This window comes from Perissodus microlepis, chromosome 6 (genome assembly GCF_051167445.1).
Source record: "Perissodus microlepis isolate ML-2025 ecotype Zambia chromosome 6, ASM5116744v1, whole genome shotgun sequence".
Taxonomy (NCBI): domain Eukaryota; kingdom Metazoa; phylum Chordata; class Actinopteri; order Cichliformes; family Cichlidae; genus Perissodus; species Perissodus microlepis.
Genome location: NC_140466.1, coordinates 1642064 through 1703011, shown reverse-complemented (window position 1 = coordinate 1703011; position 60948 = coordinate 1642064). Strand labels below are relative to the sequence as shown.

The following is a 60948-nucleotide window of genomic DNA, read 5'->3' as shown; positions in this document are numbered from 1 at the left end:
ACAGCCATTCACACTCACATTCATGGATAATTTAGAATCATCAATTAACCTAGCTCTAATAGCTGCATGACTTTTCACTGTGGCAGGAAACCAGAACACCCAGAGAGAAACCACTGCAAACTAGCCAGACTGTGGACTTGCACCCAGGACCTTCTCACTGTGGAGCAACAGCACTAACCAGCATGCCAACAATGTAGGAAATACAGGAAAGCTATGATTTCCTGTATTTGATGCAGAATTATTTTGTTCTTGCATAAGTTTGAAATCTTATGCGGTGTTGTGAATTCCGTGAGTTGAGCAGCTAACCACTCTTATTAGATTGTATCGTGTCATCTCAATGAGAACAAATTGAGTTGTTGAATTTCGTACAGATCTTTAAAGCCTGAGGCAATTGTGTTAACACACGCGAGATGCTTACGTAAATCCAAGGGCTGGCCCTTTTTTTTTTTTTTTTTTTTTTTTTTTTCAGTGTGTTCCTCCTTCAATTAAATCTCAATCACAAAAAATGTGGCGCTCTGAAATAAAACTCACACCGTTAATTCATCATTTTCACTCTGTACCACTGCTCCTTATCAGGCTGTGTGAAGCACAGTAAACAATTCAGTCAAGGCCTTGAGCCATAAACAGACATCACGCACAGACATTGTTTTCATAACCAAACTGCCTTAGACCCTGTCCCCTAAACCTACACAAACGCCCTCTCGGTGACATGAAATGCATTTAACCAATAAACAATCAATGGCTTCTTGTTGTTGTAACAGATTCTGAATTTGGATGTTTGTGTGCAGCATTTTGCGTGTCAGCATAAGCATTTGTTAGTAAAGCATTCTTCATTGCATCAGCGTGTGTGTGTGTGTATCACTCTTCATTGCACAAGCGTGTGCATGTGTGTGTGTGTGTGGATCACTTCTCACTCAATCAACGAGTGCATATGTGTTCATATGTGTGTTTCTCTTCATTCTGAGTCAGTGTATGTAGATGTGTGTGTGTTTGTGTGTGTTTGTGTGTGTTTGTGTTCATCACCTTCCTGTTCTGGTGTTCTGGGTAAACCACGGCCTGAGGCGTGTCCTGGGGTCCTGCCCTCCTCCATTTCAGTCTGTTTGCATCCATTGGTGCTGCTGCTCAAAGTTCTGTCCATACTGGTTCTGGCCCCAATTGAGGCAGTCCTTTTCTCCAGTGTCCTGCATCTTCTCCTTGTCCAGCTCCTCCTTAACTTGACCCTTTTGCTTCTGTAGCTCCTTCAGGGTTTGCTCCTGCTGTTGGAGCTTCTTGTCAGGTTTGGCGACCTCCTGCTCCAGCAAGCTCCGGCCTGATTTCAAGTCCTGTGTCTGGGACTCCAAGCCTGACTGATGGGTTCGATTATCAGCCAGCTCCTCCTGAGCCATGCTCAGTTTCTGCTCTGATGCCTTGAGCTCTTACTGAGGGCAGAAACCTCAGAGTCTTTTCCGTACACGTCAGATTGAAGTTTATTGATGTTTTCCTTGCTTTGCTCCACGGCCTTCTGCAGCTCTGCTGTCCGGCTCTTCTCAGAGGTCAGCTCCTGGCCGAGCCCCGACACCTGTGCCTTCAGCTTATTTTCTTCTTGTGCTTTTGTCCATTCTGAGGTGCCTCCTGACCTCAGTTACTCCTCCTGTCTCTGGCACGCCCTTTTTGCTGCCCGATCATCCGTGTTGGTCCGTCACTGTCCTGCACAGTTTTAATGCAGAGTTGTTAAGGTCAGCATTCTTTTGCTCGGCCTCACTTTTCCTCTGGGCTTAATGGGCGTCTCGTCACAGCTCTGTCAGCTGAAGCTGTCTGGAAATCTCCCCCATGTAGTGAAACGGGCCTTGGATTTAACGCTCTCCGTCTCCGCTGCATGAGATCGCTTTCCTGCAGCACTGTTGACATTTGCAGGTTGTTGTTGTGGGTCCAGCTGCTGTAGCATTTGGTCAGGGTCACATCAAAGATGGTAGAGGAGTGAGCAAAGATGGTAGAGGGGAGAGCAGGAGTCCAGGTCAGCCTCGGCAAAGCAGCCTGTAATCAAGCATAAAGAGAAAAAACAAAACAAAAACAAAACAAAAACAGACGAACAGGAAAATGATGTTGTGTTGGCTGTGTTATTCAGAGAGGGGAGAAACAACGGGGCCAGGCCCTGTGTCAGCCTTCTCTCCCCCTTTTTTTTGTTTTTTCTCACCATATAATCAACTCATAACCCACCAAGCTGACAGGACAACACAGGTACATGTTAAAATTCTTAAGATCATGTTTAAAAGCCCAAAAAAAGGAATTTTCCTTCATTCAGTAATCACTTGTATTAATCAATCAGCAGAAAACATGTCACAATTTGAATCTTCTAACCACTAAATTTGTCGTGTCATCACTGGTTGGTCAGACCAGTGTCTTTTTGTTAAATTGTTGTCCTGCAACCCAGAAAGTTTATTTGTTAGTAGTGGATAAACTTTATCATTCAACAACAGGTGTATGTTAAGTTTCGCTGCTTTAACCTTGCTGGAAAATCTTCACGTGTTCATGAATGTAATAATTATAATACTAATAGTAATGGATTGGATTTATATAGCGCTTTTCAAGGCACCCAAAGCTGTTTCTTCATTGCGTGTGTGTGCGTTTGTAGGTGGGTCATTTTAACTTTTTTCTCAAACGAGGCATTTCTCTAACACGTGCCTTTCTCATATATTTCTTTGGTTGTGTGTGTGTTTTTATTTTGTTTCCCAAGTTTTGATTTCCCACCTTAAATAACAGCATTCCATGTCTTCAGCCAGGAGTTAGAGCTTGCTTGTGAGATTTCAGGGACACATGGTGCCAATAACAATTCAGCCAAAAACTTGCCTGAAAATTTCCAGTGATGGTAACCGATAACTGGAGGAGAAGATGTCCTTTAAGCTTCTTTTCAGGGTGGGGACAAAGCTGGGGTCAAGCTGTAAACTTTTGAGCCAAAGCTTGGCCTGTCTGTCAGGTTGAGAGAAATCCACCTGTATTAACACACTAAAATATTCACTTAGTATTTCTTTTCTGAAAACATCCACTCGCTTCATCTGCCTAGATTTTACTCTCTCTCTCTCTGGGTGCATACTTCATACAGTCGGGCAGTTGCCTTCTATGGGCATGCAAAGTTCCTGTCACCCACACACAGCTGAAATTCGTGCTTGATCACACCCTATATTATGATCAAACCAACAGTAAATCAGATGTAACCGCTTATATTATTGAACTGAACCAAGAGTCACTTAAAAATCTTATAAATCCTGCTTCACACCACAAAACTGAAACAAATCACAGCTGTATTTATCACTCAATCTCACTCTGCCGACTGAAGTGCCGGTCTAAATCATGCACGATTTGTCTCTTCTATATCAAAACCCAGCCAAACATTAAACATTCACCCTAGTCATTCAAAACCTTATTTGTAATATTATAATCAGCAAAATCAGCGTTTCAATTACAGGCATGTATCATTGTTTGCAAATCCTAATTATAAAACTCAAAAACACGCTAAACAGGAAGCAAAAGTCCTCTGTGCGCTTCACAGCAGCCACCTCATTTGCATGTTCACACCGTCTAAAAATAGCTCGCAGCGCTGCAGCGCGCTGTCGTCACACACAGTCTCACTCACAGTCTCTCACACAGCTCTATTATTTTATATTACAAAGACGTCTTATATTTACAATCACTGTCAGGCCTGGCAAAATTTAGCGCCTACACAATTTTGACAAATTTAAGTTAACGGGTCCAACCGAAGAAAGTCCAACTTTTTTGTGATCAATTAACCAGTATCAGCCTCTAACTGTATCTGGCCTCATCTCTAAAGTCCCTAACTCAATTTAACAGTGTCCAAAAAAGTGCAGATACCGTTTAACACGGTAAGGAGCCTCTAACTCCTAGCTTATTCCAGGATGCCCTGTACCCCACAGTTAAGCCAAACTGAACTAACCCTGTTCGCCGACAGGTCAAGGTCGCGCGTCCACGGCCAGGAGGGAGCGTAACCTCCGGGCTATGCGCTTCTTAGCAGCCTCTAACTGCCGTCCTATAATAATTTATAACACTTTGAAACAACAGTCAGCACCCCAAAACAAGAGTCTGACTGAGGCAGGTGCAACCTAGTGGTCAATGGAGCCTCTAACTCACAACATGACCAACTCAGGTCCACCATATAACCAACGGAGCCTCTAACTCACTAAATGACCAATTCCCTATCAAACTACTTGGGCCTCTAACCCAATTTCTTAGCAGCCTCTAACTGCATTAATTTCTTAGCAGCCTCTAACTGCATTAGTTTCTTAGCAGCCTCTAACTGCATTAATTTCTTAGCAGCCTCTAACTGCTTAGCAGCCTCTAACTGCTTTAACTCATGAGATTTTTCATCAAAATCAAAACAAACATCTACCAGTAATTTCAGTGAGTAGACTTTAATTTAATCATGTCCAATTTGGCACACTTTGGAAATAATTCAACAGGTAGTGCCTTACCTTTGTTTAAGCCGGCTTATGCCCACTCACGTCAGACCACTGGCTTGTGCCTGTCCGTTCGACAACCTCGGACCGTCCAAACCTCCAAAATTCCACCCCAATACCACAGGATGAGCCCCCAAACTGTTACGGATTCAAATATTGGGAATGGATACAAGAGGAAAAACCACAATAACAACACTGGTCCGGCCGGGTTGAGTCAAACGATGATTTTAATGATCACACGCGTGGGAGATGGACACCGTACGCAGACAGCATCAGATCTCAAAATGGTGGAGCATTGATCAAACTCTTATAGCCTCTAGTGGCCCCACCTAATCATAAAAGCCTAAACATTCACATTCTTTCTCTCACACGGCGCCTAAGCTACGACCTTGGCTCCCTGTTTATCTGCTCCTGCTGAGATGGGACAGAAAACCTCTCCAGTATGTTCTGTTCTCCTCTAATCAGACAAATAAGGCGATGACTTTCTGCGAACAGTATTTCTTATAACTCAGCAGTATAATGCATCATAAAACAATATCATTCATTCACAATCAATCAGCAGTCTAATGCAAATCAGTTTAACAAATGCAATAGTTATCACCTTCATCTAATTAAGGAGAATAATGCAAACTAAAACTACATAATAATTCACCATCTTTAATTAAGGGTCTAACATGGCATAAAATAATATTATAATCTCACACATGTCCACAATCATCCATCCATGCCCATGGACATCATGCTGGGACATCATTCATTACATCCTGTTCTGCTCAATTTCTTGCTGTGACCGCATGCAGAAGCCTCGGCCACGCTGCCCTTGAACCTTCAACTATATGAAAATGTGAGCAGCTGTTCCGGGGGAAGAAGGTGGCGCTGTGCAGCACTTATTTTAACTATACTGGGAAGTTATTGTCTTTTCTACCCCTGCAGATGATTCCTCTTTTAAAGTCTGGGAAAATGTGGAGAGAAGTTGGCCCCGAGTTGTCTGATACTGATACCTGTGACGTCACCTGAAGACAATATTCTGCTTGAGCAGTTGTTCTTTTTTAACTGTTTTAGCGTCCAGGAAGATCGGTGGACGTGATCTTGTAGATTTAACAAGAATTTGTTTCTTCAGTGTCTGTTCTCGCTGACAGTCTGTCAGTTATTTGCTCATTTCAGTGAGGTGTAGATTTGCTTACGTATGCTGCACTAAATTACAATAGCAGTCACCTCAAGGCACTTTATACCATAAGGTAACGATCCCACAGAGAGAGAACCCCAACAATCAGATGACCCCTATGAGCAAGGACTTAGTGACAGTGGGGAGGAAAAACTCTCTTTAAAGGAGGAAATCTCCAGCAGAACCAGGCTCGGGGGGGGCAGCCATCTGGTCCAATAATGTTTTCCTTCCCTCCTGCCCAACCAGGTGTAAGGGAAGGGAGACAGGACAAAGGAAGAGATTGAAGAGAGCGAGAGATTAATAATAACTAATGATTAAAGGCAGAGCTGTGTATAAACGCAGGTGAGAGGAGACGAAAGTCGAGACGTTAAACTCTAGGGACCTTACATCATCCCCAGGTTTAGAGTGATATATGGTGTCGATGCACAACAGCACAAACACACACCTGCAAAGCAAACTGTCATGGTTCTCAGGTCTGGAGAGGTCGTGGTGTTTTTGTCTTCGTCTCGCCCACCAGGGCGGAGCTGGACCTCGATTCCCCGCCTCTGAACCCGCCCTAAACACACACCTGTGGCTCATTCACACTGATTCTGGCAGACTACTTAAGATGGCAAGAGAGGCTATGTATGTATATATATATCCTCTCTTGGTGCCACACTGTAAATAAACCCTCACGTTCTCTCTAAACTTCAGAGTCCCGCAAGTGAGTTTGTTGCTGCACTTCCTCCATAAACATGTTTTACACTTTGATCTTCACGTCTCAGAACAAGATTACAAATATGAAAAGAAATATTCAAGAACACAAACCTCTGCCTGCAGCTTGTAGGAGTTTAAACTTGTCTTGGACAGGATGCTTCCTCTTCCTGTGAGCTCCGGCTAACGTGCACATTAACACATATGTAGAACTTCCTTCTTGCATCTATGCGGTGAAGCTAAACTCAGAAACATCCTGTTTCATAGTGATGCTGATCATAAACTAGTGTCTGTGTAACCCTGACGTCTGTGTGTCCATGAAGATGCTGTTCCTCTGCTGTGTGTGAACGTCACTCACTGTGGGAGCTGACAGGTATTTATCAAAGTCCACCAAACCACCTCACATCCAATCATTGATGGTTCTACCTGGAACCAATCACAAGAACATGACTGAATATGATGGAGAACATCACGTGAAAGGTTCTACGTCCGTGTCTGCGTCCTCCACGAAGCACCGACACGATTCACTCAGTAACAGCTCTGCTCACGTTTACTCACTGAAACCACGCCCACACTGAACCTTTAATAATCTGAGAGCACAAAACATCACACACGTCCACAAATAGTTACCCATGAAGAAGACGAAGGTCCTCAGGTGGAGCTCCGTGCTTCTGTTTGACGGTCAGAGCTCAGAAAGCGTCAGGAAACCCGTTCACGAGGCCTCTGAGTGCAGCTTAAAGCTTCACATCATCTGCAGCTCCACACATCAGCAGCACACACTTTCTCTTGGACAACGTTGAAGCTTCTTCCCCACTTTCACCAAGTGCTGTTAAAAGGACATTTCTGATCCCTGCTGCTTAGTCAGGTCTTTACCTTATAATGAAAAAGTCACGTGTTGTCATATAAATCAAACTGAATTGTCATTTAATCTTCTTTTCCATGAAGTCGTCATGTTTGTGGTCACGTGACCAGTGAGAATAACATCCAATCAGAGCATCGTCTCAATCAGACAAACAGGTGATGAACCATCTATAAGTGATACATATTATCTTTACATGAGAGAAAGACGAGCGCCCACAAAGACAAACAGGAAGACAGAACGAGTAAATGAAGGAGTCTCCACAGAGCCGGCGACACACAGAAGGTTCACATCATGTCTGAGACAATATTTAACAATAAAATGTTTGATCCAGCTTCATGTAGTTTCATCTGATGGACAGCAGCTGTGCTCCAAACGTCACTAAGCAGCTCTGCAGTGTGTGAACCGTTAGCTCTTTGCTGTGGTCATTTTGATCCACGTGGAGCTGAGGATGTGTGTGGATGTTTCCTGTTTGTGGTTTGGAAGTCAAAGAGTAGGAAGAGAAACACTCACAAAGCTTCTGTTATTTATTTCATGTATTTGCAGCAACAGTCGGGAAGATGAGAATAAATGACATCAAATCTAATTTGTGAACAGCTTGTCAGTGACCACAAGGGGGCGCCCTGTGAGCTGACGGAGGCAGCGATGAGCTCTGTGAGCTGCTGGAGTTTGAACTGTGGACAAAAGTGTGAAATTAAAGGTGTGAATTAAAAGCAGAGAAATAAATCAGAGCTCAGTGAAGCTTTCAGTCCTCAGAGCAGCAGTAAGGCTCGTCCTGGAGATCTACATGCACTCACATCACAAATAAACCTTTGAAGGAATATTGATCAGAATCAAATGTGATTCAGTCTCTGCTCCTTTCTTCCAAGCCCAGCTGCTCCTCCTCACACACAGACCTGGTCCTACTAGTCCCAGACCTACTACGAGGCCTTCAGAGTCCATGAAGGTCAAACCATGAAGAGGAGACGTGAAGGTTCACCTCAGATCCTTCCAAAGTTTCCTTCCCTCACCTCCTCTCCCCTCGTCCTAGACCCTCCCTCTGAGGATGCAAACAGAGGAGGCGAGGAAGAGACGCGAGGAGAGAGGAGTCAAGGCAGCAGGTAGGTGACAGAGAGAGAAGTCTTTGCTTTGTTGCATCATTTGAATGATTTGACAGGTAAACATGATGTAGAGCTGCGTCCTCTGTCCATTGTCTGGATACAGTCTTTTATGACCAGTGTCAGAGGAGCAGGTCAGAGGTCATGATGACGTAGGTGGAAACTCTTCTGTGGCACATTCACACTGTAAAAATACACTTTATTCATAATCAATCCAAATCATCAATACCAAAGGAAAACTTCTTTCCAGAGTCCAGCTTTCCTCGGATGTTCCAGCCAGTCACACCTCTCATGTGACGAGCACCAGTTTATAAGACACTGCTGTCAGACTGGAGCCATCACTGGTTCCTGATACAGCCGCTAAAATCCCACCCTGGAGAAGGAAAAACACGGGAATAAGCAACGCAGTGAAACGTGGAAGTGGGAGACGGCTGCTTCTCCTGGTGGAGAGCAGCCAGAGGGAGAATGTGATCTGTGTGGAAGTTCATGTTCCAGCAGAAGAACTGTGACTCCAACACACTCCTGACTTTAGTGTTTCATGTGTTTGTTGTGTGTCTGCATGTAGTCAGCTTCCACTGAGCTGCATGAACATGAACTCTGAGCTGCCGGTGTGAGCAGGTACCCACCTGTCTGCTGTCACCTGTGTCAGTATAAAGGACCACTTCATCCACAGGAGCTGTGAAAACACAAAGTTCATGGAAGCTTCAGGTTAGACATGTGACACCTACTCTGTCCACGTCTTCATGATACTCTGCAGGTCAGGAGTAACTAGTTACTACTGTAATCAGTTACAGTTGGTGAATGTTGGAGCTGAGTAAATGTAGAAAACAGCTTTGTGTGTCTCTTGTTTCAGCTTGTTTAAAGACAGCCATCACAGCTGGATCAGCTGGAACACATGTGACAGGAAATGACCTCCAAGCAGCAGACAGGTGACTCTCACCTGGCAGCACTTTCACACTTTCAGCTTCAAAGGATTTTTGGCTCATTTGTTGCGTCTGTCAGAACCAGGTGGACCTGAGCTTCAAACCTGAAACTTGCCTCAGAGTCGGTCCAGTGAAAATACTCGGATTACTTCTTACATTTGTAGTAACTAATAATCTGTCATGTGTTGGTGGTCTGCTCACAGCTGTTTCTGTGCTGGAGGACCGCTTTGGTTTGGTGGTTTGGTCATGGGGGGGTTTGTTGCTGCACTTCCTCCATAAACATGTTTTACACTTTGATCTTCACGTCTCAGAACAAGATTACAAATATGAAAAGAAATATTCAAGAACACAAACCTCTGCCTGCAGCTTGTAGGAGTTTAAACTTGTCTTGGACAGGATGCTTCCTCTTCATGATGATGACGATGATGATGATGATGAGGGTAGCACTCAGGACACAGATTATAATGAGGATGTTATCTGTCAAACAGGAAATCAGATGTCAGCAAACACAGTGAACAACATGTTTAAAATCACAGTTGGAAATAATCTCACAGTTTCTTGGTTCAGTCGAGCTGTTGGTGTCGTTGTTGTTGGTGTCTCCACAGGTGGTTCTCACATGGACAGGAAGAGTTTTATCCTCTGCAGGGTTTGCAGCCACACATTTGTAAGAGGAGCTGAAGTCCTGTTTGTGCACAGTGAGAGGCAGAGAGAGCGCAGAGCTGCTCTGGTTCAGCATCTGCTGGTCTTTAAACCACAGCAGTGTGGTCTCTCTGTCCACCCAACACAGTAAGGAGCAGCTCTCAGAGCTCACACTCACTTTCTTCACTGCAGGAGTCGGTACAGAGTCTGGGGACGAAAGTTGATGGAGAACAAAAATTAACATCAGAAAAATGTTTTTAACTTTCTGCTTTTTGTTAGTGAACATCATCAGGACAGCAGAGCTCTGGTTATTGCTGCTTTAATGCAGTCAGTGAACATTAATATGAAACTGCTCATTTCAACTGTCTGAAAACAAACCACAGGACAGACAGCAGACTGCCAAACCACCATTATATCCATTTGAATCTCATTATAAAGGTTTCTGAGGGATTTCTCAGGTTTCCTGTCAAACTAGCATCACTATCAGCAGAAGGTGCTGAAGAGGACACAGAAGAAACAAACGCTCTGATTCAAATCCTCATGAAAGGAAGAAAAAGCCCATTAACAACAACAAAAAGCTTTAAACAGGTTAAACTCCTGAGGCTCCTGCTGTGCACCACAGCTCATCCATGATGCTTTGTCCACATTCGTCTAGTTTCACTTTGATTCTGATGTGAAAAGATGATAAAAATCCAAATTTCATGTGAAGAAGACACAGGACGGGGAACTTATTGAACTGGAGGAGCCATCAGAGCATCACCAAAGAAGTAGTAATTATTTATAATTTTATTATAAATCAGGATTTAAAATCCAGGCTATAAATGTTTAATTCAACCTTCACGTCTCTGCAAAGATATGAAGTCGTGCATTTTTCTCAGGAAGTGACTGAACTGCAAACAAACATGCAGCTACAGCTCAGCATGTTTGTTTGAGCTCATCTCAAAGTGATGGAGCTGCAAAGGTGAGTTTGATGTTTCTGACAAATCACTTTCATGAAGAAGTCTCAGCTGTACGATGAAGCTGAACGACACCATCAGTGATATGAAACTTCAGGAAGCTGCTGAGGACAAACAGCCTGAGTCAGACTTAAGGAGGTTGATAGTTTTCACAGGTTTATGAAACAGGATGTTGGGAGTTTGTGAGGATCTAAAGATGCCAGCGTGTGGTTTCCTTCACCTCAGGCAGGTCATTGAGCAGCAGCATCTTCAGCTTCAGTGCTGAGCTCCATCAGTCTGATCCATTTATTTGGACATTTTTAAGGTTTCCTGTTCCACAGACTCACAGCAGGAAACACAAAGACATTATTCTGTGTGTGGGTGCGTTCCCATAACTACATGACTGTCATTGGTTTTCTACGACACAGACAGCAGCTTTGTAGTCAGACACAAACATTACAGCACAATGTGTTGCTTCATGAGTGGAAACCACAGCTTGTGTTTTGTAATGTGTTCCTCTCACAGCAGCAGCCACAGGAAGTCACCATCAACAACAAACCCGTCAAAATAAAAGTGTCTGTTCTGCTTTTTAGGCAGTGTAACACTGTAGGCCATACAAGACTGACAGGTGGCAGCTGGGCTGTTCAAATATACATGTTTCACTGTAAGAAGTAACTGTTAATGCTTCATAAAGAAGTTCAATACCTTAGAAACTCACAGGGTGCTGTGCTGAGCTGTGATTGGGCGATAGTTAGGCACTAGTAGGAACATGGCCAATGAGGCTTTGTGTTACTTCTCTGTGGATTAAGGTGACCATGAAATGGGAAACATGTTCAAGTAAACAGGAAGTTTTGTGTTTTGGTTAAAAAAAGCTGTTAAATAAAAACGTGTTAATTTCAGTTGTTCTGCAGGATTTTCTAAGAACAGTGTTTAAAGTTTCTGCTTTGTCCTGTTCTTTCATTCACTTTGTACAGATCAGTAATGTTGGTGAAAACACTGAAGTCAAAGCTGATTATTCCTTTCACACCAGACATTTGTGGGATTATAAGAACAAAAAGCTGTTTTTATTCTGAAGTGATGATATGACCAAACTAATGAGGAACATACAGACTGAGGTCACATATGAAGCTGGGATGTTGCACAAAAATATACCAGAATAAATATGAGACTTACCGTACACTGTGAGCTTATATGATGATGTGAAACCTTTTCCTGTTTTAGAGTCGACAGTATAAATCCCTGAGTCGTTCCTCTGCAGCTCTGTGAGTGTAAAGAGTCCAGAGTTTCTGTCCCACTGAAGTCTGTTCTTATAAATGTCCTCGTATATTTCAAATCCCCCCTTATTCACTTGAGCAATAATCGTTCCTCCATATAACAGAAATCCTACGTCTTCCTCCTGCACAGAGTCAGGTAGAGTGATGTTTCCTCCCACAGTGCCCGTCAGGTTCTTCTTCACTTCCTCAGAAGCAGAAAATCTCATCACTGTAAAATATGAAGAGATCCAACAGTCAGTGAGAACTTTAATGAAAGTGATCAGAGATCTTACAAAGAGCCACAGAAAGTAAGTGAGGATTAAATCCAGGCAACATGAAGCACGAGGAGGGTGAAGCTGATACATGTGAGCTGCATCAGTGACAGGAGGAACTCAGCCTCACACATTTTACACCAATCACAACAAGTTCTTACTTTTTGATCTGGTTGTGACAAACTAAACATTATTATATATATATATATAACTTCTGTCTTGCTAGCTTGCGCTGCGCTCAGTGGATCTGCGCTCGACAGTGCAGCCTAGGCGGAGTAGTCGAACTTCAATAATTACTTCCTCCAAACCATCAACGTGTCTTTTAGACCCCATTCCTACAAAACTGCTCAAAGAAGTCCTGCCATTAATTAATGCTTCAATCTTAAATATGATCAACCTATCTCTAATAATCAGCTATGTACCACAGGCCTTCAAGCTGGCTGTAGTTAAACCTTTACTCAAAAAGCATCTCTAGACCCAGCAGCCTTAGCTAACTATAGGCCAATCTCCAACCTTCCTTTATATCAAACATCCTTGAAAGAGTAGTTGTCAAACAGCTAACAGATCATCTGCAGAGGAATGGTTTATTTGAAGAGCTTCAGTCAGGTTTCAGAGCTCATCACAGCACAGAAACAGCTTTAGTGAAGGTTACAAATGATCTTCTTATGGCCTCTGACAGTGGACTCATCTCTGTGCTTGTCCTGCTAGACCTCAGTGCAGCGTTCGATACTGTTGACCATAATATCCTATTAGAGCGATTAGAACATGCTGTAGGTATTACAGGTACTGTGCTGCAGTGGTTTGTATCATATCTATCTAATAGACTCCAGTTTGTGCATGTAAATGGAGAGTCCTCTTCACACACTGAGGTTAATTATGGAGTTCCACAGGGTTCAGTGCTAGGACCAATTCTGTTTACATTATACATGCTTCCCTTAGGCAGCATCATTAGAAGACATAGCATACATTTTCACTGCTATGCAGATGACACCCAGCTCTATCTGTCCATGAAGCCAGATAACACACACCAATTAGTTAAACTGCAGGAATGTCTTAAAGACATAAAGACCTGGATGGCCGCTAACTTTCTGCTTCTTAATTCAGATCAAACTGAGGTTATTGTACTCGGCCCTGAGAATCTTAGAAATATGGTCTCTAACCAGATTCTTACTCTGGATGGCATTACCTTGGCCTCCAGTAACGCTGTGAGGAACCTTGGAGTCATTTTTGACCAGGACATGTCCTTCAACGCACATATTAAACAAATATGTAAGACTGCTTTCTAACAATAAAAATAAATAAACAATAAATGTTTAGGTGTTTCCAGCCCGGCCCAATTTTGGCACATATTGGACACCATATGTAAGTAGTAGGCGAGGGCTAGTTCTTTTTGGTTCAGCTGCTAACAAGATGGTGTATTGGTCAGAATACAGGAAGGAGGACAAGAGGCTGTCACAGTCAGCTGGTTTATTGTCACCTCAATGCTCAGTGTTGCCAGCAGTCTGTAGTAACATATGTTGCCATTAGACTAAATATATGTCACACCAGCAGTGGTTCAACTAATATAAACTCAAACAATATCTAATATGATAAACCTACACATGCATGCATGCATGCATATACATGTCCATGACATAATATATAATAACTCAAATTATGCAAATATTACATAACTTTGTTCAAAGACACAGAGAATACCACATGAAAATGTGCTGCTACAACTCAGTAGAAAGTAATTCAAGCTGCGGCAAACCTCAAGATTGCAAATAAACATATTTAAGGTAAGTTACTTTTCAAGTTGCTATACATCAATACAACCATTACATCCCAAATTGTAATAATATGTATGCATTAAGTCCGTAGTAACTACATAAATTGGAAAAATAAACTAAAAAAAAAAAAAGAATTGAAAATCGTTTGTGAGTGAAAGAGACAGACATGTACAGACTGAACTATCTGTTCAACAGTCAGTGTTTCTCTAACAGGACGACCCTCTTCACACTCAGCACAGACACACTGAGGCACCACTTTCTAACCAAAACCCAGGATAAAGAGTATCAGTGAATGTGGTGTTGAAGGTGTGGAGGTGGATCAGAGTGTCAGAGGAGACTCTGTAGAAGGACAGAGTGCCAGCAGGACAGTCCACATACACTGCTGCTCTGTTAGAGACAGAGGAGGAGGAGGAGGAGGAGATGGATGCTCGATTGTTATTGTGACAGACAGCATCAGGACCATCTTTAATGCAGTCCAGACTCCAGGACTGATCGTTGTTTCCAAAAACACAGTTGTAAGTCTCTCCTTTCCTTCTGATTCTTCTGTAACTCACTGATATATCAACCAGTCCTCCCCATTCAACCTCCCAGTAACAGCGACCAGTCAGACCATTTGTGCACAGCAGCTGGGGACGAACATCGAATCTGTCTGGATGATCAGGATACGACTGAACCTCCTCCACATGTGTCACCTTCCTGTTGTTGTCAGACAGTTGGAGGTTTGTGTTCACTGTGTTTGTGTCGATTGTGAGTTGACAGGAATCTGATGGAGAGAACAAACACAATCCACCTGCAGTTATTGATCCATCATCTGTTCATTCATTGACACTTTGATGATGACTCCTGACATCAGAGATGTGAATGTGTGCTGCTTTGTTTTCATGAATCCCATTAAAAACACACTTACACTTCCTCAGACCTGGTCTCAACCATTGTTCTCCAGCAGGCTCCACCCTGAAAGGAGGAGGGGGGTCAGAGCAGCACAGTCAGCATGCACACATGGACATTACACGGCTCTCATACACAGACTGCTAGTGTTAGGATGGAAAATGATTAAATAAAGCTGCTTTTGCTTGATGTTTTATACACATTCCTATTGTGCTCATACAAATGTGGCACTCCATGTAATAAGGGCCAAACGCATTAATTCAGCAATATTCTTAAATTGAATTATTAAGACTGACATGTAGAGCTTGCAAACATGCTTACACATCAATTGTGGAGTTAGAGTCAGGGGGATATTTTTTCTGGGCTGACAGAGTCCGAACACAATGTCCCAGATTTAGATAATCAGTAGAAAATAAGAGGCTAAGAATTGCTGGATAATATTAGTGCAACAAGGTTAGGCTACGGAGGTGTTTTTCCTTTTTTCCAGGAAAGGAGCAGATGGTAGGACAAGGTCAGACATGGACGGAGTGGAGAAGACCCGCAGGAGAGACGGTAGGAGCACCACGTCGCGGTATAAAACTGTATTGCATGCTTACAGCGCCATCCTATTTGTGAAGCAGACCGCGTGTTCACATTGAGGTAACTTGTAACTTCAACTGCTGAAGCCAATAAAATCTTTCCAAAGACAGTCGTTCTCCTCCCTTAAGAAAGAAAAATGAACACAACAAAGTGGCGACCCTGACGGGATTTTTCAACTGGTTTCGGTTCAGCTCACAGAAAGCCTTCAAAATAAAGGTAAGCAGAGCCTGTTGTTTATATCGAAATCTGGATACCAAAGTAGAGGACGTACGCCCTGACGGGTGTAACGGCACCATAAATTTTACTTTATGGCCAAATTCTTCCAGATCTTTGATATAAAGGCTGATTTGTTTTGGTATTGCCCAGTGCCTGGTCAGTGTCTTGCTCAATGGTCAGGTTGGGACTGCCAGTAAGAGTTATAAGACAAAAGGTGTATCAGTCCAAAAATTGGAATAGACGGTCCATATTAGACAATTTTGATCTTACATAAAAGTTCTCAGCATATATAAATCAACAGGGATACAGAAAGGAGTTCCAGATGAATAAAAATTCATTCAAAGCCTTCTGTTGATCAACGCTTTCATTTTTTTTACCTTTTTATTTACCTTTAACCTTTTGTATTGTTTATATTGTCTGTTTTGTTATTTAGTGTTCTTCTTGATGCATTCTCAATCATCCAGGAAAGTAAATCTCCAAAAGTTGATTCTGTTCCTCTGGACGTAGCGTTTTGTGGGAGAAACGTTTCGTCATCATCCAGGTGACGTCTTCAGTCTCAGCTGACTGCAGGTTTCAATCTTATAAACAGTACATTTGCATAATGACTGAAACCAGCCCACTGAAGGAACAATGGGCTGGGAGGTCAGTATCATAATTATGCAAATTCTCATCCCCATTGATCAACAACCACTGATCAAGGCCCATTGATTAAATGGGCCTTGTCCATGAGTACCATTCACAGAGCGTTTGGATACTTAGCGTTCTGTTTATTTTTACCTTCATGTTCAGCTCTTTGTGACGGCCTGTCTACAAAAAGCGCTTAATAAGTACACTTTACTTACTTATAAATTGGCAAACCCAACAGTTACCGGGTTTGAGTCTATAGTACTTTGCATAACACCAAATAAGGATTTTAGCCGTATTAATTATGTTCATTACAATGTGCAGAAATTGGCTAACCTGACCAGGAATGCAATAGCTGGACTGTCAGAAAAGTTGATGTCAACGTCAGTTATGACAGTCCAGAACAGGATAGCGTTAGTTATGCTTTTGGCAGAAAAAGAAGGGGTGTGTTCAATGCTTGGGTTGGCTTGTTGTATGTATATTTCAAATTATACAGCTCTGGATGGGTCAGTTACCAGGGCACTGGAAGGATTATGGAAACTGTCACATGAGATGAAAGAATTTTCTGGGATTGATGTTGTCAGATCTCATGTTTGAGGACTCTCATAAACAGATTGATAACAACGGCAGTAAAGGACGAACATGTGCCACCAAACTATCAGATGCCATTGCTGGTTGGGGTCGGGTGAGGAGGAGTCAGGACTGAGTCGAGAGATAAGTTGGAGCCCCAGATGTTGAGAAGTAGAAGGGCTAAATATGTATTGGTCATTTGGTGCTTAGGCTTTTATTATTAAAAGAAACACTGAATCCTTTTAGAAGATAAAATGTCTGTTTGTTTGATGCGTCTGTCTGTAAGACCCAGTAACTATGTGAAGAAGGCCGACAGCTGATTTAGCACTGACTCGACCAGAAGACTCCTCTCCAGTTAAGGCTGAAAGGCTGAGTATCACACTGGATGGGAAGCTGTGGGATAGCAGGCTGAACGAAACACATGTTCCTTTGATTCACACGTAGAATATGTGTGAAAGGGAGAGAATCAGAAAACTCTATCATTCCCTGAGGAAATTAAAATTCTTCCTCCTCTATCAGACATTCTCTCCATACCTGAGAGTGTCCAGGCTCCAGCCTGGATCCTTCAGTCCAGCCGACAGCAGCGTCATTCCTGAGTCTCCTGGATGATTGTAGCTCAGGTCCAGCTCTCTCAGATGGGAGGGGTTGGAGCTCAGAGCTGAGGCCAGAGACGTACAGCCTTCCTCTGTGATCAGACATCCTGACAGACTGCAGACAGAACAACGTGTGAACACCTTTTTTTGTAGTTGCTGTGTTGTTGTTTTTTCTTTTTTTTTGAGCTTGAATGCCACGCACCCATTCCACGCATTCAGTTAATGTTAGCTTTATTTATAGCAGCAGCAATTGAGAACACATAGTGAGGTATAATTAGTTTTTTTCTTTTGCCCATTGTTAATCAGCGGTGCCAGCTTTGCCTTTCACAGTGATTAGGCCATGAGGGTTCTGCACAGTATCTTTGCTGTTCCTAGGACTGCACTCTTCTGGACGCAGATCTCAGACGTCATTCCTGGGATCTGCTGGAGCCACTCGCTCCAGTTACCAAGAGAACCACTGTTTCCTTCACCCTCGACATCTTTTTGAGCTCATCTCACAGCCCGTCGTATTTTTCAGGTTTCTCATATTCCTTCTTTCTCATATTACTATCACTCAGCTACATCTATCACTATGGCTGTCTTCATCTGCTTTTTCTATCGCCTCCTTTAGCCAACTGATGATCTCACCAGTGGGGAAGGGCATAGGTATTGACTGCCCGGATCTTGTTCTTCCCATTCGGCTGACTGCTTAGAACTTGTGGTTGCAGCTTTCCTGGAAGCCACATTTGCCTGTGGGATTCCCAGGTACTTGTAACTATTCTCAATGTCTCAAGGTCTTTTTTGCATTTCCTGCAGTTTTTCCTTAATCTATCATTCATAGCAATGAAAGGGAATTAGTATATCACAAGCACAAAATAGCCCTAAATTCTCTAAATGGACGGTGAATGAATTCACTTTTTAAACATGCAAAAATGTGAAATATGAAAAAAGTCTACAGTACCCAGAGTCTAACAGTACGCAAAAGGTTAAACAAAAATAATTTGACAATTATATGATGGGTAGCTGTTTAAATATTAATACAATTTAATGTTTTATGGCTGATTCCTGACCTGAGAAATTCCAGTTTACAATGTGGATTTTTCAGTCCTGCAGAGAAAAGCCTCACTCCTGAATCCCACAGGTCATTGTTACTGAGGTCCAGCTCTCGGAGACTAGAGGACTGGAAGTTGAGAGCAGACAGAACTTCACAGCTTCTCCCTGAAAGGTTACAGCCACTCAATCTGAAAAGCAAGATTTGTGATAAGATTAAATTACTGTAAATGCTGAACCTAGACAACCCAATTCATGGTTAAGAAAATAATCTAAAATTTGAGTTAAAACAAATCTAATAAAACATTAAAATTTTTCTTTGTGAAAACACAAATCAACCTCTGTCTAAATATACCTGTTGGCATAAACAGAAGGCACTATTGGTCACTTTCTTGGCCCAAACAAATCTCTTCTAAGGGACACTTAAGTGTTGCACCTCTACCAGATGCTTTTGGTCAGTAAGCTTCTGGTATGATCACACTTGTTGGAAAGTTCATAGCAGAAATGAAAAAGGAGATAACAGACTACACTGAAGGCGAGTTATAAGCTGAGCTATGATTAGCTAACTAAAGTATGTGTAATTGATATAAAGAACAAAACTCCTGTCCTTGAAGACAACATTGTGAGTGAAAAACATGAGGCTAGCAAATCTCGCAGACGAGGCTGAAGGATCAGATCTAGAATGCATGCAGAAAGTATTCACAGCAGTTCAGTTTTCTACAAGTTGTCATGTTAGAGCCTCATCCCAAAATGAATTAATCACACCAATCATGCCTTGCCGGCTTAAAAGGCTGTGCTATTAGTCATTAGATTGTTGTTGTTGGTATGTGTTGGGCTGTTAAATAAAGCAGCATGCTGAAAAGCATGAAACTGTGGTTGGGTCTGCCGTGTGATGTTTACAGTGGCGCCAAAACCCAGGAGGGGGCGTGGCAGTCCCAAGACCGGGCCAGCCAGGGAAGGAGCTGGCCCAAAAAGTGGCCGAGCTAGTGGCCACACAGCGAGAGCAGGCGGCGGGGTCTTGCTGCCGGTGGGAAGAACTGCAAGACTGATCCGAGTGCCGGATGCAGCGGATCGCGAGTCTGGCAGCTCGGATTGGTTCCTGGCCGCCACCTCCGCCACCCCCACCCACGACCCTCGACTGCACAGCGTCTGTTCTGGCATCCGGGGTGAAACCAGCTAGGACGCAGCCTGTCAGCGCACCCATCATCACTCCTTGGGTGGGAGTGGCTGTCGGCCAGCAGGGGCCTGCACCCGTCGTGGCTCCCGGGAGGAGGGCCGCGGAGCGACCAGCGTGTTTTCACGGACCGGAAGGAGGTGGAGGCGCACAAGGGTCCTGCTAAGCCTGAGGTCACCGTGCCGGCTGGTCTAGCGGTGTCCTCGCTAAAGGTCAGCACACCATGTGGTCCTGCACGCCAGCCGCCTGCCAAGCCACTTGGGAGCCTCCGCTTACATCTGCAATTGCCACATGGGTGGCCCCCGGATTAGATCAGGATACGTGGGCAGCCACCTGAAGTCACACTTCCCTATCACTGAGCCGCTGTAGGGGAGATGGACTCACCTGCACGGCATATGCAATCACGCCTCGTCTAAATGTATTTAATATGAAACAAACAAACAAAAAATAAATAAATAAAACGTAAGGAAGTATTCACAGCCATGCCACTCAAAATTAAGCTCAGGTGTATCCTGTTTCCACTGATCATTTGTTAGATATTTCTACAAGTTGAATAGAGTCCACCAGTTGACTGGCTTTGATTTTTAAAGGCACAGGCTTTTCTATATATGGTCCCAATTTTTGAGAGAGCATTTCAGGGCAAATAGAGAGGTGACCAAAGATCTGATGTTTACTCTGACAGGTCGAGCATTGCTCTGTGAAGAGAGGAGAACCTTCCAGAAGAACAACCAGTTATGCAGTACTCCACCACTCTGCCTTCATGTTAGAGTTGCCAGACGGAGGCACTTCTCAGTAACAAGCACACGACTGTCTGCCAGCAGCTTACTCAAAGGCCCAGAAGAACTCCCAGACGACGAGAAACAAAATTCTTTGTTCCGATAAAAGATTGAACTCTTTGGCCAGAATGCCAAATGTCATGTCTAAAGGAAACCAGCTATAGGTCATCACCTGGCCAATACCGTCTCTACAGGTGAACAGGTGGTGGCATCAGGATGCTGTGGGGAAGGTTTATGGCAGCAGGAACCAGGAGACTAGTCAGGGGAAGATGAATGCAGCAATTTACAGACATGTCTTTGATAATGACTGGCTCGAGAGCACTTTTGACAGCTGAATTATTTTGAATATTTCACAAATTCAAAAAGGAATGACCACATATTTACTTACAGAGCTCTGTTGGAGGCTTTGACCACTGGCAGCAGCCTCAGAAGAGCCTCCTCTGAAGCAGAGTATTTCTTCAGGTCAAACACATCCAGATCTTTTTCTGATGACAGTAAGATGAAGACCAGAGCTGACCACTGAGCAGGAGACAGTTTATCTGTGGAGAGACGTCCTGAACTCAAGGACTGCTGGATCTCCTCCACTAGAGAACGATCATTTAATTCATTCAGACAGTGGAACAGATTGATGCTTTTCTCTGCAGACAGATTCTCACTGAGCGTCTTCTTGATGTACTGGATCATTTCCTGATTGGTTTGTGAGCTACTTCCTGTCTGTGTCAGCAGACCTTGTAGGATGGTCTGATTGGTCTGTAGTGAAAGACCCAGGACGAAGCGGAGGAACAAGTCCAGGTGTCCATTTGGGCTCTGTAAGGCCTTGTCCACAGCAGTTTGGTAGAAGTTTTTCTCTGTAGATTCTGTTGTGTCAGAGTTCTTGGAGGTTGTTTGTTGTTCTTCCAGCAGATTGAGTCCAGAGTTGATGAAGGTCAGATGGACATGAAGAGCAGCCAGAAACTCCTGAACACTCAGATGGATGAAGCAGAACACCTTGTCCTGGTACAGTCCTCTCTCCTCTTTAAAGATCTGTGTGAACACTCCCGAGTACACTGAGGCTGCTCTGATATCGATGCCACACTCTGTCAGGTCTGATTCATAGAAGATCAGGTTTCCTTTCTGCAGCTGATCAAAAGCCAGTTTTCCCAGAGACTCAATCATCTCCCTGCTCTCTGGACTCCAGTGTGGATCTGTCTCAGCTCCTCCATCATACTTGACCTTCTTCACTTTGGCCTGAACCACCAGGAAGTGGATGTACATCTCAGTCAGGGTGTTGGGCAGCTGTCCCCCCTGCCTGGTTTCCAGCACATCCTCCAGAACTGTAGCAGTGATCCAGCAGAAGACTGGGATGTGGCACATGATGTGGAGGCTTCGTGATGTCTTGATGTGGGAGATGATCCTGCTGGACTGCTTCTTATCTCCAATTCTCTTCCTGAAGTACTTCTCCTTCTGTGGGTCAGTGAACCCTCTGACTTCTGTCACCATGTCAACAAACCCAGGAGGGATCTGATTGGCTGCTGCAGGTCGTGTGGTTATCCAGAGGTGAGCAGAGGGAAGCAGTTTCCCCCTGATGAGGTTTATCAGCAGCACATCCACTGAGGTGGACTTTCTAGGGTCAGTTAGGATTGTAGTTTTGTGGAAGTCCAGAGGAAGGCGACACTCATCCAGACCATCAAAGATGAACACAACCTGGGAGTCTTCAAAGCTGCAGATTCCTGCTTCTTTGGTTTCAGTAAAGAAGTGATGAACAAGTCCCACCAAGCTGAACTTCTCCTCTTTCAGCACATTCAGCTCTCTGAAAGTGAATGGAAATATGAACTGGAAGTCCTGGTTGGCTTTGCCTTCAGCCCAGTCCAGGGTGAACTTCTGTGTTAGGACAGTTTTCCCAATGCCAGCCACTCCCTTTGTCAGCACAGTTCTGATTGGTTCATCTCTTCCAGGTGAGGCTTTAAAGATGTCTTCTTGTCTGATGGTTGTTTCTGGTCTGTCTGGTTTCCTGGATGCTGTTTCCATCTGTCTGACCTCATGTTCATCATTGACCTCTGCAGTCCCTCCCTCTGTGATGTAGAGCTCTGTGTAGATCTGATTCAGAAGGGTCGGGTTTCCTGCTTTAGCGATGCCCTCAAACACATGCTGGAACTTCTTCTTCATGACAGACTTGAAATGATGTTGAAAACCTTCAGTGGGAATTTCTAAAAAACAAATTAATTAAATCTCAGTCAAGAATTTATTAAGTACACATGCATGTTGTCCATCTGCAAGATTTTAGTTAATGTAGCATTCATTAACCAGCTCAAATCTTCATGTTTCTTACTGCGCAGCAGACGGTCAGCCAGCTCCTCCTCATTCAGTCTCCTCAAGAAGTCCACTGTGATCTTCACAAATGCCTCTCTGCTTCTGCTCTTCTCATCATCCTCCCTCTGACTCTCTAAGCATTCTGGGTAATCTGGACTCAGAAGCTTCTGGATCTTCTTCAGCTCGTTCTTCACAAACGTGATGATGTTGTCCTCCAGCAGCTGGAACAGAATACTTTATGAATGAGCCAATCAGGCTGAAATCATGGAGCCAAACATCAGATCCATGTTGGACACACTGACACTCCGCTGGTCTACAAAGAGCAGCATGGAGATGACTGTGGACAGAATAGATGTAAAAAGTAGTTGTTGTACATGTACAGACCATAAATATGGAGTCCAGCTGTGTTTGATGGGCAGACTGACCACGTTGAACCTCTGAGCTCTCCTGGTCCACTCTGTGGCGGAATCATCATCAATTCAGCCAGTGATATTTTGACAAAGACATTTATTTAGATGTCTGCTCGTAGTCATATATGGTATAATTTCAGCTGATCGTACTAAAAATCAACAGCTCAGCTTAGTTTTTTTTTACTTTTAAGTTTCCCAACTAAAAGCCAACATCAGCTGCTAACAAATTCTCTTTGGATGACAGTTGTAAAGAAAACATAATGAAATAGTTAAATAACAATCAATCGTCTAAGATATGATTAATTCCTCTCTCAGCTCAACGACCATCCGGTCGTTAAGTCTGACGTCACTAGCCGTGTCTGGGTCTAAACTCTGCTGCAGGTAGTGATGTGCGGATCGATCCTGAAATATCGATTCCTCCGATACCAATCATTTATGTTCTAGAATCGATTCTCACATTAAAATATCGATATTTTAGTAATTTAGAGTAAATTTGTAGTTTATCATTAACAGGAACACAGTGGAAAGAAACTATAACATTCGGATTGTCTACATTCAAAGGAACTACTTCCTCTTCCGCCTTTCATAGTCATGTGTGAAATACGGCTGTCTGTCTCGCAGCCCCTTGGCGTGCACACTCACAACAATGGCTGAGCGTAATTGGAGTCATGTGCGAACGTATTTTACCTCCACAAAAGCTGAGACGTGGTTTGCGATACATGTGGCAAAAACGTGAGGTAGTGTGGCCACACTAGGGAGATATTCAAAAGGGCTGCTGGGGGGATAAATACATTTTACAGTGTTTATTTATCGGATAAAATACGTTAAATGTCCGGAAACAGCGGGGGTGTCCAAATTCAGAGGCTGCTTCCACCTGAGGACCCGGCCTTCGTGGTCTAAAGAAAGCCGGGTAGTGCGTCACGAGCTCCCTCGGTGGAGTGAAACTCGGCCGTCTGCTCCTTGCTATCTAAAATATAACCGGGCACTGACTTAACTCTCGACCGTCTCACACTTCTGTTTAATCAGTTTTCTGTTTGACGTTTATTCAGCTGTGTGAAACCCCAGAGGAACCCACCCGAGGGATTAATAAAGTTTAATTTAATTTAATCTAATCTAATAACTTTAATCTCAGCCAAACCGATTTACTCACGAACAAATAAAACACTGAAAAAACCAAACAATAACATTTTTAAGTTATCTAAGTGACTTATATATCATGTTTAACCCGAGTAGCGAAAGACCGCGGGGGGTTTGAAAATGATGTGTCGATCGGCTCAGATATTTGAAGCTACATTCTCACCTGAAAATATGTTAAAAGTTTTTTTGCGACCCAGAAAGAGAAATAAGAGTAATATTAAAACTAAGTTGCTGCCATCATTGTTAGAGACTGGATTTAGCTGGGCCGCGCTATGAATTCTGCGATATGGTTTTTCAATTTTGTTGTCCGGGTGGAAAATCAGGAGAAATTCGGGAGAATGGTGGCTCCGGGAGATTTTCGGGAGGGGCACTAAAATTCGGGATTCTCCCGGAACAATCGAGAGGGTTGGCATGTATGGTTGTGGCAACATCACTAACCTCGTCAAACACCTCAAAGTAAATCATATCACAGAATATGACGAGCGTATGTTGAGGTGAACTGAAGAGGAGGACAGGGACAGGTGCTGCTAGGGCGAGACAGACGTCCTTTAGTGCTGCAGGCAGGCAAGGTGTTCAAATAGCGCACAACTTCAGTTTTTTTATTTCTATATGATGAACCCTGCATTATTAAGTGATAAGAACAAGAATCTGATGTCCTGTAATCATTATGACGCTATAATTTGAGATACAATAAATAAAATAAGTTTTTGTACAAAGTATCGGTATCGGATCAGTATCGTCGATACCACCCTGAATATTACTTGGTATCGGATCGGAAAGGAAATCAGTGGTATCGCACATCACTAGCTGCAGGTCCATATATCAAACGATCACTATGGCATTACTGAGAGTTGAAAAACTGTCTAAAGTCTTTCATCTTTAATAAAATGATCAGCGTTCTGCTCTACCAGGTGTAACAATTGAGTTTAACATCCAGGCATCCATGAAAACGGAATTTACGACATTTAACGGACTTAGAAGTTAGCAGGAAGTTAGCTCGCTAGCTTCTATCTAAATACAATATAGCATGTCCTGACTGAGAGATTTTGGAAACAAATTCAAACGTACAGCTCTGTTATCACTTCCAACATAAATGAAGACAGAAAACTAAACAGCAGTGACGTTTGTAGGGTTACTGAAGTTTGGCTAGCTGGTATATAATGATGTGCTACGTGACCGCTAGCGACACAGCTATGTTAGCATAATATAAACAAGCTAACTTTTTTTCCACTTGATAAAAGTTAACGTGAGTGTTCTCGGTGGTCAGGAACAAATGTAATTGCATGGCAGGATGCTGTAAAAGGACCAAACTTCAGCCAGGAGAACAACTGAGATAATCCATCCACAACACGAGGTTAGTCATTCATATACTGCTGCATGGGCTGGGCTGTAGTTACATCCTAAGGTTTTAAAAACTGAGCTTAAATAAATGATTAGCGGTAATCAAAGCCGAGGGAGGTCAACAGTGATCACTGACTGTTTTAGGAGCTTTTTGAGATTAAATAGAAGAAAATACAAAACATTAAACATGTTAAGAACACAAAAGCCATATTAAACACAGACTACTTTAGGCCCGGAAGTAGGATTCGTCACGTCATCACTTAACGACCGGATACTTGAAGTAGATAATTATGTCTCTCAAACTTCACCATTTTTTGGATCATCGTGTTGGACACGAGTACAGAGCTGCTAACTGTCTCTGACTCATCTGTGTCCTGGTAAACAACCACATTCATATCCAAGAGGTTGAAATCTCACAGTTTTGTCATAAACAAACCACAGAGAGGTTCCTGTATTAACGTTTACTGACAAAGGTTTCATCAGATCAGAGTAGCACAGACAATATGGTTTGGATCAGACGATGGGATGAATCGTTCAAACCCTGAGTCAGGATGCTCAGGTGTCATTTGGTAGCAGAACGTTTGTGCTATACAGAACCAGTATGTGCAATGGTTTGGGCCTCCTGCTTTATTTAGTTTTAAAATGGGTCAGTCAGTTACAGTGTGGGAAGGTTTCTTGTAATTAAAACAATAAACTTTGTTTTTTAATGAATGAGATGCTCTATAGTTTTTAGTTTCTCAATTTTTTGTCGATACATCCGCGAGATCTTCAACTAACACCTCCAGCAGACCTTCAAGAGAGGTTCGCTCTGAGTTCCTGAAGACTCTGGATGTTCTAGCGCTGTGTTGGTTGACTCATCTCTACAATGTTGCGTGGTTATCAGGGGTAGTGTCTCTAGATTGACAGACTGTGGTGGTTCCCATCTTTAAGAAGGAGGACCAGTAAGTTGCACTCTTTCCCAGTGGGTGATGGACTCTGTCAGGGCTGCCCTTTGTCACCGATTCTGTTCAGAATTGCCACGAGGCTTTCACTTGGGTGGTCTCAGAATATCCTCTCTGGTTTTCACAGATGATGTGGTTCTGCTGGCTTCATCGAGTGATGGCCTTCAGCCCACACTGGAATGATTTGCAGCTGAATGTGAGACCTACTAACCCCTAACCTGGCTGAGCTCTACTCTTAAAAACGAAACAAAAACACAGAAAAATCTTAATATCCATAAGATGAAAAACACTGCATAGGTGGCACCAACCTGCTTACTTAGTGTTTTTAACAGAAAACAAATGGAAATGTACAGAGTCCACCAGACCTACCCAGTCCTCTTACGCCCACCACAAACCTTACACAAACAGATAAACGAGGAGGTATAACAACATTCAACAACACCAAGCAGTTAAATCAGCTCTCAAAGAGTTGATGTTACTAGCCGCTCACCTCTCTGCAGCAGACACCTGCTGGACTTTAAAATCAATGGGCTGATGTCTAGACCGGTCACTCTTGAAGGACACACAGCTGGGTCCAGCTTCAGGTCCAGCTGGACTCCCATGGGTCCTGTTAGGGAGGAAACATTTTTTTTAATTTGCAGCTACAGAAGCTGATGAAGGTTAGGATACCTTCATCATCCTAAAGACAAACTGGATTGCAGGCTGAGCATGAGCAGAAGGAAACTCCAAACTAGTGTTGGCAGTGGGCATACTGGTTTTGGTCAGTTTAGCCACGAGGCTAAAGTCAAACTACCCACTGCTAGCATTTGTTTCTATAACAGTTCAGGATCCAGATGTCTGATGTCTAAATTTCCACAACTTCTTAAAATAAATAGTTAAAAACAGCCAATTCTGTCAAAATGTGGCTTCAAACCAGATAAAAATGACAAAAAGTTACAGCTGAGCCTGTGTGTCCTTTGAGACATTTTAGATCATTTTAAAAACCACGAAGCAAAAAGATCATCATCACTTACATCAGACAACAAACTGACAACACAGAGTTCATGTTACTAACAGCTCACCTCTCTGCCGCAGACACAGGCAGGTCTTCTATGGGAGGGCTTTTAGACTTGTCACCCTCTCTGGGTGGAGGTCCAGGTGGGTTCCTGTGAATAATGATGGAGCAGAGATGTGAGTGCTGAGCTGTGACATGGAGAAGAGTCACGGACAGTTAGAGATGGTCATCTCACCTCTGAGCTTTGGTCTGGCTCTCATGTTCCCCACACAGAGTGGTTTTAGAGGGAGGGGCTCTCTCCTCTCTGTCCTCACACTGATCCATGCTGCTCAATCCAAATCAGCTCACACACACTTTCTACCTTCACCTGCAGAGGAAACACGAAGCATTCAAGTGCACATCAACTGAGAGCTGCAGAGGTCGTGTCTGATGTGTTGCTCCATCTGAGTGCAGATAACATGAAGTATCTGCTGTAGTTGTAGGACTGACCATCACATATCAATAAGGGATCAATAATAACAGCAACAAGCAGCGTTATTGTTAGAGACTGTACAGACTTCTACAACATTATGTTATAAATTATAAAATAAATAAATGTTCATATCAAATAAATGTACTTATGACAGTATCATGTTAATGAGAGGAAAAATAACGTTCACATTACAGAAATAAACTGAATGTTGTTCTTGTGCAGAGCGTTCACTGCACAGTGTTTCCTGTTTCCTTTCATTTGATAAAAACTGTAAATGTTCAGAGACAGACGATCAAACTGAGTCGGAGTTGCACTGACACATATGGAAAGAATAAAATACACTGCTGTTTACACTTAGCTAGATTAACGTGATGGTGTTGTGTTTAGTATGTTGCTCTGTTGTTTTGCTTGTTTTCTCTTCTTTTTCTCTCAACAGGTGATCCAGGAGATTTTTCTCCTCTTTCTCTTTTTAAGTTTCCTTTCTCACTGTCCCTCTTCCCTTCTGTTTTTCTTTTCCTTCATCTTTCTCTCTCCCTTTCCTATCCCTCAGTCATGTCTGTCCCGTCTGTAACAACTGAAAATAAAATAAAATAAATAATAACAACAAAGGTCGATCAAATGGACCAATACGGCAAGGCCGTGATGATCCATTTGGCAAAGTAAATCCATCGGGTCTTCTTGTTGGTCTTCAGACAACAATTCTGACGGCTAAAGAACCAAACGGGACAGGAAAAAAAAAAAGACAAGTTTGTAAAGTTTATCCAGCATGATAAGGTTTTACTTTGCCACTAGCCCCTCTCCAGAGACTTCCAGTCTTGTTGTATGGGATTATTTTAAGGACTATATCAGTGGCCAGATTATTCATTATTAAGTAAAAATTTAAAAGCTTTACACCTCAAAGTCACAAACTTACTGCAATGCAATTAATGACTTTCTAGCTAAACTTAACATTCTTGAAATTCCAGAATGTAAAACAGGCTGGATGAACCCTTCTTCTAGCTTCTGGTGTCATTGGAACAACTTGGTAATAAATACAGTCAACCAGTATCACACACTTTAAGAAACTTGTAAGCCAGGCACTGTATTTGTTCCCAGATATCAGACTCAAGCCCCCCACCTCCACCAGCCTACACTATTAGGAACTATCCAACAATTGAATCCAACCAACAGAGTGCCTCTTGAGCCAAACGCAAAACATTATGGGAAGAAGACTTGGACATGACATGGGCCTGTATACTCAAACATGTCAACACAACATCATTATGTGCTCTCCACTGTTTGATCCAAGTGGTGCATACAGCCCACTTTTCAAAATCCAGATGATCTCGTATCCATACTGAACTCACTCCATGCTGTAATCAGGGCAGAGCAATATGGCCAAAAATATTTATCATGATAAATGTTTGAAAATTTGCAATAACGATATAACTGACGCGACACAAAGTGCTTTACAACTCCACAACTTTATTATTCAAAAAAAACCATCACTGATTTTCACTTAAACAAGCAGCTGTTTTTTTATGTGCATGTAATATTATGTTGAAGCACCGTACGCATCACTCCGCGAGGCTCCAGCCTACGATAGCTGTAATGCTCCGTAGCTTAGCAAAGTCGTACTAAAACATTTTTGACAGATTTTTGAGCGCCGTGTACGACATAAAATCTGTACGGTAATAATGACGGCCCGCTTGCAGGCTTTACATAAAAATGTGCTTTGTTGTGTATCTGACGGTAAAGCTGAACCAGTTCCACACCAGTGAAGTTGCAGCATTTTTACAAACCAGTTCTGGTTCATCTGTTTCATTCAACGATCCGCTTTCTCCCTTCTCGTTCTCCGTCACCGCCATGTGCGTATGAAAACAAAGGCACTGCGCATGCGCATGTTACTCATATTTTATCGCCATATTTCATTTTCTTATCGTTGCCCAACATTATTCCGGTGTTACCGTGAACGGTATGATACGGCCTGGGCCTGGTTGTAATTGATGCAAAACTGATCCTCACTGATTTGTTCCCTGTTGGCCAGGAGGGCAGTTTTACTGAGGCGGCGGGACGCTGCCCCTCCCACTCATTAACAGTTGTCATGTGACCTCATGTCTAAAAAAAGAGAGGAGGAAAAAAGAGGAGCATCATGCGACTGAAGTAAGTCTCAGGTTTCTTCTTTAAACACAGTTACAAGTTTAACAGTTTTTTTAGTTGTTTTTTTAATTGACCATCACTTTAAGAACTTCATAGTCATCATCAGTGTTTACTGACTGTGTTCATGTTTTCTGCTTGGTAACAGAGGAGGTGGTTTCATCAACTTCCTGTGATCACAGTCATGTGACTGTTAGCTGTTTAGTGTGAGGTGCAGTATAAAACAGTGAAACCTCAGACTGTCGTCTTCTTCCTGCTCTGGTCAACGGTCATCTTCCTGTTTATTTAACATCTGATAGATTTGATCTTTTCTGATCTTTAAATGTTTGCTTTGCTGAACTTCTGCTCGAGTGGAAGGAAACTGAAATGGTTCCTTCTGAGCTCCTGAAAACACGTCTTTCCTTCTCTTTGTGTTCTGGTACTTTCTCAGCTGCAGGGGCTCTCTCAGTGTTGGGATGGTCAATGAAGGAGTTTTGTGTAGTTCCAGCAGAGACACTAAAACACAACAGTGATTGTGTCTAAACAGACAAACATGAACTAAATGCAGTGAAGCTGCTGTTTGTCTGAGTGCAATCAAATGTCTGAGGGAACACAGGAACATTCATGTATTTCCTCTTTTATTCACTGTGGAGGCTGAACCCTCTCTGAAGTCAGCAGCTTCATTTCACACAAAGGATTAAAGTCGAACATTTTAAACAGGAAGTGATCAGAAGTCTCCACAAGTCTCTGAATCCTGAAACACTGAGAGGAAATCAGCTGTTCAGCTCAGCTGCTGATCATAGGGTCAATATTTCAACCCATCCCCACCAACTCCAGATGTTTGCAGCTGCACATCTATCACATCAAGAAACTTCTGACAGCAAAAACTGACCAAAGGCTGAAAACACGCATGTTGATCTGTGAGGAGCAACAACCTTTAGACAACAGGAACCCATCAGCACTGTTCCCTCTAATGTTTCACGTGTCTGAGCGAACACACAAACTCCCTGAGCGTCCCTTGGACCACTGTGAGCGACAGCAGACGTGTGCACTGTGGTCACGCCAGCATCGAATCCATCCAAGTTACATGTTTATTAAAATAATCAAATTACAGCATTTACATTTATGTTAGACTACTTTTAATTAACTGCTTTAGCCCACTTACAATGAAAATTAAAAACAATCTTGTTGATGACCTGTGTAGCATGTTAACACTATTGGAAGGAAAAATAACTTGAACTCCAATTTTTAAAACACAACTTTATTTTTTTTTTTTTTTTATAAAGCTCTGACTGTATTATGAGTCTGTGGTCTGGGAGAGAGTCTGTAACTCTGTCTGCAAAATACAGTAAATAATGACCAATGTTGGGCAATTAATTATATAGTTACTTCTTCAAAAAAGTAACTGAGTTATGCAAAAAAACGTTTTTTGCAGCTGTTTACCTAAAAATGCAGCCAATGCGTTTTTTAAATAAACATTTCAAACTATTCACAGAACAATCAGCTGTTCTGCATCAAATCTGATGCCACACAAATTATTTGTGCCACTCCAAAAAATAATTTCTGTCCACTATGAGATGAAGGAGAACAACAGCCTGATACCTGCAGGCCTGACAGCAGCAGATGTATCACTGCTGTAACACCTGTAACATTCAGCAGTCGCCTCATTGTTCTGACACACACAACAAAACTATTGACTACACTACACACTAACTACACACTAACTACACAAGATTTGCGCTAAATGTCGCAAATCTCTCACATCTCAAACACGCCGTCACTCCTAAAACTTCCCTTTTCCTAAACAACTAAATGCCATGTTGCCATATCATTTTTTGATTGGTCGACATGGTGCATTTTTCCACCAGTAGGAAAGGGTGGGGGTTTTTTGTTTTTGCTCACAGGCTTTCAAGCATTTTCCTTATAAAACACTGTTTTTACCGTTTCTTCCCGCAGTAAATATAAACAACAACAGTATTCAGGAAGAAAACCAAACATTGCAGATATTTTATCATAACTCTGGTTGTACGTGGCCGATCAACACAATTTAAAAACTGGTGTAAAGTCCACACTTTTTCCGTCAGTTGTTCCGTCTGTCCTTCTCACATATCCAATGGTTGCACACGTTGTCATTAATGTGGCTTCACATGTGGTTTTATTTATATATGTTTATATATAAATATATGCGGTGGCCCCTAGAGACAAAACACGTACAAACTCCAAAACACATTTCTAGCGTTAACTGAACTTCAAAACAGAGCTACTAGATCACTTAAATTACACAATTGTTTTCCTTGTGGCTGCGTACAGCGGAGATGGGGGGGGGGGGGTCTGTGCTGGCGGACGTTGGTTACTGGCCTGGTAGCCTGGCTGCCCCTGGGAGGGTCCGGGACGGGCGTGGAGGCTTGGGGGTCTGGGGGTGCTCCGCCCCCCGGTCTGGGGTGCTGGCCGGGCCTTGGGGGCTTGGGTCCTGGCTGTTGTGTCGCCGGAGCAGTGGGCGGGTGGGTGCAGGGGGGCTCAGCCCCAGTGCAGGGGACCTCTGGTGCATCGGCCCAACTAGGGGGCTCTCTAACTGGTGGGGAGGTTGTTACATCTTTGCAGGTGGTCTCCTCACTACAGGAGCTCACTCTGCAGGTGGGGGGAGAGATATAGGAGAGGGGGAGAATGAACTCAACCTGGGTGTCTATTGTCTTGTGTAGTTTGGGAGATGATTGGATGATGGGGTGGGTGCAGTTTTCTCTGGGGTGGAGTCGGGTTTGGCTGCCCCGGACTCTGTGGGGCTGGGCAGTGCTGCTGCTGCGGGCCCCGGTCCGGATGGGCCTGGGCCTCCTTGCCCTGGTGGGTTCCAGAGCGTGGGGGTGCCTACTGGGGTCAGTGGGGGAGCTGGCCCCAGGGAGGGGCCGCTTGCCCCTCCCTTTCTTCCCTCCCCATCCTCAGCTGCCTCCCTATTCCCGCTCTACCACACCCACCCACACACGCAGGGCTTGGGGTGCAGGTATGTCACCAGGGTGCAGGGGAGGCACTCCCCCTCTGTCCCCTTCTGGCCGCCTGTGCCTCAATTTTATTCTGCAACCTAGACATCCACATTACTCACACTCTCACATAACACATACATATAGGGCCTTGGGGGTGGGTACGTTTTACAGCATCCAGAGGATGGTCGTTGTACTCCAACCCACCTCTGGCGCTGGTGCCCTACCCTCAATTTTAAATGCATTTAGACACTGAGGGTTTTCGGGAGGAGCCGTGCTGCTCTCTGAGAGGAAGCTAGTACCATGCTCTCCTGAGTTTTAAATGCACTTTAGAACAGCACACAACAACATTACATATGAGCGGGCGTAGGGAGGTTTGAGGTCTTCACTCACCCCGGTTCTGTTAGCCGTCAGGGCTGGGGGGCTGGGAGGAGGTGCTGGCCGTCAGACTGGGGTCTGGGATGCGGGGCCTCCCTGCTACTGCAGATAAGGAGGTGGTCCGCTTGCCTCCACCCCAGAGAGAAGGGTTACATCTCCTGGGTCTAGGTGCGGCTTGCCCCTCTGGGGGCGGGGGTACCTGGACCTGGGATATAGAGTATGTTTGGGGAGTGCGACTGTCTGTGCAGTGTCTATTTGTGTCTGTCTACACGTTGGGTGAGTGCCGAGTATTTGGTTGTGGTATTTATATGGGGGTGGGAATGCACGTCTGTGTCCGCGTGTGCCTGTTTGTCTGTGTCTATATGTCAGGTTGGGTCTTAGACTCAACCTCTCTGGGTACATCTCAGGCCCTCTAAAGTACGGAGGCCTATCTCCCCTCACCACACTCCCTGCCGGTGGCTGATGCCCTTAGACGTTGGTGTGTTGGTGGTCCTTGTCATCTGGGGCTGGGCGCTCATGCATGTACCGGCTCACTCCTGGTGGCCGATTGGCGGGGCCGGGCGCCTGTGGCCCGGCTGGGCTCCTTCCGGGGGGTGGGATGCCCACAGGCCTCTGGCCTCTGGGCCTGAAGCTCGGTCCTCTCTGGCACAGCTGGCTGCCGGCGGAGCCCGCGGGCACGCCACTGCAACCCCCTCTGGCCTCTGCTCCGTAGCTGCGGGGTGACCTCTCGTTTGGGGCTCTACTCAGCTCTTCCCAGGAGGGTGGCACGGTTCCCCCCCCTTTGGTGGTCCTCCTCGGGTCCTTGTACTCTGGGGCCTCTGGATATCTGGGGCCTGGATCTCCTCCATACCTGCTTCATACCCTGGTGGACGGGGCTATGGCTCCCCACACTCCCTAGCAGATCGTTACATGGAGAAACCTTTGGAATACAAGCATGCTGATCCACACAGGTGTGCACACAGGTGTACACACGGGTGTTCACAGACGCGGACTACACCTTTCTTGGCTGCTGCCTCAAAGCACATTGTGCGCTGTCTATCTTGCGTGCTGCACAATATCGTTTATTATTTAGTATCTACTGTTATCTACTGCTAGCTAGTTTATTGTGATGGTGCTGTTTTTATTATGTTGCTCTTTGTTGTTTGCTTTCTCTTCTGTTTTTTTTCTCCATACAGGTGATCCAGGTGTTTTGTTTGTTTTTGTTTGTTTTTTCCTTTCTTCCCCCCCTTCTCACCGTCTCTTCTCCCCTTTGGTTTTCTTTCTCTCCCTCTCTTTCTTTCATTCTTTCTCCCTGTCCTATCCCCCAGTCACGTCTGTCCCGTTTGTAGCAACCGAAAATAAAATAAATACATAATTATAATAAAGGTCAATCAAATGGACCAATATGGCAAGGCCATGATGATCCACTTGGTAAAATAAATCCGCTTGGCATCTTTCTTGGCCTTAAGACAACAATTCTGATGGCTAAAGATCCAAACGGGACACAAAAAAAAAAAAAAAAAAAAAAAAAAAAATTACACAATTGAAAGCATGTGTGTATTGTTTGTGTATTTATACACAAGCACTCATATATATTCAAATAATTTAAAAAAATGTTCATTTACCTGTTACTACCACACACCAAATCCGGTGGTTGGTACTTGCTGGCTTGTGTAGCCACTAAAGCTCAACACTGCCCCCTAGCATCCTGGAGCACTGCTGTTGTGTTTTGTACGTGTTTTGAGTTTTTAGTTGTTTTGGAGTTTGTACGTGCTTTGTCTGTAGCGGCCACTGTAAATATACTTTTATTTATTCACTCCACATAAAATGTAATAAATAAATCATATAATACAAAAACCAGCTATTTACATTTCAGCTTCTAACTATTTAAATTTTCATATTTTTCCTTTTAAACAAATTTAAAGTGAAACAACACAAAACACTGCAAACCACAACACAATTAAATATAAATTATAATATGAAAAAAAGAAGAAGATGCACATTCTCTGTCATATGGGCCTGCATGAATAAACTTTCTGAATCCTTTATCATCTGCAACTGACAATAGTTGTGGATGATTACTATACCTTTCTAATGTGACCTTGTTGTCCCTGGTTCTCTCTCTCTCTCTCCCTCCCGCTCTGTTCCTGTGCTACTGAGTGTAACCACCGCCCCTCCCCCCTCTGCCCAGTGCAAAGCACAAGGCTCACGTGGGGAATGACACGGAAAAAAGTGCCGGCTCGCGTCGTTCACGTCAAACATCCGGCTCTAAGACTCATTTCGTTCGCGACCGACACATCACTACTGCGTATAAATGAATGTAAATCGCATCATTGGCTGGACTATGGGATAAGGTGGCATCGCTCTAATCTCATACAGGAGCAGTCAGTCACTGACTAACACTGCAAAACAGAATTGTTAAAGTATTAATTTTAATTTCAATTCAGGTTAGATTTTTTTCTTTTTTGTACGAAACGCAGATTTTCTGTGCGCAGAGACCGTGCTGGCAGTGCGCAATTGCGCACGCGTGCAGCTTAGAGGGAACACTGTCCATCAGCAAGAAATTTACATCAGTCCTTAAAACAGGATTCAAACCTTCCACTTGCAGAGCTGCTAAAATCTGAACCACAAACTTCACCCTGTACTGAAAAAGTCTTCACTGCTATTTTTCTACAGATCATCACTGAAAACATTCAAACTGACTCATCATGGAGTCTTTTTTCCTTGGAACTACAAACAGGACATTAAATGTGTGTTGTAAGACAAAGTCACGCCCACACTGAAAGAAGGATGTGTGTTTAGCACACGTGCTTAACCAACAGCCTCGTTGGTCCAGCTTTGAGTCCGTTACGTGAACTATGGAGCGGCAGATGTGTACTGTTGGCGCTGGAACTAAGCTGCACACAGCTGATATTAGTCAGGAAACATTACAGACTGCTAAGGTTACCTTCACACGGAGCTTCACACGGAGACGATCAGTCAGCAGAAACAGGTAGTTCAGGAAAGAGAAAGTAAAGTTTGAGCAGGAAGGAAACACCCACAGGGTTGTGTGACGTTACCGTTATGATCGAGAGCGTTAGAAACTGTCAGTGCTGCATTCAGGTGCACGTGGGAAACTCCCAAATCTCTGGCAGGTTGTCCAAAGGTGATTTATTTCTGCTGGTTTTCTGGAGGTCAAAACACAAACTGCATGATGTCACTGTGACCACCACAGTGACAGGAAGTGTTTTTAAATGACTGAAGCACTGAAATGATGCTAACGGCTGTCGTTAGGCTCACTGACAGCAGTGCTGATGTGTTCATGTCAAACACTGGCTCAGGTCAGACTCCTTCATCCTTCTCCAGCGTGAAGCCGCCCTCAGACACACAGGAGCTCTGACCTTTGACCTCCTGCTACCTTTTTATAAAAAAAGTTTGTATATTTGAAGCTTCTGATGTGCACGAACATCAGTCCAGCTCCTTTAACTTTGAAGCATCGTGTTGAGTTATTAAAAGCTCTTTGAATTCTGCTTTTATATTTTTATGCGCTCCCAGCTCTGTTTGAGCCTCCAGCTAAAATAAAACATCTGAGCTGAGATTAATGTGATGAACACACATTTATGATAACAGTCCCTGTACACTGACACATCAGTGATGTTTGTTTCTGGGTTTGAGGTCAAAGGTCAGCTTCATACCTGCATCATGTTATTAGTGTTGAACGTGTCACTGCAGAGGTGTCAGTGTGTGTGGAGTTCGTCTTTGCTCCCTGATGAAGGAACGCCTTCGACTTGTTTGAACTGTTTAATCTGAGTTTGTTACTTTTCAGCTGCAGTAACATGTTGATGCTGTGCATCAGCTCCACAAATGACCTTTAGACTGAGGTCACTTCCTGTCACTGTCCTGACAGAGTCTTCAAAGGCTGATGACATCACAGCGACGAAGGTCGCCCTGATCAGTCTCTCCAGCAGACAAACGTGATGTGTTATGGGTTTCAGCCACAGTTTCATCATCGCTTTTTAAAGAGGGAACTTCATCTGACACATTTTCACAGCTTTGAAGTGGAAATGACGCTTTGAAGGAAACACAGAATGGATTTGCCTCCACAAAAGAAACAGCAGCACACTGAGGATCTTGTTAGAGGAAGAAGATTGGTGAAAAAAGGAGAGCTGATGTTAGAAATGAAAGCAAAGGCAGGAGGTGTGTGGACTGTGTGTGTTACTGAAATGTTTGAAGTCTGTTTATAAATCCAGTCATGTTTAGTTCAATATATCAATGTGCTGATCTTTACCATGTTGTTCTGTAGTTATCATGACAAATTAGAACAATGGACCAATTAGCCTGTGACAAAGGAGACGTTCACATCAACGAGTGCAAACTTGTTCTTGGTAAACAGAATAATCTCAACGAGTCAGGGCTGCACATCTAACGTCAATGCTTAAACTTAAAGCTACAGTTGAAATGATAAACAGAGATGTTAACATTACTTACATTGTTATAACAGAAGATTTGCATAACATGGATTTATGAGTTCCAGCTGCAGAAAACTGACTGAACCTGCAAATAACAGCAGCGTGCACGAGCGCTTCCTCCTGAGTGTTTGTGTGTGAGCAGCGCCCAACAGAAACTGACGCTTTGTTAAACCTGAGTAAGGCTGAACTGTGCACTTTAGTTTACAGTGTGTCGCCTCTTTGTCTTTGAACATTAAAGCTGAGCTGATGTTTCACATAAAGTGAAAAATGATCAGCCTAAAGTTTGATGTGCATCACAGCAGCCGCTCACAACGAGAGCTTCAGGTTTTATTGTTTACTCAACAAGAATTTCGGTGTTTTTCTGTTTAATCAATAATCTATAAAAGCTTAAAGGTAGAAAGAAGGGAAACTTACGGTGCCTTCAAAATCTGCAGAGGAAGAATTGTCTCCACACTCGTGTTGTGTGGCTTCAAATGCTCTCTGGCTGTGTTTTGTTCTCTCTGCCCATTTCATCGAGGAAACATTGGGAAGATAAAATACCACACATGCACAGGCATGTCACATAAAAGCAGCACATAGTGATGAAAAGTCAAGCATGATCAGAAATGCTTATGAATAAGCTTAATAAGGTAGAAATAAGCTTTCAGATGCAGACTGGTTTGACAACCTTGGTTTTCTGTAGACGTGACTGCTCAGATAAATGAACTGAATATCAAAGTGCAATGCAAGGGCCTGAAATGTACAGCACACTGAAAGTTGCAACTTCTCTCAAGTCAATTGGGGGACAATATCCTGACTCACATGCTAACACTGAAGGAGGCCATCAGCTGATCAGCCCCACAGGTTCCACGGTAGAAGCACCGCATGGCGAGTTTTCAAGGCAACTTCAAGACATGAAAACGTTTGAGAGTGAACCGTCACTGCTGTAGCACATGGTTTCTTCTCCTATAGTGTGGATACTGCACCCAGTGATGTTCACAGGTCTGTCCACTACCTGAGTTTTACTCTTCCCACACATGAGGAGACATGCTCAGAGCATTCTAGCCCTCTTTGGATCTACCTACAGACATTCTCAGTGATGAAGTTCAACAAATCCAGATCCTCTGATCCGATGATCACCTCTCAGGGTTCCATCGCAGACATTCAGCCAGATTTCGCTGCACTTGTTCAAGCCCAAGACAGACTGGATTTTTCTCATTAAACCAGTGAGCTGAATGGAAACATTGTAATCACTTGTTTCTTCTTGTATAAAGTTATTTTATATATTCTAAAGAATCTTTAACATGCTGCAGATTTGTGAAGATTAACAAGTTAAAATAAAACAGTGATGTAATGATTTTTTAAAGTTGTTTATTACTTTTAAAGGATTATTTTACTGTTAACCTACATAACAATTCATACATTTACATAAATATCTACAGAATATTCTTAAACTTCTGATTACCAGTAGGAGAGAAATGGGAGAAAATTAATATTTAGCAGCATTAAGTTAAAGTTATCAGTGGTTCGCCCCTACAACACTATTCAGATTTTTGATGTGGCCACCTATAGAAATTAATTGCCCAGCCCTGGCCAAGAGAAAGGTCTGAAAAGCTTAAAATCATTATTTTGAAGCTTTCTAAAGTTTGTTTATATTTGGTACTATTATTATTATTATTATTATTATTATTATTATTATTATTATTAGACATGCTTTTTATGCCAATGCAGACCAAGATCCGAGGTGTCACTCGCTTAATTACAAGTTGTCATGGCTCTGGTGTCGGCGATCAGGGATCTACTATTCTCCCCTACCTGAGGAGCGACCCGCCTATGGTTGGCTACTTCCAGGCGCAATCCTGAACTTCTCACCTGCAACTCCTGTCAGTGAGATCTTCAACTCACACCTCCGGCAGAGCTTCAACAGTATTCTGAGGGAGACTGGGGACATTGAGTCCGAATGGACCACGTTCAGCATCTCCATTGCTGAAGCTGCTGCATTGAGCTGCGACCGCAAGGTGGTTGGTGCCTGTCATGGTTGAAACCCTTGAACCAAATGGTGGACACCAGAGGTGAGGGGAGCCACCAGGCTGAAGAAGGAGTCCTATCGGGCTTAGTTAGCCTGTGGGACTTCAGAGGCAGCTGATAGGTACCGACAGGCCAAGCGGAACACGGCGCGGGCAGTGGCTGAAGCAAAAACTCGGGTGTGGGAGGAGTTCGGAGAGGACATGGAAAAAGACTTTCGGACTGAAGAGACTCTGGCAAACCGTCAGGCGACTCAGGAGGGGAAAGCGGTGCTCTACCTGCACTGTGTATAGTGCGACTGGAGCGCTGCTCACTTCGACAGAGAAAATTGTTGGCCGGTAGAAGGAATACTTCGAGGACTTCCTCAATCCCACTGGCACATCTTTCGTGGAGGAAGCAGAGTCTGAAGACCCGCCAGTCTCTGGGGGCGAGGTCACTGAGGCAGTTAAACAACTCCTTGGTGGCAGAGCCCCTGGGGTGGATGAGGCTCGCCCCGAGATCCTGAAGGCTCTGGATGTTGTAGGGCTGTCTTGGTTGACACGCCTCTGCAATGTTGCTTGGAGATCAGGGGCAGTACCCCTGGATTGGCAGACCGGGGTGGTGGTTCCTATCTTTAAAAAAAGGGGACTGGAGGGTGTGTTCCAACTACAGGGGGATCGCACTCCTCAGCCTCCCTGTGAAAGTCTTTGCCAGGGTGCTGGAGAGGAGAGTCCGTCCACTAGTCAAACCTCGGATACAGGAGGAATAACATGGTTTTCGTCCTGGTCATCGAACACTGGACCAGCTCTTTATCCTCTCGAGGATACTCGAGGGCGCATGGGCATTTGCCCAACCAGTCTACATGTGTTTTGTGGACTTGGAGAAGGCATTCGGCCGTGTCCTTCAGGGGGTCCTATGGGGGGTGCTCCGGAAGTATGGGGTGTCTGGCCCATTGATACGGGCCATTCAGTCCTTATACGACCGTTGCAAGAGCTTGGTCCGTATAGCCGGCAATAAGTCGGACTCGTTCTTGGTGGGTGATGGACGCCGCCAGGGATGCCCTTTGTTACTGATTCTGTTCATATTTTTATGGAGCACGGTAACTAGTTATTATGCTAAAATCAGGAAGGCATTAATCATTACTGGGATTTAGATTCGTGTTGCGTTCGACTTACCTCGGAACACGGACCTGGGAATAATATCACACTCCAGGAAACGGCGTTCTGGTTAGCCTCGTCAGAGAAGTCGGGATTCCAATATGGCAATGCCCTCGAAAACAGTTGCTTTGCTAGCCCTCTACAAAAACAAATTACTACTAAACACATATGCAGCCATAGCTGGACCCGGTGGGCCGATGATGATTTTTCGTTTTGATGTGCGAATGTTTGGTTTTTTTGTTTTTTTCCGTAACGGTATAAACAATGAAAGGTGGTGGATTGGCCAGATGCTGGCAGATGTGTAAAAATAACTCAATTATTTGGTGGTGGCTGTGGCGGAGCTTCCACAGATTCAGTAACATTAGCAAGTGGTGGAGGCCAGCAGGTGGATGAGGGAAATGGGAGGCAGGAGGAGGAGAGACCCGAGGCGGCCGCCGGTCCGAGTGTCAGGTGAACTGAACTTCAGGTAAGAAGTTATGACCTGCAGTCTATCTGGGTCAGATATAAACCAAGTTTAGGTGGAGTTTATTTTCGTTGTGCTGACTTTTTACAGTCAGTTACAATAACTCGTACTGCGTACTAGCTAGCATGACGGAGTTTCTATACAGCTGGGTGGGTGCTTTGATGTTAATGATAGTGAACTTTATTTTATTCATAAGGTTAGTTAGTAGAGTTTCCAACCGTCCCGTAAAAAGACGGAATCGTCCTGAATTCAGAGAAAATATTACGCGTTTTGTATTCAGCTGAAAAGAAATGCAGTTTGTCCCGGACTTCAGCTACAATGAAAAAGACACAAAGCTGCAGTTATTCTGCGTCTTTACGCGGCAGCTGCCTCTTCTTCTCTCATTCTCTCCCCTCCCTCTCCTGTTGCTACTTCAATCATGAAACTGATCAATGATCAGCTGATCGGCTTTTCTCTCTTGTTTGTTTATCGCGCCAGAAAGAAGAAACCAGCAGAGGTCGCGCTAAAAAACAGCAGCATGTTTAAGCTTGATCAGCTGTTGCTAGAATTTATTTAATATTAATTTCTAGTATCAGCTGATGTTTGCTGGAGCCACAGCTGTAAAGCTGCTGGTCATGATGTCGGTTTGGATATGTGGTGAGAGGGAAACATGAAGATGAAACCAGGAGATGTCCTTACTGAATCATCAGAGCTGAACAGGTGATGGAGAAACAGGTTTACCTTTTAGGTGACATGAATGAGTTGAAGGGAAGTTATGAACTGTTTCTGAGAGACAAATAACACCAGGATCCTTTTCTAAGTAGCTGACAGCTGGTAACTGTGCAGGGGCGGGTCTAGCAAAGTTTTGTCAGGGAGGCAGGTAGGGCATTAACAGGGAGAGGGGGGCACAAAGAAATACTTTTCTTTCTTATTCTCATTTAAAATATCTAGCTTTTATTAAATAATTATCTGAATCTTACAACATATGATTGATAGATTGATACATATATACCAACAGTGTTGGGTAAGTTACTTTAAAATAGTAACTTAGTTACATTACTAGTTACTTCTATCAAAAGTAACTCAGTTACTTCAAGTTACTCGTTACTTTCAAAGTAACTAGTTACTAGGGAAAGTAACTTTGGTTTTACTCAGAATTCTCTTGTTAATGTGTTGCTTCCGTAACTGGATACCCAGCAAGACTGCCAGTCTTCTAGCTTGCTTACTTGCCACAAGTGCATTGTGCCACCTACCAATAGAAAGGAAAAGATAATGTGCATATTTCCACGAGAGAAATCCCACGCCTGGACCGTCATTGACTGCTGCCATGATTCTAGCCTACGTCACAGCGTCATGTGCGCCTTTTACATCCAACACAAAAACTGCAGTTGTGGTGCTTTGATTGTACTCAGAACTCTGAAATTCTGCCTTCTGAATAGGAAGATGTAGGCAACACCAGACTGCAGATGAGCTGCATACAGGGCTGGACTGGGACAGAAAATTGGCCTGGGCATTTTGACTAGAGACCGGCCCACCATTATAGGAAAAATCATAAAGCCTTTGAATGAAAATAAACACTGTTGTGACAGTGATGTACACTGTTTTGATGGTATATATGCATCAATCTATCAATCGTTTGTTGTAAGATTCAGATAATTATTTTTTAAAAACTAGACATTTTAAATGAGAATAAGAAAGAAAAGTATTTCTTTGTGCCCACCTCGCCCTGTTAATGCCCTACCTGGCCCCCTGGCAAAACTTTGCTAGATCCGCACCTGCACAGTTACCAGCTGTCAGCTACCTAAAAAAGGATCCTGGTGTTATTTGTCTCTCAGAAACAGTTCATAACTTCCCTTCAACTCATTCATGTCACCTAAAAGGTAAACCTGTTTCTCCATCACAGCTCTGATGATTCAGTAAGGACGTCTCCTGGTTTCATCTTCATGTTTCCCTCTCACCAGATAACCAAACCGATATCATGACCAGCAGCTTTTTTGCAGCTGTGGCTCCAGCAAACATCAGCTGATAGTAGAAATTAATATTAAATAAATTCTAGCAACAGCTGATCAAACGTGCTGCTGTTGTTTAACGCGACATCGACTGGTTTCCTCTTTCGGCGCAAAGTGGGTGATAAACAAACAAGAGAGCCGATCAGCTGATCATTGATCAGTTTTCATGACTGAAGTAGAAACTGGAGAGGGAGGGGGGAGAATGAAAGAAGAAGAGGCAGCTGTGCAGCAAAGACACAGAATAACTCCAGCTGTGTGTCTTTTTCATTGTAGCTGAATTACGGGACAAACTGCGTTCCTTTTCACCTAAATAAGAAACGCGTAATATTTTCTCTGAATACCAGACGGGACGGTTGGCAACTCTACTAACTTATGAACAAAATAAAGTTCAACATCATTAACTTCATAGCACCCACCCAGCTGTATAGAAACTCCGTCATGCTAGCTAGTACGCAGTACGGAAAAAGTCAGAATAACGAAAATAAACTCCACCTAAACTTGGTTTATATCTGACCCAGATAGACTGCAAGTCATAACTTCTTACCTGAAGTTTAGTTCACACTTGGACCGGCGGCCGCCTCGGGTCTCTTCTCCTTCTGCGTCCCCTTTCCCTCATCCACCTGCTGGCCTCCACCACTTGCTAATGTTACTGAATCTGTGGAAGCTCCGCGATAGCCACCACACAGTAACGAGTAACGACCCTATCTAAATCCCAGTAACGACTAACGCGTTCCTGATTTTGGCATATTAACTAGTTACCGTGCTCGTTACCACAATAATAACGTAGTTACTGTAACGCGTTACTTAATAACGCGTTAGTCCCAACACTGTATACCAACAGAACAGTGTACATCAGTGTCACAACAGCGTTTGTTTTCATTCAAAGGCTTTATGATTTTTCCTATAATGGCGGCCGGTCTGTAGTTAAAATGCCCGGGACGATTTTTTGTCCCAGTCCAGCTCTGTATGCAGCTCATCTGCAGTCTGGTGTTACCTACATCTTCCTACTCGGAAGGCAGAATTTCCAAGTTCTGAGTACAATCAAAGCACCACGACTGCAGTTTTCCTGTTGGATGCGGCGCTGTGAGTAGGCTAGAATCATGGCGGCAGTTGAGGGCGGTCCAGGCGTGGGATTTCTCTTGTGGAAATATGCACATGATTTTTTCCTTTCTGTTGGTAGGTGGCACAGTGCACTTGTGGCAGGATATTACTAACATGTAAGCTACAAGCTACAAGACTGGCAGTCTTGCTGGGTATCCAGTTAGGGAAGCAACAGATTAATAAGAGAATTCTGAGTAAATCCAAAGTTACTTTCCCTAGTAACTAGTTACTTTGAAAGTAACGAGTAACTTGAAGTAACTGAGTTACTTTTGATAGAAGTAACTAGTAATGTGACTAAGTTACTAATTTAAAGTAACTTACCCAATGATGATGTTGGAATCAGGACTGGTTGTAAGAGCATCTGTGTTAAATGTAGAAGTTCACTCTGACGCCTCTGCCTTTCTAAATGGAGGGACAGTAACTGTGTGTGTATATGTAAAAGTGTAAAACCTGCAGATAGTCAGAATAACAGCAACAGCATTTTGTCTCTATCAGCCATTGTAGAAATTCATCTCATGTAAACAATAATGTGGCGAACAGCGTGACGTCAAAAAAGGCACACACCTTTGATGTTGCGTGGCGAACTCCATATTCCTTTTCCACACGAAAACACAAAAAACGGGTTTTCAAACATCTCCACCCTGGCAGGAGTTTTTAACAATCTCAGTTTTCGGTGATTATGTGTGGACAAAAGGCCTAAATGCATAGAAAAACTGCGTTTTCAAAAATACCTGTGTAGTTGTGGATGTGCCAGGGGGCATTTTCTTGTAAAACAAAGGGGGGTCTAGCAAAAAAAATTTGGGAACCACTGGATTAACTTACTTAGACTTAGATCCTCTCGCGCCGATCGGCGCATTGGGCGACAAGGGGACGCCATCAAACCCGGTCCATCGCAGCAGTTGTTGCTTCATCCCATGACATTTCGACCGAGCGTAAATCTTCAAGGAAAGTGTCTGTGAAGGTTCTCAGTCATCCAGGTCATCGTAGTCAAAGGAGCTTGCAAAGAAAAGCATCTGGACTTCTTTAAGTTGCTTGAAGACGTTTCACCTCTCATCCGAGAAGCTTCGTCAGTTCTAAGGTCAAATGGTGGGGAGTCCCAGATTTAAACCTAGTGGGAGTTTCCCCCCAAAGAGGGACAAAAGGACCCCCTGGTAATCCTCTAATCGCCTGAGCCGAGGTGTGAAACTGGGTGTGGGTCCCAATCAGCCAGGGTTTCAGGTGAGCTTATTGTGAAACCTGGCCCCACCCTATCATGTGATCTGGGCGTCTGGGGAGGATCTCAAAACTGGATTATAGATGGCAGACGGTTGGTGTCGTAAACCACCGCCTCTGTTCAAAGATGGTCGCTCACAGTGGACACAGATGCTTCTTTCACTCCTCTTTCAAACCATCTGTCCTCTCTGTCCAAAATGTGAACATTGGCATCCTCAAAGAGTGACCTTTGACCTTTAGATGCAGATGAACTGCTGAGTCTTGTCCCGTGGAGGTGGCTCTTCTATGTTGTGCCATGCGCTTGTGAAGTGGCTGTTTGGTCTCTCCGATGTAGAGGTCTGGACATTCCTCGCTGCACTGTACAGCAAACACCACATTGTTAAGTCTGTGTTTTGGAGTTTTGTCTTTCGGGTGAACCAGTTTTTGTCTGAGTGTGTTGCTGGGTCTGAAATGCACCGGGATGTCATGCATGGAGAAAACTCTCCTGAGTTTTTCTGATACACCGGCTACATGGGGGTAGCCAGTGTATCAGGTGTCTGACACCTCCCTCGCGGAGGATAAGAAGGACAGATGCAACAACATTGTCATCCCCTATGTAGCCAGACTTCAAGGAAAGTCCTCCTCCATGTTATTTTGGGTCTTCCTCGTCGTCTCTTTCCATTCTTCGGGTTGACAGAGAAATGAACCCTGGATTAATGCCATTGCAAATTGTGCCTTGTTCTCAGATGAACAGCAAGGGGAGGGTGATAGCTCAGATGAAGAGATGAACAACAGAGCTTCAGAGAAACACAACATACTGATATTCACTGTGAAGCTTTGAGTGGAAAAAGACAGAAAAACAACATGTGGATCTTGGAATAATGGGAGCTTCCATCTTTGAAGGACTGAAGAGGAAGAAGTTTACAATCATTTAGACCAGTTTCAAACATCAACTGATTGAATCCATGAATCTGAAAACGTGTTTGTGAGTGAAAGAGACAGACATGTACAGACTGAACTATCTGTTCGACAGTCAGAGTGTTTCTCTAACAGGACAACACTCTTTACACTCAGCACAGGGACACTGAGGAACCAGGATAGAACCAAAACCCAGGATAAAGAGTATCAGTGAATGTGGTGTTGAAGGTGTGGAGGTGGATCAGAGTGTCAGAGGAGACTCTGTAGAAGGACAGAGTGCCAGCAGGACAGTCCACATACACTGCTGCTCTGTTAGAGACAGAGGAGGAGGAGGAGGAGGAGATAAATGTTGTTCTGTTATTGTGCCTGAGAGACTGAGGACCAACATCAGAGCAGCTCAGAGTCCAGGACTGAGGATTCCATCCGAACACGCAGTCTTTACTGTTTCCTTTCCTTCTGATTCTTCTGTAACTCACTGATATATGAACGCATCCTCTCCACTCGACCTCCCAGTAACAGCGACCAGTCAGACCATTTGTGCACAGCAGCTGATGATAAACATTAAATCTGTCTGGATGATCAGGATACGACTGAACCTCCTCCACATGTGTCACCTTCCTGTTGTTGTCAGACAGTTGGAGCTTTGTGTTCACTGTGTTTGTGTCGATTGTGAGTTGACAGGAATCTGATGGAGAGAACAAACACAATCCAGCTGCAGTTATTGATCCATCATCTGTTCATTGATTGACACTTTGATGATGACTCCTGACATCAGAGATGTGAATGTGTGCTGCTTTGTTTTCATGAATCACATTAAAAACACACTTACACTTCCTCAGACCTGGTGTCAACCATCGGACTCCAGCAGGCTCCACCCTGAAAGGAGGAGGGGGGTCAGAGCAGCACAGTCAACATGCACACATGGACATTACACAGCTCTCATACACAGAGTGATAGACAGATAGAGAATGTTGACGAGCACAAGGCTGGAGATCATTATGTTATGCTGATCAAGTTAGAATAGCGCGATGGAATTGTTAAAATGTGGGTGAGGTTTGAAATCATTGTGGTTAATCATGGTTAACACTGCATCCACAGTGAGGTGAAGACTTTTGGAGGATGGCCTGGTGTCAGGATCAGCAGCAAAGAAACCACTTCTCCCCTCGCCCCCAAAAGTATGAGGGACAGACTGATGTTCTGCAAAAAAGTACAGCGAGTGGACTGCTGAGGGGTAAAGTCATTTTCTCTGATGGTTTGGGGCATCTGGGAAAAAGGATTGTCCAGAGAAGAAAAGGTGAGCACTACCATCAGTCCTGTCTCATGCGAACAGCAAAGCATCCTGAGAACGTTCATGGGTGGAGCTGCTTTTCAGTGAGTGGGCTCACTTACAATTTTGCTGAAAAACACAGCCATGAATAAAGAATAGTAGGGCTGCTCGATTATGGCAAAAATGATAATCACGATTATTTTCACTGAAATTGAGATCTCGATTATTTGACGATATTTATTTAACAATAACAATGTATTGAATAATGACTTTAAAAAATAATATAAAATAGTGTGCAAACACTGATAACAGTGCAAATGTTTGCAATATAAAAAATAAATGAAAAATGTAAACATCTATGTTTAGTGAACTTTGCAGTGTTGCTCTGTGGTGCAGCTACGACACCGTAGCAAAGTTTACACACTATGTCTACTTGATCCACGTCTGACTCCGCGAACTCCTAATGTTTCCACACCACTGAAGTTTTTTTTACCCCTCTTTTCAACCAACGGCAGTCACTCTCCTCTCCAAATAACTTCTGCTTAGCTTTCCGAGCTTCCCTCGGGTCCTCTTAATTGTTGTGACACGTGTTTGAAATGCAGAGAGGTGCGCTCGATTTGCCACACGGAGCAGCGCGAGAGTAAAGCACGAGGGAGGTGCTAATAATCGGCTCAGTCATTTTTAATGATCGTTGAAAGCCCAGATTGTAATTTAGATTAAAATTCGATTAATTGAGCAGCCCTAAAGAATAGTACCAAAACATCCACCGACACAAATTCTTCTAACCATACAAGAATAGTTTGGTGACGAACAATGCCTTGTCCAGCATGATGGGGCCAAAGTCATAACTAAGTGGTTTGAGGAACAAAACCTTGGATCCATGGCCAGGAAACTCCCCAGAGCTTAATCCAATTGAAAACTTGTAGTCAGTCCCCAAGAAGCAGGTGGACAAACAAAACCCCACTAATTCTGACAAACTCCAAACATTGAATCATGAAAGAATGGGGAGCCATCAGTCAGGATTTGGGCCAGAAGCTGATTGACAGCAGGCCAGAGCGAATTGCAGAGGTCTTGAAATAGAATCACTGACACTGCAAATACACACTCTTTGTATAAACTTGATGTAATTGTCAATAAAAGCCTACGTACTTTGATACATCACAGAAACAACTGTCACAAAGATCTAAAAACACTGAAGCAGCAAACTTTGTGAAAACTAATATTTATGTCATTTTCAACTGTACATGACTTCTGAAATTTGAGTCAGTGCAGCATCCACACACAGCACAACACACAGCAGCAGAGAGTGTATACAATGAACAGCAAACAGACACACAAGCTGTGTGACATGTTTTTTAGTTTGATAATCGATTTAAATTCTGAATTCATTGTGAAAAGTAACTGTAAGTTAAAAGACAAAACAAAGAATTCAAAAGTGGTTAAAAACTGAACATAAATACACATAAACCATCTTATGATAACAAGTTTGTTACATTGTCTCTAAATGTATTTCTTCTATTGTTTTCTGTTCATTATTTTATAGTGTGTTTGCTTTTCAAAGCACATTGTGACATTTGTCTATGAAAAGCACTGAAATACTTAAAAGCATTTGTGCACATCTGCTTTACTTTAAATGTACAGAAAACATCTCCCTGTAGTTGTCAGCTTCTACCACAGCCATGATTATAAAATAATAATCTTATAAGGTCTTATTTTTTCTTTTGACAAAGGTAGGCTAATATTTTCTTCCTTCTTCTGGTGGATGTTTTAATCTAGGATAAATATCTCTGTGGTCTGTGTATACAATTAAAAGAAAGAAAGAAATCCAATCTGCACTGTTAAAAATACTGAGATATCTACAGATTGTTCCTGGAGAAGTTCTCCCTGGAGACCTCACGCATAATTGTTCATGCCACATCTGCATGAAACAAACAGGAAGTGAGTGAAGGACACAGGAAATGTTTCCAGCTCTTCCTCCTCTACCAGATATTCTCTCCATACCTGAGAGTGTTCAGTCTCCAACATGGATCCTGCAGTCTAGCCGACAGCAGCTTCATTCCTGAGTCTCCAGGATGATTGTAGCTCAGGTCCAGCTCTCTCAGATGAGAAGGGTTGGAGCTCAGAGCTGAGGCCAGAGACGTACAGCCTTCCTCTGTGATCAGACAGCCTGACAGACTGCAGACACACAAAACAACAATCCGTCTGTGAACAATGATTTTCTGTTTGTCAGATACAGTAACATCTATCCATTTACACCCATTCCAGCAGTTCAAGATGGACTTCCAGGCAGACCCATTACGCTGGAATCCACCGATCCAAATGATTTGGAAACCTTAACACCAAACCACCTCCTCCTCCTCAAGTCCAACCCGTGATTACCACCTGGTCTGTTCCAGAAAGATGATGTCTAAAAGCGCCAGAAATGGGGAAGGATTAAACGCAACTTTGTTCCTGGAGATGTGATCCTCATAGTGGATGATTTTTTTGAATGAGTGGGTGATGGGCGAAGTCGACTTTTGCTGATCGCTCAAGCCTGGAATGTTTTGATCACTGTTGTTTTTCGATGGACTTTAAGGATTTTGATAACAAATAAAGGAGTTTTAAAGAGGAACTTTGACTTACATTTTGTTAACATGTTAACACGCTTAACAGAGCGTGTTAACATTAATCACCTATTCAGCTGCTCGGTGACTCAAAGGTTTGACAGTCGCCAGTAAACATATTAACAAGTGCTTTGGCAATAGAGGGAAGGAAACACTCAATGAGATTATCCTTTCTTTCAAAATTCTCACAAACCTGAATCATTCTAATAGAATTCTAGTGAGAGAGGCATTTCTAGTTTCCTGAAATATTATATCGAAATATGGAGCTGCGGTATTATTAAACCTTTCACTGCACATTAATGAAAATAATACACACCTAAACATAGAATTTGGACATTGTCTTTATAAACATATATTTTGTGTTCATATGTAATATGAACACAAAATATACTCAAACCTCTAAATTTACTATTGCTTAATTTTCTTTGAACTAATTTTCTTTGAAAAGATCAAAACATTGTGACAATGAAAAATCCTCAGATCCTGAAAATCCACCCAAAGGTAAATGAAAGGTCAGTTGGCAGTTTTATACACATCTTTATGCAACAATATAATACAGATAGCATATGATCACCAGTGAAAATGTTTGAAACCTGACCTGAGAGTTTCCAGTCTGCAGTTTGGACTCTTTACTCCAACAGACAGAAGCTTCAGTCCTGAGTCCTGCAGGTCAGAGTTACTCAGGTCCAGCTCTCTCAGACTGAAGGACTGAGAGCTGAGAACTAATGACAGAGGTTCACAATTTCTCTCTGAGAGGTTACAGTGATTCAGGCTGAAAAACAGCAATGAAACAAACATATTTGTCAGGTGTAATGAACTGTTATTGCCTTTAGCAATATTTAATCCATTTTCTTTCCCAGAAATCCTTAATTCCTTAATAAGATAGAATAAATGGATGAGGCTGAAATTTTTAATTTGTGAATGATGTCAGTTGATGAAAAACGGATTACCACGTAACCTGACCGAAGAGAATTCAGTTTACAATTTGGACTCTTCAGTCCATCAGAAAGAAACTTCACTCCTGAATCCTGTAAGTTGGAGTTACTCAGGTCTAGCTGTCCCACACTAGAGGACTGAAGGCTGAGAATTGTGGACAAAGCTTCACAGCTTCCCTCTGAGAGGTTACAGCCAGTCAATCTGAGAGGAAAAAGAAAAAACATTGATATACATATATATACATATAGATATATATATATCTCAGATGATCTGACCTGAGAGTTTCCAGTTTACAATGTGGACTCCTCAGTCCATCAGACAGAAGCTTCACTTCTGAATCCTGCTGGATGCTGTTACTCAGGTCCAGCTCTCTCAGACTAGACGACTGACAGCTGAGAACTGAAGAAAGAGCTTCACAGCTTCTCTCTGACAGGTTACAGAGACTAAGTCTGAAAAATCATAATGAAATATATATATATATTTTTTTAATCTTAAAATTATAAAGAAAAAATAAATCAGATGGAACGACCCCTGTTGGAAACAAGCTTCTTTAGCTTCTTTTCCTAGCAAATTTACATCATGGAGTCTAAAAAACAGACAGATTTAACACTGTCTGTGAAGTTGGATTTAAGTTTTAAAAACATGTTTATCTTGTGTCAGTAAAAGACATGAAGTCATGTGTTAGGTTGGTTGCAACTAATAGACGTACGTTAGTTAATGTTAGCTGGTTAGTGACAGAATGAATAACTGAGAGAAAGGGGACATTAAAACTAAAAATCACTTTAACCTCCTAAGACCCGAACTCTTTCATGGCGTGCATTTATAATTTCACTTTGCTATTTGGGCTGATTGAGACCTGATACATGTAAAACCAAAGAATTACCAGATTTTTTTTTTTTTACTTGATTTTTGTTCCTGAGAAAAACGAGATCCACATATGAGGACATTCGTTTTAAATTTTGATAAAACAGTGGCAGTATAATGTCCACTTAAGTGGATATCAGGCCCTTGTAGAGCACAATTTAGTATTTTGGTCTAGAAAACACAAAATGTGATTTCCACATATGTGGATGCCAGGTCCTATGAGGTTAAGGGCATCATTTGTTTTCTGTCACTGGCTGCAACACTGAGCTTGATGTTTACAAACTAAGAATATACTGTCCTCTTTCACTGTCTGTCTCTTTAGCTATAAGTGGTTCTATAGTGTCCGGCCAGCTGCACTTAAACTAGAAGATCCACCTGTTAGTCATAATGTCCAGGTTTGTAAAGCACTTTATGAAGTGCAGTGTGGAGAAGACCCAACCCTCCCTTTAACTGGCTACTTTTATGAAGCTCCTCCTTGAAAATTGAATGAAATATCCTGAAAAGCAGCATTTTTTCTTTGTAAACAACACCTCCTTCACCTGCTGATTAGAAGTTGAAAACAAACTTTAAACATAGTAAGAAAAATCATTTCTGGTTCATGATTAGTGGATCGGTCCGTGGGGATCGGTCCACCAGGGCCCCCACTCCAAGTGGACGAGAGAATTTATTCCCTGCGCCTACGATTTGGGGGACGGGTCCTGACCTTCATCTGCGCTTATGCGCCAAGTGGCGGTTCAGAGTACCCAGTCTTCTTGGAGTTTCTGAGTAGGGTACTGCAGGGTGCTCCTCCTGGGGACTCTGTTGTCACAAAGGGAGACTTCAATGCTCATGTGGGCAACGACAGTGAGACTTGGAGGGGCGTGACTGGAAGTAATAACCTCCCGGATCTGAACACTGGTTGTGTTTTGTTGTTGGACTTCTGTGCAAACCACAGTTTGGCCATGATGAACACCATGTTCGAACATAAGAGTGTCCAGTGCACATTGCACCAGGACGCTCTCGGCCGCAGGTTGATGATCGAATTTGTAATCCTATCACCACCATCCTATCCTATCCTGCATTGAGCTGCAGCCGCAAGGTGGTTGGTGCCTGTCGTGGTTGTAACCCCCGAACCAAATGGTGGACTTCGGAGAGGCCAAAAAAAAGAAAAAAGAAAAAGACTTTCAGACTGCCTTGAAGAGATTCTGGCAAACCGTCAGGGGACTCTGGAGAGGTGCACTGCACTGTGTATAGTGCGATTGGAGCGCTGCTGACGTCGACTGAGAAAATTGTCGGGCAGTGGAAGGAATACTTCGAGGACCTCCTTGTCTGATCATGAAGGGGATGACCCGCCAGTCTCTGGGGGCGAGGTCACTGAGGCAGTTAAATAACTCCTTGGTGGTATAGCTCCTGGGGTGGATAAGGTCTGCCCCAAATTTCTAAAGGCTCTGGATGTTGTAGGGCTGTCTGGTTGACACGCCTCTGCAATGTTGCTTGGAGTTCAGGGGCAGTACCCCTGGACCGGGTTGATGGTACCCATTTTCAAGAAGGGGGACCGGAGGGTGTGTTCCAACTACAGGGGGATCAAACTCCTCAGCCTCCCTGGGAAAGTCTATGCCAGGGTGCTGGAAAGGAGAGTCTGTCCGTTAGTTAAACCTGTAGCCAGCCACAAAGACAGAGCAGGCACGTTAGCAGCAGTGGCCTTAGTCTTTTGTTCAGCCAGCTTCCCTTTAAGATTAAGATCAGGATGCACATCTCTGGCACCACAAAATGCTCAAGCTTGTATTAACATTTCTCTGGTTGTTTAAGCTCAGGCATTAAAGGATTCATGTGCTCCAGTTTGTTTGGCTAAGGCAGAGGGTCAAAATATATGGGGTAGCTAGCTAAGGCCCAGGAAGAGCAACCTCAAGATTAGCTAGTTCAGGAACAGGAGGCACAATTTCTGGAGACATCATTTCAGACACGGGAAGAACAGACTCCAAGAAAAATAACAGCATCTTACAAGATTACAATTGGCTGACTCGACTCTAGTAAGGTGCTGGTTCAAGCAGACCGGCTCGGTTCATGAGGAAAAGGAAGAGGTATCATCCTGGTATCTAGCACCATTCATTGACTTTGCATTGACGAACCCAGGTGTGTGGAATTTAGATAGAGGTGTGACCTCGACTGAGGGTTAGAAGGATGGCCAGTCCGGACAAGGCAGGCAGGTTGGAGCAGTAAAGAATTCTGTGATAATAATTTCCAAGAAGCAAAAAGAGCAATCACCAAACTCCTTACATCAGGGTCACTCACAAAGTGGTGAGATAAAGTCGGCACTGATGCCTCATTTTCCACAGTGTAAATGGTTTCTCTCCTGGGTCCATACTGGTCATTGCATTCTCTAACAATCTGAAGGACCACAAAGTTTGTGAAATAGGACCAAAAGTGCTTGATACAGAAGGCAAACTAAGAAGAAGCAAGGTATTTATTGACTGATGAAGTCCACAAAATAATAAAATACCACGCTAAATTCAGAATCATAACAAACATTGAAGTGGAACTTGAGACTAATCGGGGAAATGGAAATGGGGGTAACAAGACAAAGCTGTAGAAAATAAAGGCAGGGAGATTCTTCTTGGGGCTGGCAGCAGGAACCCACAAGCAAAACGAGTTGAATAAACAGAGGCCATTAGAAGGAACTGAACATGATTTATTGTCTTGATGCATGCTCAATCATCCAGGTAAGTAAATCCCAACAAGTTGATTCTGTTTATCTGGACGTAGCGTTTCCAGTGGGAGAAACATTTTGTCACTCATCCGAAAAACTTCTTCAGTCTCAACTGACTGCAGGTTTCCTCAACTTCATAAAAAGCCTTATAATAATTTGCAACTTTATAATAATTTGTACATTAATGATCAAGGAAATGACCTCACAGCCCATTGTTCTTTCACTACGCTGTGAGGTCAGTGTGCAAATGTACTGTTTATACAGTACATTGAAAATGCCACATCCAGATGAACAGAATCACCTTTTGGGAAAAAAATGTATTGATGTACAGAATTCAGATAGAGATATTTTGCGATGAGACTCCGATGGCCCATCTCAGAATGGATTCCCAGTGGTGACGGGGATTAGAGCAGGACCCCGCCCAGAGTCTAGACGCTTGTAGTGTAGATAGAGGCTTGAATGGAGCCTGAGTGATGAGGTTACACTTCGAAATATTTCACAAACGCTCACAATTTCTGCTGCTACACATGTATTCACCTTTGCATAAAGTGACTACTGATGATCATTTAATAGTTATACTGATTTTACAGATATGAGCACCCAGTAATGTTTCTTTTGTTAGTTGTGGATAGCCATTTGCTGTTAATTAAAAAATAGCTGTGACCACATATTTACTTACAGAGCTCTGTTGGAGGCTTTGACCACTGGCAGCAGCCTCAGAAGAGCCTCCTCTTAAGCAGAGTATTTATTCAGGTCAAACTCAAACAGATCTTTTTCTGATGACAGTAAGATGAAGACCAGAGCTGACCACTGAGCAGGAGACAGTTTATCTGTGGAGAGACTTCCTGAACTCAAGGACTGCTGGATCTCCTCCACTAGAGAACGATCGTTTAATTCATTCAGACAGTGGAACAGATTGATGCTTTTCTCTGCAGACAGATTCTCACTGAGCGTCTTCTTGATGTACTTGACTGTTTCCTGATTGGTTTGTGAGCTACTTCCTGTCTGTGTCAGCAGGCCTTGTAGGAGGGTCTGGTTGGTCTGCAGTGAAAGACCCAGGAGGAAACGGAGGAACAAGTCCAGGTGTCCATTTGGGCTCTGTAAGGCCTTGTCCACAGCAGTTTGGTAGAAGTTTTTCTCTGTAGATTCTGTTGTGTCAGAGTTCTTGGAGGTTGTTTGTTGTTCTTCCAGCAGATTGAGTCCAGAGTTGATGAAGGTCAGATGGACATGAAGAGCAGCCAGAAACTCCTGAACACTCAGATGGATGAAGCAGAACACCTTGTCCTGGTACAGTCCTCTCTCCTCTTTAAAGATCTGTGTGAACACTCCCGAGTACACTGAGGCTGCTCTGATATCGATGCCACACTCTGTCAGGTCTGATTCATAGAAGATCAGGTTTCCTTTCTGCAGCTGATCAAAAGCCAGTTTTCCCAGAGACTCCATCATCTTCCTGCTCTCTGGACTCCAGTGTGGATCTGTCTCAGCTCCTCCATCATACTTGACCTTCTTCACTTTGGCCTGAACCACCAGGAAGTGGATGTACATCTCAGTCAGGGTGTTGGGCAGTTGTCCCCCCTGTCCGGTTTCCAGCACATCCTCCAGAACTGTAGCAGTGATCCAGCAGAAGACTGGGATGTGGCACATGATGTGGAGGCTTCGTGATGTCTTGATGTGGGAGATGATCCTGCTGGACTGCTTCTTATCTCCAATTCTCTTCCTGAAGTACTTCTCCTTCTGTGGGTCAGTGAACCCTCTGACTTCTGTCACCATGTCAACAAACCCAGGAGGGATCTGATTGGCTCCTGCAGGTCGTGTGGTTATCCAGAGGTGAGCAGAGGGAAGCAGTTTCCCCCTGATGAGGTTTATCAGCAGCACATCCACTGAGGTGGACTTTGTAGGGTCAGTTAGGATTGTAGTTTTGTAGAAGTCCAGAGGAAGGCGACACTCATCCAGACCATCAAAGATGAACACAACCTGGGAGTCTTCAAAGCTGCAGATTCCTGCTTCTTTGGTTTCAGTAAAGAAGTGATGAACAAGTCCCACCAAGCTGAACTTCTCCTCTTTCAGCACATTCAGCTCTCTGAAAGTGAATGGAAACATGAACTGGAAGTCCTGGTTGGCTTTGCCTTCAGCCCAGTCCAGGGTGAACTTCTGTGTTAGGACAGTTTTCCCAATGCCAGCCACTCCCTTTGTCAGCACAGTTCTGATTGGTTCATCTCTTCCAGGTGAGGCTTTAAAGATGTCTTCTTGTCTGATGGTTGTTTCTGGTCTGTCTGGTTTCCTGGATGCTGTTTCCATCTGTCTGACCTCATGTTCATCATTGACCTCTGCAGTCCCTCCCTCTGTGATGTAGAGCTCTGTGTAGATCTGATTCAGAAGGGTCGGGTTTCCTGCTTTAGCGATGCCCTCAAACACATGCTGGAACTTCTTTGACAAGAAAGATTTGAGATGATGTTGAAAAGCTCCAATGGGAATTCCTAAAGGAACAGAGGAGTAAGAATCTCAATTTATTAATTGCACATGTTGACGTGTCTCTAAAGACATAAGTAAATTTCCCATTAATCCAGCAGTTTAAATCCTCTTACTGCTCTGCAGAAGGTCAGCCAGCTCGTCCTGTTTCATGCTCCTCAGAAAGTCCAGCGTGATCTTCACAAAAGTTTCTCTGGTCCTCTTCCTCTGTTCTTCTTCTTCCCTTTGACTCTCTAAGCATTCTGGGTAATCTGGACTCAGAAGCTTCTGGATCTTCTTCAGCTCGTTCTTCACAAACGTGATGATGTTGTCCTCCAGCAGCTGGAACAGAATACTTTATGAATGAGCCAATCAGACTGAAATCATGGAGCCAAACATCAGATCCATGTTGGACACACTGACACTCCGCTGGTCTACAAAGAGCAGCATGGAGATGACTGTGGACAGAATAGATGTAAAAAGTAGTTGTTGTACATGTACAGACCATAAATATGGAGTCCAGCTGTGTTTGATGGGCAGACTGACTTCTTCGAACCTCTGAGCTCTCCTGGTCCACCCTGTGGAGGAATCATGAAGAATTAGTTGAAGCAGAGGGTAAAGGTCAAGCAAGAGACATTTGGACAATGACCGATTTAGATGACTCCTTGCAGCTGTAAATGTTCAACAGTTCATTTTCAACAGAAATTCATAGTTGAAAAGTATTTAAAGCATTATATTTTATCTCAAACACAGTTTACAGGTATAACCACAAGTTCTTGAGGTATTACTTTGAAATAAAGCTAAATTCCAATAACGATCAATGGGAGCAAAGTCCAGTTACAACAGTTATCAGAAAAATCCAAGTCAAGCCCCCTTTTTTTATTTGTTAATAGCTACAAAGCATGTAGAAAAAGAAAGTCAGCCATCAGAGATGACAATAGTTACTCCTTAACTCAACAACATGATGACAACAACAAGATGAAATACATGATTCTGGTTTCCAAACTAGGCAGAACGGTGACGCGCTGATTAGTACTGTTGTTTTTCAAAAAAGCAAAAAGTTAAACAGAATGTGAAAATGTGCCAAACATGGAAAAATACAGTTCAGTCTTAGTCTTATGAAAAAAAGAAATCCAGAAACTTGTGAAGAGAGATGAAAAATATACAATTTAGTGAAAGTTTAATACTATTGACTCTTAGTGGCTGCAGTGAGCCTTTTTTTGACTGCAGAGCTGTGGCGGGCGTGGTCTGCGGCACGGCTGCGGGGAGGCAGACGCACCTGAGTGGTATCCCCAGTCACACCTCGTCGGCTTAAAACAGAATGAACTAGGTCTTGTTGTTGTTGATGTGTGTTTGGCTGAACCGCGTGTGTAAGTCAACAGCTGCAATAAAGAAGTGTACTGAGACCTGCGAACATGTGGTCGGGTCTCTAGTGCCCCAATCCTGGGTTTCGGCACCGCTGTAAATGATGCACAACCAAACTGACCACATGTACCTAGTTCATTCTGTTTTAAGCCGGCGAGGCGGATGTGCATAATATTCATGTTAAGTGCTGCAAATTTCTTTGTTCCACTGTAAAAGCGATTCCGATGCAAAACATTAGTTCTGCATAACGTTTCTGCCAGGTAACTTGTGCCATACCTGTCAGAACTCTGCGCTCCACCGGTGGGGCGCACCGGACACTTTGAGAACCACTGCTCTAAGTGGTTTAAGCCTCAGCTTTTTGGAATTAGTCATAGGATCAGAACAGAGACTGGGTACACTACAGGGGGTGACCAAACCACACTCGGCATCAGTAGGCACTGGTGCACAGAAATTGATCTTGGGTCAGGAAGGGCATTTGGCATAAAAACTCTGCAGGATCCAACACATTCAGAGTAGGGCTACCATGATTAGTCGACTAGATAGATTAGATTAGATTAGATTAGATTAGATAAAACTTTATTAATCCCTCGGGTGGGTTCCTCTGGGAAATTCGGACTAGTCACGATTACGTCGACTATTAAAATAGTCGACGACTAATTTAATAGTCAACGAGTTGTTTGAAGCTTTGTAAGATCACAAAGATGCAGGAGTAAGTAGTAGGATTTAAGAGTGTAATAACGGACTGAAACAGAAGATGGCAGCACTGCATGCACAAGGATGCCAGCTGCCGCTAAACGCCAAAGAAGAAGAAGCAGTGTCCTGTGTCGTTGCTGTGTCCAAATTCAGAGGCCGCATCTTTTGGAAGCTGCATTTGTAGGCTGATTACATTACGGTGACGCAACGAAGGCTGTCCAAATTTGAAGACTCCTCCTAATGCGGCCGACAAAAAGTCTTTTTCCCCAGATTTGAAGGATTGGTCGGGTGTGTCCTTCGTGGCCCAACCTATCCCAGAATTCATAGCGCTGCCCTGCCAATTCCAGTTTCCAACAATGGCGGCAGCTACTTAGTTTTAATATTACTCTTATTAATCTTTCTGGGTCACAAAATAAACTTTTAACATATTATCAGGCGAGAATGTAGCTGTGCAAACTTCAAATATCTGCTCGGTTTATCAAGACACCACATATTTTCAAAAGCGCTCTGACGTATTTGGAGACGTCTGTTACCCACCAGCTCGATAGCTAGCCGGGGTTCAAGGCTCACTAGAGCCGGCAAGAAAACCGGACTCCCGGCACATCATTTTTAGACCCCCGCGGTCTTTCGCTACTCAGGTTAAACATGATATATAAGTCACTTAGATAACTTAAACATGTTACTGTTTGGCTTTTTCAGTGTTTTATTTGTTCCTGAGTAAATCGGTTTGGCTGAGAGTAAAGTTACAGTTTACACACAGCTGAATAAACGTCAAGCAGACAACTGATTAAACAGAAGTGTGAGATGCTCGAGAATTTACTCCAGTGTCCTGTTATATTTTAGATAGCAAGGAGCAGACGGCTGAGTTTATTAAACTCAACTGAGACAATCTGCAATTTTCATTAAAAGTTTAATAAACTATCATCTTGCCTTTATTTTTAGATGCATGCTGGTGCAATAAGCTGTACGTTTTACGTCCAGTGGACGCATGATCTGATTAGTCGACTATGAAAATAATCATTTGTGGCAGCCCTAATTCAGAGCCCACTGAAAATGTGCACACCTGAAAATAAAATGTGTCTACCAGTCATATCTATGAATTAATGTCTGTTAGCAGTTTGATTGTTGGGGCAAATATGTGTTTGCTTAGCGATCTGTCTGATCTCACGAGGGAAATGAAGTCCATTATCATACAATACCATCAAAGTCGTAGGTTGGCTCGCGGTTGGTAGTTGGAACTGTGGTGTTTCTACTCTTTGTTTGAGGCTTTGCTTTGGAATGCTTAGCAGCTGGCAAACTACTGT

General features: G+C 43.3%; 2 protein-coding genes and 1 pseudogene across 3 annotated transcripts; all 3 read right to left on the bottom strand.

Moving 5' to 3' along the window:
- Positions 1–7540: 7540 nt before the first annotated feature.
- On the bottom strand, positions 7541–12467 carry LOC146384784 (uncharacterized). The gene is made up of 5 exons (XM_084929887.1): positions 11933–12467; positions 9738–10031; positions 9540–9662; positions 8889–8938; positions 7541–8635 (listed from the first exon to the last, which is right to left on the bottom strand). Exons 1-5 carry the CDS (start codon positions 12375–12377, stop codon positions 8552–8554), a joined length of 996 nt encoding a protein of 331 aa, XP_084786013.1. The 5' UTR covers positions 12378–12467; the 3' UTR covers positions 7541–8551.
- Positions 12468–13707: 1240 nt separating this feature from the next.
- LOC146384783 (NLR family CARD domain-containing protein 3-like) lies at positions 13708–36943 on the bottom strand. Its single transcript, XM_084929776.1, has 11 exons — positions 36481–36943; positions 27853–27984; positions 27685–27768; positions 27114–27230; positions 23179–23251; positions 22814–23015; positions 20894–22691; positions 18576–18746; positions 17468–17641; positions 14964–15010; positions 13708–14819 (listed from the first exon to the last, which is right to left on the bottom strand). Exons 2-11 carry the CDS (start codon positions 27939–27941, stop codon positions 14287–14289), a joined length of 3288 nt encoding a protein of 1095 aa, XP_084785902.1. The 5' UTR covers positions 27942–27984; positions 36481–36943; the 3' UTR covers positions 13708–14286.
- An 8083-nt stretch (positions 36944–45026) lies between these two features.
- LOC146384782 (protein NLRC3-like) lies at positions 45027–58160 on the bottom strand (annotated as a pseudogene). Its single transcript, XR_014800364.1, has 7 exons — positions 58092–58160; positions 57724–57928; positions 55818–57615; positions 51864–52037; positions 51251–51424; positions 47612–47658; positions 45027–47467 (listed from the first exon to the last, which is right to left on the bottom strand). The product of XR_014800364.1 is annotated as a protein NLRC3-like (transcript).
- Positions 58161–60948: the final 2788 nt, after the last annotated feature.

Bases quoted from the DNA above. Each gene is read 5' to 3' on its own strand.
- LOC146384784 (XM_084929887.1), bottom strand. From the start codon at position 12,377: ATGTATCAGCTTCACCCTCCTCGTGCTTCATGTTGCCTGGATTTAATC. The intron at 8,939-9,539 runs GTTTGTGTTCTT...GTGTTTTCACAG, and splicing joins CCTACAAGCTGCAGGCAGAG to CTCCTGTGGATGAAGTGGTC. The intron at 8,636-8,888 runs GTGGGTACCTGC...TTCCTTCTCCAG, and splicing joins ACACAGGTGACAGCAGACAG to GGTGGGATTTTAGCGGCTGT.
- LOC146384783 (XM_084929776.1), bottom strand. From the start codon at position 27,941: ATGGATCAGTGTGAGGACAGAGAGGAGAGAGCCCCTCCCTCTAAAACC. The intron at 27,769-27,852 runs GTGAGATGACCA...CATTATTCACAG, and splicing joins AGCCAGACCAAAGCTCAGAG to GAACCCACCTGGACCTCCAC. The intron at 17,642-18,575 runs GTCAGGAATCAG...TTCTGTCTGCAG, and splicing joins TGTAAACTGGAATTTCTCAG to TCTGTCAGGATGTCTGATCA.